General features: G+C 43.7%; 1 long non-coding RNA gene across 1 annotated transcript; it reads right to left on the reverse strand.

Annotated features, from left to right (window-relative positions):
- Positions 1–25185: 25185 nt before the first annotated feature.
- LOC125525149 (uncharacterized) lies at positions 25186–26320 on the reverse strand. Its single transcript, XR_007291167.2, has 3 exons — positions 25587–26320; positions 25396–25478; positions 25186–25287 (listed from the first exon to the last, which is right to left on the reverse strand). It is a non-coding gene; the product is annotated as an uncharacterized LOC125525149 (long non-coding RNA).
- Between the last annotated feature and the right edge of the window lie 45769 nt (positions 26321–72089).

Consider the following 72089-nt stretch of genomic DNA (forward strand, 5'->3'; position numbering starts at 1 on the left):
CCGCCATCCCCTGTCGCCAACGGCCGGCCCACCCTCCCCGAAACCACTCCCCACCGCCGGTCCGCCGCCGCACCGGCCATCCCTCTAACCCCCCCCCCCCCCCGCCGAGCTTTTTCTTCGGGGATCCCCACCCCACCGCCCAATGAACGCCCCCAACCGCCGGTGACTGCCAACCAGAGGTCTCACGACTTCGAATACCTACCGACCACTAATTTATTACCATTTCTGTCCTTCATACGCGCTGATGGGTGGCCCCTATGGTAATGTGCGCTGCTGAATGTGGACCGTTTGACTGGTCAATTGATCGTGTTATCAACAAATTATGGAGCTGTATGGTGAGCCAGTGACCATATGATCACCCTAAAATGTACTCATATTTTATTAACACGGTACAGACTCAAACTACCATTTCTTTCTTTCATATACAGGCTGACAGGTGGGCCCCATGATTACGCGCCCCGATGGTGCAACACTAGTTGCGCCGCGTGGAACGTTTGACTGGTCAATTGATTGTGTCATCAACAAAATACGGAGTTGTACGGGTGAGCCAGTGACCGTATAATCATGATATGTATTTGTTTAACACGGTACAAACGCAAGGGCTCATATATACGCGCAAGCACTCACCGCTATAAGCGCACACACGCAAACCCTACCCCTATGAGCACCTTCGAGAGAGTGGGCCAACATATATGATCTTGAGATTTTATGAAGTCACCATAGGTGCCTCTTAGTCGAGTGGAACGTCTCCTCCCACTGAATGTACATTGCTGGAAAATACTGAAATTAACACAAGATAAATGCGAGCACCGGGACTTTAACCTTGGTGGGCTCGAGAAACCACTGTCCTCTAACCATCCAACCACATGTTGGTTGGCACAACAAAATATATCTGGTGACCGTGATGATCTTATTCTGAAGTCTAGTGACCATCTCGTGCTTTCATTTCAAATACAATGGCCGTAAGTGTCGTCAACAAAATATGGAGCACGCATCAAATGCAAAGTCCGTCAATGTCATCAACAAAATATGGAGACGTATCGTGAGCTAGATACCGTTGTACTATTGTGTATGCTTATTTTCTTAGTGGCTGATTGCGTGTGTGGTGTGGTGGGCACATCATTTCTAGTTGTGTTGGGTCAACATGAAGACTCATGGGTCAGTTCCATCCTGCGCCACATATAGGTTGGACCGAGGCGTGTTATACGAAGACCCATGTGGAGGACTCGGCATACAACACGAAGCTACGAGAGTCACGGAGGACTCTATCCCCACTGGTGATAAGCCGACTATATATGATTTGTAACCCTAGGCCCTTAGTATGTTATACAAGCTTGGGGGCTAGTTCGTCAATAGTATACACACATGCACAATGCCTGGTATTCACGTGTACTTTGTACACACCCCTATCACTAATATACAGTACCAGGAGTAGGCTCTTTCTTCAACTGCAAGGGTCCGATCCGAACTAGGGTAAAACTTGGCCTCGTATTACCATCCAGCCTAACAGCTAGGGATATCCTACCGAATGATATGATGAAATCATATCTGCCAACTACTAAGAGAGAGGTGTGTCGGGGGGCAATGTGTGCGAGAGAGGCCTAAAGATAATGTGCGTGCGGGAGACACGTAGGCACATATATGTGCGTATAGAGGGCTAGTAGAGACCGTGCATGTGTATATATGCATGTGAGAGAAATAGTGTTTTCCAACTGAGATTAGTGAAAAGAGTGGTACATAGTAGTCAGAAAGAGAGAGAGAAACAGAGAGAGCATGTGCGTGAGACACCCCGACAGCCTGAGAGAGTTTGTGAGCATGTGTGGAAGAGAAATGCCGATGCATATAAAGTGTGTGCACTTATGCGTTAGATAGAGAGATATATAACACATTTGTGAGAACAGGGCGAGGCATAGTGCATCTACGTGTAAAAGGCGGTTCTACGCATTAAATTAAAATATAAATGGCATTATTATTTTTGTATGAGATCATGAATTTTGCAAATTGCGTATGGACGAAAATCGGTCTATCAGACACCCATACTCTATTGAATTCTAGCATGTGCATGTGTTTATTTCATATTATCGATCCATAGAGGGAGAGAGGTTTGAAATACAGGTAATAGATGCTTTTGCAATTCATATATAAACATTAATTAGTGCACTCCATGTTGTTAGTGTGAAGCACTTTATACATTTGTCACTTGCATGGATACATTCCAAATTTCTAGCTACGAAATAGAATACATGTCGAATTCAACATAAAGGGGGTTTTGAAGATTCGAATTCATAGGAAGTGCATTCATCTATTTGAACCCGAGATAATGGCATTTGGAAATCAGATGTAAAAGGGGGCATCAATCTTTGTTCTGAGTTTGAACATGCTATATATATTCATACGCATATCTAACTTTTTTTGCAACCAAGGAGATTATATCTGGAACCATGCATGAACTGAGGTAAGTTGCATATTTTTTAATATATATACTCGTGTACAATGTATATTAAAATGTACCCCCTCCATTCCAAAATAATTGTAGCTTTAGGATTTTCAAGAGTAAAGATTTGTGAAGTTTGACAAATCCTGAAAGTTCAATTCAAGAGAACCAAAAACGTTAATGCTTCTGCTCCCAAATATTGAACGAAGCACCAAGTAGGCCTCTGGTCACCCGAAACCGTGCGAGACTAATGTTTTGGTGGTAGGAAATTACTGTCCTGACTCTGGCCCGTGTAGCCTATCGGCCCGATGTCCAAAGGTCTAAACCGGGGTAGGTTTGTAACTTCGCCAAGACGCCAGTCTCAACCGCCTCCGAGAAGCATTCATACGCTGTGGGCGCCTACCCATGTGCTCGGCCGAAATCTATCCCGCCCACATTTGGGACACCTGACACGACTGTCCTACCCCCAACCCGCAATATGTCCGAAATTTTAGATGGGGGCAAAGTTTGTAACTTTCCCCAAATTTCAAACAAGCGCGTCTCAAACCGAAACATTGTTCCCCCTTGGTTCCCCGCCTCCCTCCGTTTCGCCATTCATACTCCGTGGGCGCAAAAACGCCCTCTCCACCAGCCACGGAACCCTAGCCTCCTCCGTCCTCCACCCCATAGCGGCCAATCCACCGCCGCCCTCCTCCATCACGCTGGAGCCAGTACCCCGACGTCGTCGTCCAATGCAATCGCAACCGCAACGCCCTCAAGGACTTAGCAGCTGAAGCCGAGGCAGAGCTGCGTCCACGACGCCGACGCCGACGCCGACGTGCACCGTACCAGAACCACTCCGACCACGCCATCCTGCGCCTCACTGCTGAGGCTCCACTGTCGCAAACGTCCACCGCACCAGAGCTATTCCCGCTACGCCGTCATTTGCCGCCTCGGATCTGCTTCCCCGCCGCCGACAGACGGCCACCGCACCACACTCAACAACTTGTCCATGGGTTCGTCCAAGGCTGCATCGTCCTCCACAACTTCTGGTTTTCGGCAAACAACAAGAATATCGTCGGAAAAACAGAAGGAGGACACAACACTGCCAGCAGAAAGAGGTACTCCTCTTCCCTTATTCGTGCAAATCTTACGTCTCCGCTCACACCGTATTCATCCCACGAAAGAAACTAGTTGAGCGCTTCTTACTACATCTTCTTCGTGATACTAAATGCACAAGGTTTCCTCCCTTTTACTATTTCACCTTTGCTAGAGGTCAGTAGCCCACCTGGATTTCAATTCAGGGTTAGTCAAACCGCAATTAAAAGAAGTAGCACCCGCTTAGGCGCGCGGAGCACCTAGTCCGCCTATTCCCTGGGGAAGCGGCGCATAGGTGTCTATCATAGGGGTGTGGGGCGCAGGAGTTGCTTGCGCCCGATCTGGAGGTCGATGGGGCTTGAATGATTGGCCGGGGGGCGGTGCCAAGCACGGCGGTGCGGTGAGGTCGAGGGGAGGGCACAGGCAGGGGAGGAATACTTGGCCGGTGGTCGCTGGCGTTTCGAGGAAGATCGTCAACACTGACTGGCTGGAGGTAGATGAAGGCGATCTGCCCGTTCTTTGTACATCGGACGGTGCAGAAAAAATGGACTGACCTATTTGCTTTCAGTCGACTGTTCTTTTCATAGAATCCTGTAGTAATTTAGTGTGCCATGCATGTTGTAGAGCTATCATATGTCTCCCGTCATTTATTTCTCACCGACCTGCTATCTGCTACCTTTACACTGTACTAACTGTGCACACACTTCACCCATACTCACACTATTGTTTTTTTATGCATGGGTATTTCAGACTCTGACGCAGTGTTGATGAATGCAGAAAAGAAAAGACAGAAGTCGCTCCAGTGTAATTCGAAGATAAGCACTAAGCGTTTCAGTGCTCTAATGGGTCCAGTGTCAGCAGTTGGAGACAGTAAACGTAGATCTGTAGTTGATGATCTCAATTGCCACGCACAACCATCCCAGGTGCTTGCTTTAACTTCGCGCTGTCAAATGTGGTTGCGTGTTGCATATGGTGTCTAGCTTGTATTGCTTCCAATTTGGTTAAATTGCATATGCTTACTTTACACATTATACCTTTGATAATGGCATGCCTTCCTGTTTTTGATACATACTACATATGTCTATTAACCATGTTCGTACATCAAACTAATGCTCTTTTGTATCCCTCGTCAATCACTTATGATGAGACAGTCACCCGAGTGGGTTACTGTGAGACGCCCTACTCGTTTAAAGAGTGCAGTGTCATCCTCCCCACATGATTCTCAAGAAATAGCAAGTCTAAATGAAGATAGTCAACGTAGCTCTCTAGTTGATCACCGCAATTCCCCCACACCACCATCGCAGGTGCTTGCTCTTACTTGGCAGTGTGATATGTGGTTGCATGTTGCATATGGTGTCTACCTTGTAATGCTTCTAATTAGGGTAAATTACATCTTCTTAGTTAACACATTATACCTGTGAATATGACATGCCTTCCTATTTTTGGTACATACTATGTCTTTCTATTAACCATGTTGTTACATCAAACTACTTTTCTTGTGTATCCCTCATCAATGCTCCTAATTTGTTAAATTGCATCTCCTTAGCTTACACATTATACATGTGAATATGACACGCCTTCCTGTTTTTGGTACATACTACATCTGCCTATCACACCATGTTCTTACATCAAACTACTGTTCTTGTGTATCCTACGTCTATTGCTTATGATGAGACAGTCATGCGCGTGGGTTAATATGAGACACAATACTCTTATAAAGAATGCAATTTCATCCTCTCCACATGATTCTCAAGAAACAGCAAGCCTAAATGAAGATATTGAACGTAGGTCTGTACCTGAAGACCGCACTTCCCCTACACCACCATCACAGGTGCTTGCTCTAACTTCGCAGTGTGATATGTGGTTGCATGTTGCATACGGTGTCTAGATTGTAATGCTTCTAATTAGGGTAAATTGCATCTGCTTAGTTTACACACTATACCTGTGAATATGACATGCCTTCCTATTTTTGGTACACACTACATCTATGTGTTAACCTTGTTCTTACATGAAACTACCTCTCTTCTGTATCCTGCATCAATCACTTATGATGCATCACCTTTATTCGTTGCATATTGCATATTATTTCTAGCCTGTTGCCATGTATTGCTTCTAATTTGGTCAAATACATTTGTTAGGGCACCCTTTTAATTTGGCAGAGTGATATTTGTTTCATCTTTCATATGGTTTCTAGCTTGCATCGATTCTAACAAGTTCAAGCACCTTGTGCTTAGTTTACACTTTATACATCATACATGTCAATATGTCACGCCATCCTGTTTTTCATACATATTCCATCCTCCTATCATGTGGCTGCCTTACATGAAAGTAGTGTTCATCAGTATCATGCATCAATGAGTTCTGAAGAGCAAATTTTATTCCTTTTTCTTGTGGGTTTGACTTGACAAGGCAAAATCAAGAAAGAGGAAGGAAAAGAGTAAGGAAGGCGATGATGGTGGTCCTCTGCAGCAACGTAAACGGAGCATCTGTACCGATTCTCCTTGTACTGATAGTGCATTACAAGGTCCAAGTCTCTGCTCCCCTACTCCACCATCCAAGGTGCTTGCTCTAACTTGGCAGTGTGATATCTGGTTGCATGTTGCATATGGTGTCTAGCTCGTATTGCTCCTAATTAGTGTAAACTGCATCTGCTTAGCTTACACATGATACATGTGAATATGACACACATTCTTGTTTTTGGTACATACTATATCTGTCTATCACACCATGTTCTTACATGAAACTACTCTTCTTGTGTATCCTGCATCAGTCACTTATGATGGGACACCTTTAAGTTGGTAGTGTGATATTGGTTTGCGTCTTGAATATGATTTCTAGCATGTATTGCTTCTAGTTTGATGAACGCCACCTATGATGAGACAGTTTTAACTTGGCAGAGTGATATTGATTGCACCTTCCATATGGTGTCTTGCAGTATTTCTAATTTGTTGAAGTGCCTTCTGCTTAGTTACCACATCATAGGTGTGAATATGTCAAGCCGTCCATTTTTTCATAAATATTCCATCCTCGTATCATGACTTTGCCTTTCATCAGAGTAGTGTTCGTCAGTATCATGCATGAATGAGTTCTGAAGAGCGAATGATATTCTTTTTCTTGTCGGTATGACCTCACAATGCAAAAACAATAAAGCTGAACGAAATTGGCAAGGCATTGGATGATGGTGGTCCTTCGAGCAACTGAAAGAGAGGTTCCCTACAGATTCTACTCTGCCATCCTCCCAACAAGATTCGCAAGACAACGCAAGGCTAGACAGTCAACGTAGTTGTGTAGATGATGAGCACATCTCCCCTACTCCACCATCACAGGTGTTTGCTCTAACTTGGCACTATTATATGTGGTTGCATATTGCGTATGATGTCTAGCTTGTATTGCTTCTAACTTTGTTGAATTGCATCTGCTTACTTTACACATAATGCCTGTGAATATGACATGTGTTCTTGTTTCTACATCAGACTACTATTCTTGCATATCCCGCATCAGTCACTTATGATAAGGCACCTTTAAGTCGCCACTGTGATATTGGTTGCGTCTTGCATATGATTTTTAGCATGTACCGCTTCTAATTTGTTGAAACGCCATATAGTTTGAACTTGGCAGAGTGATATTGGTTGTATCTTTCATATGGTGTCTAGCTTGCAGTGCTTCTAATTTGTTGAAATGCCTTTTGCTTAGTTACCACATCATAGGTGTGAATATGTCACACCATCCTATTTTTCATACATATTCCATCCTTGCATCATGTGTTTGCCTTTCATCCGAGTAGTGTTCGTCAGTATCATGCATGAATGAGTTCTGAAGAGCGAATTTTATTCCTTTTTCTTATCGGTTTGACTTCACAATGCAAAATCATTACAGCTGAAGGAAATTAGTCCGGCAGTGGATGATGGTGGTCCTTCAGAGCAACTCAAACAGGGGGTCTCTACAGATTCTACTCCGCCATCCTCCCAACAAGATTCGCAAGACAACAGTCAACGTAGCTGTGTAGATGATGAGCACATCTCCCCTACTCCACCATCACAGGTGCTTGCTCTAACTTGACACTATTATATGTGGTTGCATGTTGCGTATGATGTCTAGCTTGTATTGCTTCTAACTTGAATTGCATCTGCTTACTTTACACATAATGCCTGTGAATATGACATGTGTTCCTGTTTCTAGAACATACGTGTACATGATGAGCACATCTCCCCTACTCCACCATCACAGGTGCTTGCTCTTACTTGGAACTGTTATACGTGGTTGCGTTTTCCGTATGATGTCTAGTTTGTATTGCTTCTGATTATGTTGAATTGCATCTGTGTAGCTTACAACTTATACCTGCAACGATCACTTACCCATAAGACACATTTAACTTGGGACTGTGATGTAGGTTGCATCTTGCACTGTCTTCTAGCTTGTACTGCTTCTAATTTCTTGAAATGGCACTTACGACGAGACACTTTTTACCTGATAGAGTGATATTGGTTGCATGTTCATATGGTGCCTAGCTTTTATTTCTTCTAATTTTGTTGAAATGCCTTCCGCTTACTGTTTTTTCATACATATTCCATCCTCCTATCGTACGTGTGAATATGAAACGTTGTCTTTTTTGAATATATTCCATCCTCCTATCCTGCGCTTGCCTTACATCAAAGTAGTGTTCGTCTGTATCATGCATCAACCAGTTATACAGAGCTAATTTTATTCATCTTCTTTTGGTTTTGACTTCATAAGGCAATATCAGAAAATAGGAAGAAAAAGAGTAAGTTAGGGCATGTTGGTGGTCCTCCGCATCGATGCAAACAAAGACTCTCTAGATTTTCCACTGCTACTGCTAATGAAGTTGAAGTCCCAAGTTCACATGATGAGTTCATCTCCCGTACTCCACCATCGCAGGTGCTTGCTCTAATTTGACAGTGTGATAATTGGTTTCATGTTGCATATGTTGTCTAGCCTGTATTTCTTCTATTTTGATTAAATTGCACCTGCTGAGTTTATACGTTATACATGTGCATATGACATGGCTTTCTGTGTCTAGAATACACTTCATCTATCTATCATACCATTTTCTTACATCAAAGTACTACTGTTGTGTATCCCGCATCAGTCACTCGTGATTGGACGCTTTTAACATGGCAGTTTGATAGTGGTTGCATCTTACATTGATTTCTACGTTATAATGCTTATAATTTTTCGAATTGCCACTTATGACAAGACACTTTTAACTTGGCAGAGTAATATTGGTTGCATCTTTCATATGGTGTCTAGCTTGCATTACTTCTATTTTCTTGAAAATCCTTCTGCTTAGTTTGCACATTGTAGCTGTGAATATGTCATGCCGTCCTGTTTTTCTTACATATTCCATCCTCATACGGTTGTCTTACATCAAAGTATTGCTTGTCTGTATCATGCATCAATGAGTTCTGAAGAGTGATTTTATTCTTTCGTGTTGTGGGTACAGCTTGACATGGCAAAGTCAAAAAGAGCAAGGAACATAATATAGTAGGGAGTGCTGTTACTCGTCGGGTGAAACGGAAAAGGTTCTGCTGTCGAGATTCTGCTGGTACTTATAGTGCAGTAGAAGGTCCAAGTCCACTGGCTAAATCTACAAACACAGTATCACCTGCTCCACCAGCTGCAGCATCCGCTTCAACTGTACCAGCATCTCAACCAGTTACTCGTTCGTTTGCTCCGGAACTGGCCAGTTCCCAAGCTGCCTTCACACCTAACACTACTTCCGAAGCACTGCTGACACAACAGGACTTGGCAAGATCAGGTGAACCTCATGAGCATCAACACGAAGACGGTACCTGACCGAGTCAAGTTGCAGTTGCATGCTCCTTTATATGTACTCTCACAGTTTGATGTACACTAACACTTTCCATATTCGTTGTTGAACTAGCACCACGGCGCAAGCGGAAACAGACATCAGGGATAATGCTTGACAGATTAACAAAATCTAAAGGAGGAAGAATGGAGATCCATTTTGAGGCAGGTTTAAAAAGGCCACGTGATGCTACAAAGTCAGCCAAGTTGGTATCAGAGGCAGCTGTTGCCGTTAGGTGTCATGCACGTATCCTCCCAACGTGGATCCAGTACAGGAATGAGAAAGACAATACCCAGTTTAACACCTTCCTTGACCATTTATCCGTAAGTAGTGTTATTCATCACAATTAGTAATATTGTCTTGCTTTGTCCCATACTTTCTAGCTTCCTCCTAATAAGACTCACATTCTTTTTTCAACAGATGAGGTTCAAGTTGGATCCGAAATATGATGCAACTAAACAAGCATGCACTCATGTTTTTCAGTCTGCTCTGCGACAGTATCGGTACCACCTTAGAAAATCTCACTTTGAAGGCAAGGCTAACAATGAAATCGCCCAAACATCTCCAGTGGAATATATTATAGATGAAGACTGGACAGCCCTCGTTAAACACTGGTCTGATCCAAAGTATCAGGTAGGCTATATGTATTTGATCAGACCACATATTGAACTTGTATTTATGTATGTGCCTTACAAGTGTATCTTCTTCTAGGCTAACAGTTTGAAGAACAAAACCAACTGTTCTAAAGTGAAATTCCAACAGACAACAGGATCTCGTAGCTATATTGCACACTGCGAGGTTCTTGTAAATAGCTGCTACTTCGTTCTTTTTTTGTGCCATGTTATCGTATATATATTGACTTGTTCCAAATACACAGGAAAGCCCGTGCGGACCAAAAAGAACCTGAACCGAATGTAGTGCAAATCTTCAAGGATTGCCACACCAGCAAGATGAAGGGCATGAGCACACCAGTTCAAGCCGCTGTTGTAAGTCCTTACTCCTCCTTCCTTGAACTGATTGGTACTATGATTGGTTCATTTAACTACTTGGTTTGCAGCCAATGTCAGTTACTCTGTTCACTTTTATTCATAGTTGTCTTAACATATCATTTCACCTTACATGGTTTAAAAGAGATGAAGGATATTCTTTTGGTCTTGATCTGTAATCTAGTTGTTATGTTTACGTGCGCACACAATGATAAAATAGCCTGTTTGTTTTATATATGTTTGCCCTTGATATGAATGATGTCATACTATGTTCATACTACTTTAAACCATGTCTCTTTATCCTTAGATGTCAACGAATGTGAGGAAATAGACAATACAGTAGGCATGCTACATGGACATATGTTCCGAAAGTGATTTTATTATGTAGTTGGCACTACAATACATGCTAATGTATTATAGTAGTGCACCAAAATAAGTTATGTATAAACGTTTAACCTACTTTGTTTGTTTTTGTCTCATTAGTAACTTATCTGGTACACTAATCTACAAGTTCAAACTTTCAGGAAGCTATGGAACAAATGATTGAACAACCACAACCACCTGAAGGTGACGAGGCTACTACAGGCACAATGTCACCTCTTGCTGCAGTGCGTCAGTATCTCTCCACTAACAGTGCAAAAAGCACCTTCCTGCGTAATTCTGGGTTGGTTGTCAAGGTAACCTCGTCCAAATTGCCTACTGAACAAAATCTTCTTGCTAGACAGAGTGATATATCTGTGCTCCAGACACAAGTCCAATCCCTAATGGACGTTGTTTCGAAAACAAGAATAGTGGTTGAGAAATGTCGTCAAGATATGAATGGTTTTGAAACCAGACTATCAGACATTCGCTTCGTTGTTCAAGAGCAATGGCGGAAAAAAGGTGGAGATCGTGCTGCTCCATCAGATTCTACAGCCTGAAACATTAGCACTCAGGTTAAATGATCTGTGCTTCTATACATCTGATGGTGCTTTTATTTGGAAGGACTGTAAACTTTATGCCAACTGGCCTTTTGTTGTATGGTTGGAATTTATTTTGTTGTGATACAACATTTATGATGTTGCCTCAGGCTGCAGTAATTACGATGCTATTTTTGTATAGTGTAGGTTTATCTTAGTAATGTATTCGGCCGAAAGCTTCGTAGGAGCCCAACATGCCAACATTCGTCGGGCCCATTCCAATTGGGCTAAAAACGATTACGGGCCGAAATTGGCATGTAGCCCACTAAAAATATCTGGGCCTAAATCAGCATAAGCTTTCATATTTTTCTGGTAGGCATGTGCCCATAGTGGGCCTTTAACAGGCCTAAACATAATTTGGGCCCTCAGTAAATATAGGCCATTTACAGGTGTAAATATCTCGAGCCCATAAAAAACATGGGCCTTTAATAGACCGAAAGTGAGATTGGGCCATGATTGTGCCAAATAACTCACTGGACTTAGCAGGCCGAAATTGTGGCCCATTTACGATGCGGATCTTTGACAGGCTGAAATTTGGACGGGCCGTAAATGCGCCGACCTAATACACGGGCCTTTAACAGGCTGGAACTTCGGTCGGGCTGGATTGTCGTCATTTTTATATGGGCCGTTAATGGGACCGATATGACGTTGGGCCACATATGGCCCATGGTTTATGTCCGGCGTTAACAGGTCGAAAATGACAACAGGCCGAAAGTGGCCCAAAGCTATAGTGGGCCTCTAACAGGCCGAATGTCGGACATGGCCGAATATGACCCAAATCCTTCACGGTCGTTTATGGGCCAAAAGTTTTGATGGCCTGTAAATGGGCCCAAATGAAGCCGGACCTTTAACAGGACGGAAATACATCAGGCCGTAATTCAGCCCAATTACTTAGCGGACTGTTAACGGGCCAGAAGTGACCATGGGCCGCGTTGATGACAAGTTTAGGACAGGCCGTTGACGGGCCGACTTGACAGAGAATGTTGGGCCTTTAGCTGGGCCGACCCATTATGGTCTGTAGAATCTTGTGGGCCTTTAGCTGGGCCGGCCCATTGTGGTCCACAAAATCTTGTGGGCCTTTAGCTGGGCCGGCCCATTATGGTTAGCAAAATCGTGTGGGCCTTTAGCTGGGCTGGCCCATTATGGTCTGCTAAATTTTGTGGGCCTTTAGCTGGGCCGGCCAATTATGGTCCGCTAAATCTTATGGGCCTTCGATTGGGCCGGCCCATTTAAACTTTGTGGGCCACTTTTGGGCCGGTCCACATGTCAACATATCATAGGCCCATCTCGACCGTTGGATGAGTGACACCTGTGCCAATGCGGAGCTGGCGCATGGATTCGTCAGCCAATGAGAATTTTACACGTGGAAAATCGGCATTGGTTGTGGCTGTTAACGGGTTATCGGATCCAAAATCCGACCCGATAGCTTAATGGCGTTCCGTTACGGTGGATGCCACGTGTCGGTCACCCTTGACAAAAGCACTTCCGTGACACGCGATTTATCGTCATGGAAGTGGACACTTCCGTGATGATAATTTTGGCAATGTCATGGAACACTTGTACGACATCACATGTATGACTATCTTGATTCTATCATAAATTTGTCATGGATGTACATGCATGACAGAAAACGCGACCTACTGTGACAAACACGTATCATCACGGAAGTGTATTTTTTTGTAGTGGTGGCTTGGTGTGCTAGGGAATACATATGGAGTGGAGGTAATTAATCTACCAAACCATAGGATACATTCACACATGCATAATTGACTTGGGATGATTCCAGAGGAAGCAAAAACTAGCTTTCTCTAATTCACGACGACAACTTACATCAAATGCACGTGAATTCGAGGAAGTCACTTCTTCCATCCAAGCATGAGCTTCATGAACGGAACACGAAGGCATTTCTTACAAAGCTTCCAACACTAGCTTAATGTTCAACATGAATCATGGAGGAGATAAAATGCTGCTGATGGGCTTAACAGCAACTCATCAGAATTTCCATATCACTGGAATTCCACCATTATGTGAACAAGGCGATAGCATTGGTCAGACCAAAGGATGTAATGGTGTATGCTCGATGGATCAATCACGAGTAAGACAGCATTAAAAACATCGTTGGTTCTGATTCGATTTGATGATAGCCCATACTCAAATCAAAGATTGGGTAAGACAATAGGTCCAACAACTAATCATGAGGACCAATTGATGAAGATATCATCTTTCTTCAACACACACAGAAGATATCCCTTAGAGATGAACTAAGTTAAGCAAAGCTTTTACCTTCCAACTCTCCAAGTTGTTGTCTAGCTCAACCAACTAGCTCAGGGATATCCCACACCGATTCTTGGAGAAGGGGTGATTTATAAGAAAACCAACTTGATCACGAACCCAACATAGCGGTCAGGTGACAACCAGGTAATACTTCCAAGAAGATCTTCGGAAAATCATTAACCACCGATATGTCACTAAGCTCGAGAACAATCTTGCTTCTTTGGTAAGACGATATGATCAGATAAGCAAGGGTTGGCACTATCCTAACTCATTAATTGAAAAGTGCACCGTAAGTAAGGACTAGGTAGCACAATCTATCTTAGAATGATGACTTAATAACCAACACTCTAAGAATGAGAATATTTTCCATTTACTACCAAGCAACTAGTTGCTAGGAGTATTGATTTCACACATCACAGTTCACTTGTCGGTATTCCGGTTGCAACAACACGGAACCGAGGAGCGAATGACAATGGCGAGAAGTATCACTGCATCAAGAATTCATATGAGTTGGTGCAATTATCATGACATTCTTGACATAAGACTGTAATACTCCAGGTAGAACAGAACAAAAGCTAGATTGGCATTCTTATCTGTGGAATACAACTACTTTGACCCAATCCAGGGAATGGATAAGGTACTGGAGTTTGTTTCTCCTGGTCATTCCGGAATAGAATGGCTTGACGGACCATGAGAATAATGCGCTCCGGGAAACATGAATGCACACATAAACTTGACTATCCATTGATAGACAAGGATCGGAATACAACTACAAAAGAACAACTCAGAGGAACATATGGTTTTGTGAGTTGTGGATGCATAGATTAGCATGTCGAGCGAGTTCAACATATTTCTTCCGGATAACCCATGCAAAAAGATAGAACTGGCAGAGTCACAGTGTAGAATGGAGAACTCATCGAGAGCACTCTTGTTGTGATCTTTTGGTTCAAAGAACTTCTGCCATAAGAAGTTCATGGTATTTGGAAGAAGGAAATACCACGGACCTCGAGGATTATCACAAGGTTACTAATATCCTAAAGGTACGAGCAACACTCTCAACACGAGGTAAGTAGAGTGAATCTTGGGTTCAAGAACCCAGGAAAAGGATACCTACTAACTAATAACATCACGAGATGCTTCTGAGAATGGTGGCCAGAATCATCACACTGGGGATACAGAGCATTGCTAGATTACTAGGTGACTCCCTAAGACACCTAGGTTCATAATAATAGCTCCAACATATATGTCGAGGCAATAGAGTACCTCAACTCACCGATTAGTGTGGTTGAACTGGCCCAAAGGGACATCGGGAACGGAAAGAAGGGATTTGCAAATGCATCAGACTACTTAGAAACCTGGGATGACTCAGACAGCATAACGGCTGTAAATTCTCAAAAAGATTTGAGACATCCTACAAAATGGTGGCATAACCACCAAGAATCACAATATCAAGGTTCCGAGATCAACTGTCAACATACTAAAGTAGTAGAAACTGAATTGAGGCTTGGAACCAATAATACTATAAGAGTCTATGGATTAGTAACACATGAACCTGATAGAAAGAAGAGAAGCCTAGTTCTTAATCCCCATACAAGAGAAGAGGATGACTCGGATCAGAAGGGCGTAAGGTAAAGGAGTAAAAAGAGCCTTACGTTCCCATCCACAATCAATTCCCTTACATAACTAAAGAATTTCTAGACTCAACTTTGACCGGTTTGGCTTGGTAATCCTACAGGCAGTCAGGATCTGATACCAACACTGTCAGGACCTCGATTCTAAGTCACACTGATCTAGCCTGTAACACCTCATATCACTTTGCGGCCTCATGCACGGTATTCCCACGGGTGTCGCATTACCATAGCCTGGGACCATTTGCGCCTTTTGGCTCACGTATATGATAGCATCGCTAGCATTCATATGACAAAGAACCCGGGCCGACATGACTAGTCGTGAACCCAAAGTGGCACTAACTTACGGGGACAAGCATACATGAATCAACCTCGAGCATGTCGGTCAACAGCGTATGAATCCGGGCTGTAGCAGTTGGGCTAATAGGACTCCGGGAACCCGGGCTGCAACAGGCTAATAGATTTTCCGGATGTCTCCGCATGACATTTCCCCGAAGGACAGACACAGTAACAAAGTGAATCACATGCCGGCCAGTCTAAGTGTTCTGGAGTAGTAGTGCTGAGCTAGCAGGAATCCGGTAAACTGGGCTGTAGCAGAGCACCATGGCTCAGTGGAAGCACTAGACTACATTTCCCCGTAAGAGAGGCTACCAAGGATAAACAACTAGGTTGTCAGATCCCACACATACCAAGCATTTCAATCATACACACAATATGCCCGATATGTGTAAATACAACATGGCATCACAACAAAACTCTACAACTCAAAGTATTTATCATTAGGCTTCGAGGAGCCAAGTATTACAAACATGGGTCTCATGACCCAACATACAGAGCATACAAGCAACAAGCACAAGCGGAAGCTTAACTTGTCTGAGTACAGACAACTATAAAAAGAAAAAGGTTGAGAAGCCTGACTGTCTACAAGACCCTGCCGAGGGCACCAGATCGTAGCTGGGGTAACAAGCTAAACGTCGACGTCCACGTAGAACTACTAGCGAGACTGAAGTCTCTCTGAAAAAACATAAATTAAGCAAACGTGAGTACAAATGTACCCAACAAGACTTACATCACAACTAGCTATATATGCATCGGTATCAACAAAAGGGATGGTGGGGTTTAACTACAACAAGCCATCTTTGACTCAGTGGCTGACCTGAACTACTACTACAAGTAACTCTTTTGAGGTGGCGCACATGAGTCCACATATTCACCAATCAATACACTACAATGGATCGGCTCCCGTCTCCCTTCGAGAACGCCATCCATAGCACTCACGCTTATCTTGCGCATTTTAGAGTATCCACTTTCACTTGTCTATGAACTGTACAGGCAACCAAGAAGTCCTTTACCGTGGACACGGCTATTCGAATAGATCATTTATAACCCTGCAGGGGTGTACTTATTCACACACGCTCTCGCCACTTACCACCATGTACACGTCGTGTATCTCGGCAACCTTCAAGTGGAAGCCTGGCGAGGGAGTCGGCCACGACCTGACTAACCACACAAGTCTCTAGTCCAGGTTTATTGCCTATTCGGGTTCCATCCGCGAGGAGATCCGGCTGGAGTTTCACTCACAACCCCAAACGATGTGTGCAGGGTTCCCGAGACACCAAACGGGCGCCCGGTACACCCTGCCACGGTGTCTCTACTGCATCATAGCCCACCCCTAGGGTCAGCGCTACGCACGGCCTCCAACACATAGCCTACAAACACTGGAAACTAGTTGCAACTCCTGGACAGAGGACAAGGGCGGTTAATAAGTCGAGAGGGTCAATTAAGGATCCCAATGAGTGGTAGTAGTTGTTCATGGATCACAAACACAGAACTCAGTTCCTGAGGACGGTTTCAATGAGATAACCCACCATGTACTCCTACATGGCCTCTCAGCGCTACCTTTACCAAATCGTGTTCACACACTTAGCTCACACACAATAGGACATGTTCATCACCATTCCAATTCATCCCGGATGAATCAGACCTGACTCAACTCTAAGCAGTAGCAGGCATGACAAACAAGATGAATGAGTAGGCACATCAGGGCTCAAACAACTCCTACGCATGCTAGAGGGTTGCATCTATTTACTGTGGCAATGACAGGTCATGCAGAGGAAAAGGGGTTCAACTACCGCAGCATGTAACAGATGAATCGTTGTTGTCCTAATGCAGTAAAAGAGAGCAGGAGTGAGAGAGTGGGATTGTATCGGAATGAACAAGGGGGTTTTGCTTGCCTAATGGAGTGGTAGTAGGATACTGCCCTTCAGTCGGATATTCGTGGGTATCCTCGGAGGCAGAACATACCACGAGAGACACATCGGAACACAATCATCACATGGCAATATGCAACAATATGATGCATGCTATGACATGGCAATATGGGTTTGTTTTGGCTAATGCATTCTAAAATAGGTTGGTTTGAGTCCATTTGAATCAAAGATTCAAATGAAAGCCCATGATATGAAGTCATATTAATGCATTAGCTTGTTTCACTTAAACAGCAAGGTTAAAGTGTTCTGACATGCATGCAACCATTACAGATGGAAAGATTGGTTTTTTCTGATCAATTTTCATATATAAATATTTGCATTTGGAGTTACAGATCAATTTCTATGAATTTTTGAAGTTGATAACATTTTCTGGAATTTCCTGTATAAGAATAAATTCAGTAAATGATTTATTGCATCAGCATTGCGTCAGGGTAATGTCAACAGTCAACGGGGACGGTCCAGGTCAAACCTGACAAGTGGGTCCCGTGTGTGAGTGTCATTAGACTAACTAATTTTAGTTAGTCCTAATCCTAGGTTAATTAGCAAGAGAGGGCCCGCGTGTCAGTGGCTCATCTAATTAGCTAAGTTAATTAACACTAACTAAACCTAACACTAATTAAACAGCCGCCTAGGCCCACACGTCAGGGGAGGTCAAACCCCTGGTCTGCAGGGTCAAACCCATCGGTGACTCGACGCCGACGAGGCCAGACGCGGCGGAGGTGCTCGGAATTGCTCCTCCGGCGACCAAATCAACGGCGGAGCCCATCTAAGAGTAGTTGGAGCTCGCGCGCATCGAGTGGTGGTAGTGGGAGGTGCTGGGTTGGCCGGAAACAATGGCAACGACCACTTGGGCAGTGGCCGGAGTTCGGGCGTTGCTCAAAATGGCGTTACAGGCTACACCAGGAGCAGCGGGTGGCCGTGCTCGACTCGTGGGGATGTACTGAGTGCAGTGGTGAGCTCCGGTGCAAGCTTGCACAGCCGTGGCCACGGTGGCGACATGGCCGGCGGCGAGGAGCTATCGGCTCCGATGACCATGGTGGTTAGAAGGCGTGGACGAGCACAGGGAGAGAGGGGAAAAGGGCATGGGCTCACAGCGATTCCGGAAGAGGCAACGGTGAGGCTGGGGAGGGGCTGGAGCTCGCGAATCCCCGGTGAGATCGCCAGCGGCCAGAGGTTGAAGACGAGGTTGGGAACGTCATTGTAGGTCTTCCGGCGAGGCGTGTCTCGGTGGGGAGGAGGAGGGGGTCGCGGCAGAGCTTCTGAGCGCATCGGCTAGGCGTGGGGTCGCCGGTGGCCGCAGTGGTGGTCGTCGGCGCTCTCGGGTGCTCGTGGTCGATCGCGGGAGAGAGAGAGAAGAGGAGGAGGAGGGGGTCCAGAGTAAGAGGGGGGGTCCAGGGGGCTGCGTGGCGCTCGGGGACGACTCCAGCAGCGGCAAGCAGGCAGGAGGTGGCCGTGCGCGTGCCGGCGTGCGGTGGCCACGTGCCTCGGTCCTTATGGCAGAGGAAGGAGAACACACGGGATCCCCTAGTGGGTTGGGCCGCCAACTGGGCCGGCCAGGTGGGCTTTGGTGGGTCTCTGCTCTTTTCCTTTTTCTTTCTCTTTTCTAATTCTGACATTCGTTTCTGGACTTAATAAAAATGGCTAGGCACTTTCAAAAATCATGCAACTAATTGAGGTCACTGTTTGGAATATTTCCAACAGTAAACATTTCAGTTTGTGATTATTTTGACATTTAAAATATTTTATAACATTTAAATGCCCAAATGCAAATAGAGTATGATTTAATTCAGAGCCCAAATATGTCATGGAAAAATGTCCATCACCTCTGGTTACTGTTTCCTGCCTTTTCCAAAAATGATGAACATTTTCGAAAGCTATTTGGATTTACTGAAAATATTTTAGTTGAACCTAGTGAATTCCTTTGATGCTAGGGTTTAGGCAATCCCCATTTCAAGTTTCTTTCAAACTTAAACATGATGCACACATGAAGCTAGCCTAGTGCAATGCCAGAAGCTAGGGATGTGACAAATGGATTTTTCCAAAACTTGGTGGAGAGAGTTGATATAGATAGGATAATACATAGGAATATTTTCAGCCGTAATGGAGCAAGATAAAATATACTTGCTTCACAAACTGAAAATTTGGACAGAATCAAAGAATTGCTCATATCCTCACATAGTTCAATGGAATGAACTAAGTTTGGGTGGAGGCTAATGATTTGAGATAATTGAGAATATGGAAAAGTTTCATCCCATTTGGAAACTCTATGAAGGTACTTCCTTCACAAGCATGCCATCTGGTCAGAAACTTTGAAAAATTGCACAGGGAGCTAGGATGACTGGATTGAGCTCATATTTGGTACCCATGGGTGATTTATCAAGGTTAATCACCCTGCCAAATTGCAGCTCAATTGGAATTAGGAATAAAGCATTTCCTTTGCAAAAATTTCAAAGAGGGCAGAAACTTGCATTGGATCATGTGCTCAAATTATGGTCTTTGCAGCATGGGTTTGGATTGAAATGGTGAAGATATAGCAATTACAAACTCCACAAATTCTTTGGGAATTTTCCTTGCTATAAAAATGGTAGCTCCTCTGGAAAATGGCAGAAATGCAATATTGGCTTAAAATAGGAAAATGCAATTTTCCTTATTTAATTATGGCCAATATCTTTGCCTTTGGATAAATATCAACTCCACCAATTCTCACGAATTTAGGAGATGGCTAGCTATGCCTTTGGATTTTATTCCTCAAAAAGGCAAGAAAAGGAATAAATCATAATTCAAAAATATTGCATAAGACATAGCAATATTTTGCATATCCAAGGATTAGAAGGATAGGAGGGTCTCTGGGAACAGATGGGATGATCAACAGATCAAGGAAAATGATGGCTCCTTTGTAATCACAACAGCCACATTCAAATTCCAAAAATTTGGAATTAGGGTTTGAGAGGATTTGAGATGATTCAAAAGAGATCTTGCCCACTGACAAAGACATGAGCAAGCTTTTGAAAGGTTGGAAATGACAAGAATTCTCAGAGTCATCCAACAAACTCAGGAGAAAGATTTTGAAAATGAGTTCCATGAAGGAATAACAGCTCAAAAATTGATAACCCAATTTCGGGGCTGCTACAAACCTTCCCCCCTTAAAAAGAATCTCGTCCTCGAGATTCCTAGGGTTACAGCACAATTGCAAAGATAACTACTCCAGGGAAAACCTCAGGGTAAATTTTAACCCTTTGGTCGGATTCGAACGAGTTGGGGCACCGATAATTGGTGCACCTAGGGAGATATATGGGCAAACACGGTTATATCCACGACTAGGGGCATTCGAGAGCAAACTCTCGAAAATTTTGCTAGATGCACCCCAGTGAACAGTGGATTCACCTGCTGACACGTGGGTCCAGGGCCCACTAGCAGCCTCCTTCTTCTACCTCTGTCCAACTGCTTCTTCTATGCTGCTGCTTAGCGTGCGGCTTGGCGCAGCGCGCATCTAGCTCCTAGTGTGATGAGGACCCTAGTGCCGTAGTGCGTGGCGTGCACGACACTGGTGCAGGGAGCACTCACATCGTGGGCCAGCACCTTGTCGGCACTTCTGGTGGATTCGCCTCCTGGACGCCGGTGATCGGGCGACGGGCGGTTCTCCTGGACCTCGCTCACCGTACATCGGGGTTGGGCTATAAAAGACGGCAGCGCGGCTCTCCTCCAATGCACCAACACAATGCCGCTCTACTACCTCTTCGTTTTGGGGTGAGATCAAGCCAATCTCCTTCGGTGAGGAGGGGTTCTTGGTGGTGCTACGGTTGTTCCTCACGGCGCTGCTGGGTACGCTAATCGGCTCGTCGATCCTCCTGCTGATACTCATCAGGAATGATTGGCCTCGGGACAACGTGTGACTAGGTACGGTGGCTCGAGATGCGGGAGAAGACGGTGCACTGCGTGGTCCTCTGCCACACTTGATCCTCCGTCGCTTTGTGCTGGCGGAGTAATCGCGTGCTGCGGTGGAACGGCGGTGGCGACTCGGCTGCATCACGCAAGGCCGTGACGGTGGGGTGGTGAGGTTCAGATGTGGGTGAGGTGGCTGCGCCAGCTCAGGATTCAGACTAGGGCACGGGAAAAATTTCGCGGATAGCTCCACGAAATGTAGGTGTCGAGGTAGAATCGGAGTTGAAATCTGTATCGGGGTAGATGTACTGGATCGAGTGAAATAAAGTTGGCAGTGTTCCTTCAGAAGTGAAATCGGGAAAAAGAATTAGAGACGAGGAATTGCCAGACGGAAATGCCTCTGTGAGGCTCTAGGTTTAGATATCCGGCACACGAGGTATGCACAAATAGAGATGGATACATGACTTTGCATTCCCCCGAGTACTGCCCGAACATACTCGTGGGTGAACCGGGTATGCGTGCAGTATGCAATACAAACAAACTAACAAACATACCGATGCAACAAACATGCAATGCAAACACAGCAGAAAATCATTCTAAGGTGTTTTAATGCTAGTGGGTATATGTAATCTTGGCATACATATACCTACACAAGCGCGCATTTTAATAGAGACTCGGGACGAGCCAATGTTGTTTTTAGTGTATGTGTCGTACTGATTAAAATCTTGTTAGCAACACATTGGCAACCCTGTCAAACATCTCTGCTTGACAGAGAGACAAACAAAAACAAGCACGAAAACAAACATAGAACACATCATACATATTACAACAATGCAAGCATACAACAAAGCACGAACGCTCTACGCGCTAAACGAAACTACTCACTCTGGGATACATAGTTCTATCCTCCTATCGAGGATGAACAGACTGACTGACCTACTCGCAGATTCATCTCACTGCGCGGCTGAGGTCATGCAGAGGACTGGCCTTGCTGGGGCTCTCCGCGAGGACAAAGACTAAGCCAATCTCCATCTTCATCGTCCGACAGCACTATGGGTTGGGCTTCTACTGCTGGAGGTGTGGCTGAAATTGATCCAAGCAAATGCTGCTGGTGGATCCAAAAAAGAGCCTTGTCGAGGGTGACGATGTTTGGCCTGGGCCACAATACAGGCTGAGAGGGTAGCACTGGTTCGGATGGCATGGGGTGAATGGCTTGAGATGTGAATTTACGAGCCTCACGATAAGCTTCCTTGACCACTCGTAACTCATCATTGTCCAGGGTTCTAAATTCGGCAAGCATCTTTGAAATCATCATCCCCTGGGCAGTGATATATTGCACCAAGAGAGCGATTGCGGGGTCATCTCCTTGGATAGCGGGAGAAGGCTGCATTCCCGCTTCTGCCACAATGGGGAAAAAGCAGAACTCCCGCCTCGTTGGCACATGCGGGAACTTGGTTCAGAGGTATAGGATGGCCTCCACAGCAGCGGCCTGAATGGCTAAATCAGTGGTAGGCATGGATCTACCCTGAAAAACCAACGGTTGGCCATCTACTGCAAGGCCTAGGCTGATGTGCACTCTTGCAACAAAGCGATGAAGGTGAGGGACGGGTGTCGACTGGAACACCAGGTAATCTGGGCTAGCATTGCAGCCAAAGGCTTTAGTGAGCATCTCAGTAAGAAGGGGTGGAAAGCCAGGGTGGTTGACGACAAAGGTGCGGGTGTGAAACTTGGGAGCTTTGAAGCTGCTAGTCATGGTTGGGGAGCTACTAGCTAGGATTCTCTGCAGGGACATGGGTGAACGAGGGGAGCGCGAAACGTCTAGCAGAAAAGGGGGATTTTATAGGCAGCTATGCGGGACATGCCCGCATGGCGTGGCCCCTTTCCCTTAATGGTGAAGGGAAGGCGGTGCGGCCGACCAAAAAGGATAGGGTTGCTATTCATTCCATGGATAACTAGGCGGGGACAGCGGGGTGAGGACGTGTCGGTCCCGACTGCGCCACCTGTTGATTAACAGTGGCCATGCCGGATGCCAGGGATGGGTCAAATCCCTTAGGGTCATTACGGTTTAATGGTAACGGTGATCTAATGCTATGATAACCTATGCCAGTCTGGCTGCTCTGATACCATCTCCTGTGACACCCCGATCCGCATGGAGCAGGGAGGCTTCGCACGTCAGCCCAGGATTATGCCAGCATTCCAGGTACAATAACATTCATCAACTACATGTGTATAAGATTACATCATTGATGAATACAATTATCTAGCATAGCCCTAAGGCTATTAAAAGGTAGCGGAAGTCTATTTAAATGGCGGCGGAAGTCTTGGTTTGGCAGCATCTCACTTAGGCTAGGCTCCACAACTCACGGGACTGGCAAGATTACGGCCTAGCACGACGGAACAAGCGAACAAGTTGGGTACGACCTACAAAACTGGCATGACACGCCAGGTCGGTACATTGAATGTACTTGCAAGACAACCAAATACATAACATCCAAAGAAACAGATGACAAAGCAAGAACCAAGCATATGCAATAGTCTACTTTAACACAACTTCTAAGCATGGCAATGATATTAACTAGAATCATAAATCAAACTAAGCATCAACATCATAGCATCTACTAGCATGGCATATCAAATTTACTCCTACCATATCAATAGCAAAGCATAACATATCAAAATATGGATGGCATCATGAAACTATGCTTAAAATAAACTACCAGTTACCTCCCGTGAAGGCATGACGTATTAACCTTATGCAACACCACTTACTCTGCCACGGCTCCTCGGAGCACACGCATGACTTACCGAGACCTCGTCTCGGGGTCATATCAACACCTCATCGTGACTTCTCACGATTATCTCATAGTCCAAGTCATCACATGATTTACCACAAAATAATTATCACACAAGTTATTAGCAGGTTTATCCTCCATTTCAACCAAGATCCGATAGTGTGACCTACTACGAACTTTTGCCCATGACCAGGACGCGGCTATCAATAGATTGAATATACTCTCTGCAAAGGTAGCACACTTTACCCACACCACGGAACCCTGGCCTCGCACTCCCATACATGCGGACCACGGTGTTCCGACAAAACCGAGCTACTGCCATGACACTCTCCCGACCACTCCGACCAACACCCCCTTGGGGTTCGGTCCTGGGTGGCCCCATGTCTACCAAAGACACCAATGGCCACCGTCATGGCAAAACAGTCCCAAACGGGACAAGGTACCATAAAAACAAAAACGAGCACACAAGGTTATGTCCACCTACCTGATCAGGGTAGCGCGTTCCCATAACCTTCCCTCACGGGAGGCACCGGTGAGAGGCATGACAATAGACCCTGCCAGGACCTTCCCATAAGGTAAATGTGGTTGCACAGGAGAAAGCTCGACTTGGGTGGCACTATGATATCCCAGTGATGACGGGGGAGGTTTGTTATTAAGTAATATTATTAACTTCTCCATCATCAATCATCATGCGAGCATTATTAACAATAATGCAATAACTAACATGCAACATACCGATGCAGTAACAAAACATCAAGCATTTCAAAAGAACAGTGATAGCATGCGAAACATGGCAATACCAAGTACTAGCAAACTTATTAGTGCAATAGAATTATCATAACATCGATACTACTAACATGAAACTAAACTGGGCAGAGGCATGATATTATTAGTAGCAACAGTAAACTAGCATGTCAACCTATTTCATGAACGCATAAGCATGCAAGACAGATAACAAAACATATAGCACGACTAAAATAATAGGAGACGGAACAGACAAGAAACTACTGCAACTAAACACACACACGAGGTGCAAGCAAAGTCAACATGCAAGTTCGGGGCTCAAGGTAATTGGTTGGCTTGCCTGGGGTCGACAAATACTCCGGCAAAAGTGCGGAACGAAAGATTTGCCAGAAACAGTTCTCTCTCGGAGGGGGCCTGTTTACGTGCAAGGGCAAAGTGGTCATTTTCACTGTGTGAAAACATAATAAAAATGATACCAACAGAAAGAGTTCGACGAGACGAAGACGTGAGCGTTGGTTTCACCTCAATCGGAGTTACGGTTGCGGAGTTATAAAGTGATGAAAATCAGGGACTTTTTTGCAAAAAGAATATCCACAGACGGGTCCCTGAGTGGATAAGTCAGAGGCGCAAAATTAGAAATACGCTTTATGATTAAGAAAACGCATTCTGCGCTGAAACAGAGGGCAATACGCTTTCAATAAAAGAAAACATACTTTGAGCTGAAGCCGAGAGAAAATACTCTTTCGTTGGATGAAATTGTGCACGGGCAGAAGCCGTGTCCACTTATCCACGTCAGCAGGGCGCTGGGCCACTAGCGCGTGGGGCCCAGGCGCAGGGGAAGGGGGTCGGGCGCTCGTCTTCTTCCTCCCTCTGTTCTTCGCGTGGAACAGAGGAGGACCAGGCGAGGCAGAGGCGAGCTTCAGGCGAGGGGGCCGGCCGACTCCGGTCGTCTCTGGCCGTGGCGCGGCCACCGGCGAGCTAGGCGTGGCCCGCCGCATCCATTCAGAGGAAGGGCGGCTGCTGGGGAGGCGCGGGGAGGAGATCGCCACCGGAAAGGAGAGCGACCGCGGCGGCACTGGATCTTGGGGGCGGAGGCTTTAGGTACTCCGGTGACGAGGTGAGGGGCTGGGGAGGATCACCGGAGCATGGGAAAGATGTGGGTGCGGTCAGGGAGTGGAGGGGTGGCTCTGGTCGCTTCAATTTAGCAGGACCAAGGAGGCGTCCATGACGGCAATGGCGGGCGAGAGGAGGCTCGGAAGCTCAGGGGAGAGGCTTGGGAGGGGTTGAGGACCGCAATGAACCTCCAGGCGTGCTTAAATAGCCGCAGGGAGAGCTCTAGAGGGAGGGGTGAGGCGACACGCGGCGCGGCTACGTGTCCGAGCGCCGGCGACACGCACATGCGGCCATGGGTCACGGGGAGCGGCGGGAAGGCGACGAGGGGGATGCGGACGAGTGCCAGGGGGTCATGGAGACGAGGGATGCTCGCGGACGAGAGGTAGAAATGGACAAGAGGCGAGGAAACGACGGTGCACGGGCACGTACTGTGTTCGGCGATGGCCACGGCTCAACGAGGAAGCAAACGAAGGGGGAAACGGATCAAGGCGCACGGCGAAGATGAGGCTGAGCTATGTGACATGATTGGACAAACCAGGACCGGCCGGAGCAAGGGTGCCGACGAGAACAGTGGCTAGACCACCGATTTGGCCTGCATTGCCCCGTGCTCACCACGCGCACTGGTGCAAACGGCGCACTCCGAGCGGCCAAATCATGTCTGGGAAATGGACCTTGCTACCCTTAGTTCAAAGGCGGTAACAACTTGTTCCAGGGGCAAAGAAGGGATCTGCAGGCTGATCCAAAACATTGCTGCAGCAAGGTGTTTGTGCTGCGGGGAGACAATCACAGGAAGAGGAAAAGGCTGAGCTTTGGCATGGTGTGATCATACATTAAAATGATTACTTCTGCAAATTATTAGCTCATAAGGATGAATAAAAATGATAGGTGATGTACAATGCACCACCATGGACAGAATTAGAGATTAGGATGATGCACTCACATAGTTGATTAGATAGAGCTAGAATTATGCATGGCCCAATTATTTGATGATATGAATAGTACCAAATAGTTTCATTCCATTTGGATGAACCAAAATAGCACTTGCTTCACAAAGCATCTCTCTGGACAGAATTTTGGAAAATTTGCACACGGAAAATTGGGTAATGGATTGAGCCAAAACTTGGTGGAGAGAGTTTATATAGATATTATAAGACTTAGGAATATTTTCATTCATAATGGAGCAAGATAAATTATACTTGCTTCACAAACTGAAAATTTGGACAGAATCAAAGAATTGCTCCTGTGCTCACATAGTTCAATGGAATGAACTGAATTTAGGTGGAGGCTAATTATTTGAGATACTTGAGAATATGGAAAAGTTTCATCCCATTCGGAAACCCTATGAAGGTACTTCCTTCACAAGCATGCCATCTGGTCAGAAACTTTAAAAAATTGCACAGGGAGCTAGGATTAATATATTGATCTCATCATTGGTATCCTCAGGTGAATTATCAAGGTTAATCACCCTGCCAAATTTTATCTCAATTGGAATTAGGAATAAAGCACTTCCTTTGCAAAAATTTCAGAGAGGGCAGAAACTTGCATTGGATCATGTGCTGAAATTATGATCTTTGGAGCATGGGTTTGGATGGAAATAGTGAAGATCTAGCAATTACAAACTCCACAAATTCTTTGGGAATTTTCCTTGCTATAAAAATGGTAGCTCCTTTAGAAAATGGCAGAAATGCAATATTGGCTTAAAATAGGAAAAGGCAAGTTTCTTTATTTAATTATGGCCAATATCTTTGCTAGAGCTTGGATTTGGCATAAATATCAACTCCACCAATTCTCATGAATTTAGGAGATGGCTAGCTATGCCTTTGGATTTTATTCCTCAAAAAGGCAAGAAAAGGAATAAATCATAATTCAAAAATATTGCATAAGACTTAGCAATATTTTTGCATATCCAAGGATTAGAAGGATAGGAGGGTCTCTGGGAACAAATGGGATGATCAACAGATCAAGGAAAATGATTGCTCCTTTGTAATCACAACGACCACATTCAAATTCCAAAAATTTGCAATTAGGGTTTGAGAGGATTTGAGATGATTCAAAAGAGGTCTTGCCCACTGACAAAGACATGAGCAAGGTTTTGAAAGGTTGGGAATGACAAGAATTCTCAGAGTCATCCAACAAACTCAGGAGAAAGATTTTGAAAATGAGTGCCAGGAAGGAATAACAACTCAAACATTGATAACCCAATTTTGGGGCTGTTACATGCATCTAGAGTATTAAGTTCACAAGAACGGAGTAACACATTAGGCAAGATGACATGATGTAGAGGGATAAACTCAAGCAATATGATATAAACTCCATTTTTTATCCTCGATGGCAACAATACAATACGTGACTTGCTGCCCCTACTGTCACTGGGAAAGGACACCGCAATATTGAACCCAAAGCTAAGCACTTCTCCCATTGCAAGAAAGATCAATCTAGTAGGCCAAACCAAACTGACAATTCGAAGAAATTTTCAAAGATATCAAATCATGCATATAAGAATTCAGAGAAGAATCAAGTATTGTTCATTGATAATCTTGATCATAAACCCACAATTCATCGGATCTCGGCAAACACACCGCAAAAAGTATTACATCGAATAGATCTCCAAGAACATCAAGGAGAACTTTGTGTTGAGAACCAAAGTGAGAGAAGAAGCCATCTAGCTAATAACTATGGACCCGAAGGTGTGTGGTAAACTACTCACACATCATCAGAGAGGCTATGGTGTTTATGTAGAAGCCCTCCATGATCGAATCACCCTCCGGCAGATCGCTAAAAAAGGTCCCCAGATGGGATCTCACGGGTACAGAAGGTTGTGGCGGTGGAAAAGTGGTTTCGTGGCTCCCCGGGATGTTTTCAGGGTATAAGAGTATATATAGGAGAAAGAAGTAGGTCGGTGGAGCTACGAGGGTCCCACGAGGGTGGGGGGCGCGCCTACCCGCTGGGCACGCCACCCTACCTCGTGGCCGCCTCGTTGCTTCCTTGACCTCCACTCCAAGTCTCCTGGATTGCGTTTGTTCCAAAAAAGATCCTCGCGAAGGTTTCGTTCCGTTTGGATTCTGTTTGATATCCCTTTTCTGCGAAACACTGAAATAGGCAAAAAAAAACAACAATTTGCATTGGGCCTTCGGTTAATAGGTTAGTCCCAAAAATAATATAAAAGTGCATATTAAAGCCCATTAAACATCCAAAACAGATAATATAATAGCATGGAACAATAAAAAATTATAGATACGTTGGAGACGTATCAATGACGTTGGTGATGATTTCCCCCTCCCAAAGGGATGTTTCCCCGGTAGAACAGCTCCGCCGGAGCCCTAGATTGGTTCCGCCTCAAGACAGCGGCGCTTCGTCCCGAAAACTTCCTTCTTATTTTTTCCAGGGAGAAAGACTTCATACAGCAAAAGATGGGCACCGTAGGCCTGCTAGGGGGCCCACGAGGCAGGGGGCGCGCCCCCACCCTCATGGACAGGGTGTGGCCCCCCTCTGGTGCTTTCTTCGCCCAATATTTTTTATATATTCCAAAACTGACTTTCGTGGAGTTTCAGGACTTTTGGAGTTGTGCAGAATAGGTATCTAATGTTTGCTCCTTTTCCAGCCCAGAATTCCAGCTGCCGGCATTCTCCCTCTTCATGTAAACCTTGTAAAATAAGAGAGAAAAGGCATAAGTATTGTGACATAATGTGTAATAATAGCCCATAATGCAATAAATATGGATATAAAAGCATGATGCAAAATGGACGTATCAACTCCCCAAGCTTAGACCTCGCTTGTCCTTAAGCGGAAGCCGATAACGAAAAATATGTCCACATGTTTAGAGACAGAGGTGTCGATAAAATAAAATACGGACATGAGGGCATCACGATCATTCTTATGACAACAATATATATATATATATTGTCATATGATTTCTTATGCTAAAGTAACAATCTATTCACAATGTCAAGTATGAATTAGAAAACTTCATTGAAGATTAACAAACTATGATCTCAGTCATTGAAACAATTGCAATTTATCATAACATCAGAAAGATTCAATATAAGAGCTTTTCAGCAAGTCCTCATACTCAACTACCATTTAGTCTTTCACAATTGCTAACACTCACGCAATACTTATGGGTATGGAGTTTTAATCGGACACAGAGAAAGATAGGGGCTTATATTGTTGCCTCCCAACCTTTTACCTCAAGGGTAATGTCAACAATAATAGTTTATCATAACTTACATCCAATTGGATATATATATATATATATATATATATATATATATATATATCAGGATCTTTCCAACACGATGTTCTTGCCAAAGGATAAAGTGTAAAAAGGAAAGGTGAAGATCACCATGACTCTTGTAGAAGACATGAGAAAAAAAATAAAAGGCAGGCCCTTCGCAGAGGGAAGCAGAGGTTGTCATGTGCTTTTATGGTTGGATGCACAAAATCTTAATGCGAAAGAACGTCACTTTATATTGCCACTTGTGATAGGGACCTTTATTATGCAGTCCATCGCTTTTATTTCTTCCATATCACAATAGATCATACATATTTAGAGAGAAATTTTTATTGCATGCAACAATGACAACTTACTTGAAGGATCTTACTCAATCCATAGGTAGGTATGATGGATACTCATGGCAAAACTGGGTTTAAGGATATTCGGAAGAACAAGTAGTATCTCTACTTGGTGCAAGGAATTTGGATAGCATGAGGGGAAAGGCAAGCTCAACATGTTGGATGATCCATGAAAATATACTTTATTCCGAATATAAGAAAACATAACTCATTACGTTGTCTTCCTTGTCCAACAACAACTTTTTAGCATGTCATATTTAATGAGTGCTCACAATCATAAAAGATGTCCAAGATAGTATATTTATATGTGAAAACCTCTCTTTCTCTATTACTTCCTATTAATTGCAACGATGACCAAAACTATGTTTGTCAACTCTCAACAACTTTTATTCATCATACTCTTTTATATGTAAAGTCATTACTCTCCATAAGATCAATATGATCTCTTTAATTCTTTTTGTTCTTTCTTTTATTCCCTCAAGATCATAGCAAGATAATCAATTCCTTGACTCAAAATTAATCTTTATTATATATAGATCACGGACTCGATTACATAGAAGGATCATAAAGCATAACTCAAAACTATATCATATTAAAACTTTATTCTACTAGATCAAGATATTACCAAAAGGATCGAACTAAGAAAAACGGTAAAGATAGAAGTGTGATGGTCATATGATACCCGGGCACTCCCCCGAGCTTGGCAGTTGCCAAGGGGAGTGCCCATACCTGATACTTAGTTCTCCTTTGGTGGTGATGATGGAGTTGTTGATGATGTAGGCTTGTCGTCCAACATCGAGCGTAGGAGGTGCTCCCACTTACGAATAATGCCCTTGAGTGCGGTGATATGCCCTTGCAACAGAATATTTCCACGAGTTAGATACTTGTTCTGCACCCGAACTATTTCAGTCATCTTGAAAGCTTCAATTTCAGTAGGGGTAAGAAGATTGTAATGAGGTTGAAGGATGTCTTCTTCTTTGGCTGCAGGAGCTTGATCCTTCGTGGCCTTCTTGATCCTATCATCCTTGTTGATCTCCCCGGGTTATTCTCTCTTCAGCTCTATCTTCATTAGCCAAGCATCGTCGCCCTCATTGTTGGAGGAGCGGGACGACATGATGCCTGGCCTTGACAACTCTGACAAAAAACAACTCGAAACAAAAACAGGAGATATTCGCGTGGTACGAGGGTCAAAACCTTCGGGAGATTATCTAATGAATTTTTACCGATGAAAAGAAGTATCGCGCAAGAAATCAGAGTCCGGAGGGCACACGAGGTGCCCACGAGGCGGGGGGCGCGCCCTCCACCCTCGTGGACGCCTCGTATCCTTCCCGGACTATTTATTATTTTCCTATTTTCTTAAATAGTCCAAAACGGAAAAAAATGCTATTAGCACTGTTTTGGAGCCGGTTTACTTACCGTACCACATACCTATTCCTTTTCGGAGTCTGAAACATTCTGGAAAGTGTCCCTTATATACTCCTCTGGTGTTACAGTGTCAATAACATTAGTTTCAACATTTATGGGATTACTTGAGATATAATGTTTGATTCTTTGATCGTTCACCACCCTCGGATTTGTGCCTTCGAAGTTGTTGATTTTTATGGCACCAGAATGATAGACCTCCTCGATAACGTAAGGACCTTCCCATTTAGAGAGTTTTCCTGCAAAAAAATCTTAAACGAGAGTTGTATAACATAACATAATCACCTACATTAAAGTCACATTTTTGTATCCTTTTATCATGCCATCTTTTAACTTTTTATTTAAACAGTTTGGCATTCTCATAGGTCTGGGTTCTCCACTCATCAAGTGAGCTAATGTCAAATAATCTCTTCTCACCGGCATGTTTGAAATCATAATTGAGCTCTTTAATGGCCCAATATGCCTTATGTTCTAGTTCGAGAGGTAAGTGACATGCTTTCCCATAAACCATTTTATGCGGAGACATACCCATAGGATTTTTATATGCAGTTCTATAGGCCCATAATGCATCATCAAGTTTCTTGGACCAATTCTTTCTAGATCTATTAACAGTCTTTTGCAAAATTAATTTAAGCTCTATATTACTTAGTTCTACTTGACCACTAGACTGTGGGTGGTATGGAGATGCAATTCTATGATTAACATCATACTTAGCAAGCATTTTATGAAAAGCACCATTAATAAAATGTGAACCACCATCAGTCATTAAGTATCTAGGGACTCCAAACCTCGGAAAAATAATTCCTTTAAGCATCTTAATAGAGGTGTTATGATCAGCACTACTAGTTGGAATAGCTTCTACCCACTTAGTAATGTAATCAATAGCAACTAAAATATGTGTATACCCATTAGAGGAAGGAAACGGTCCCATATAATAAAAGCCCCACACATCAAATGGTTCGATAACAAGTGAATAGTTCATAGGCATTTCTTGACGTCTACTAATATTACCAATTCTTTGACATTTATCACAAGACAAGACAAACTTACGAGCATCCTTGAAGAGAGTAGGCTAATAAAACCGGATTGAAATACCTTATGTGTAGTTCTGTCTCCAGCATGGTGTCCTCCATAAGCATCGGAGTGACACTTGTGTACGATCTGTTCCTGTTCATGCTCAGGTACACAACGTCTAATAACACCATCTACTCCTTCTTTATAAACGTGTGGGTCATCCCAGAAGTAATGTCTTAAATCATAGAAAAACTTTTTCTTTTGCTGATATGTGAAACTAGGTGGTATAAATTTAGCAACAATGTAATTAGCATAATCAACATACCATGGAGCAGTACGAGAAGAATTTATGACATGCAATTGTTCATCAGGAAAGCTATCATCTATAGGTAGTTGGTCATCAAGACATTTTCTAACCTAGACAGTTGTCTTCAACGGGGTTCTCAGCTCCCTTTCTATCAATAAGATGCAAATCAAATTCTTGTAGTAGGAGAAACCATCTAATAAGTCCAGGTTTAGCATCTTTCTTTTCCATAAGATATTTAATAGCAGCATGATCAGTGTGAACAGTAACTTTAGAATCAACAATATAAGGTCTGAACTTATCACAAGCAAATAGAACTGCTAAAAATTCTTTTTCAGTGGTAGCATAATTTCTCTGGGCACTGTCTAGAGTTTTACTAGCATATTGGATAACATTTAATTTCTTATCAACTCTTTGTCCTAGAACAACACCTACAACATAATCACTAGAATCACACATAATTTCAAAGGGTAAATTCCAATCAGGTGGCTGAACAATAGGTGTAGAAATCAAGGCTTTCTTAAGTATTTCAAATGCTTCTACACAATCATCATCAAAGACAAAAGGAACATCTTTTTGTAGGAGATTAGTCAGAGGCCTAGAAATTTTTGAGAAGTCTTTAATGAACCTCCTATAAAAATCGGCATGACCAAGGAAACTTCTTATACCTTTAATGTCCTTAGGACACGACATCTTTTCAATAGCATCAGCTTTAGCTTTATCAACTTCAATACCTCTTTCAGAAATTTTATGCCCCAAGACAATACCTTCATTAACCATAAAGTGGCACTTCTCCGAATTCAAGACAAGATTAGTTTCTTCACATCTCTGCAAAACTCGATCAAGGTTGCTTAAGCAATCATCAAAAGAGGTTCCATATATAGAGAAATCATCCATGAAAACCTCAACAATCTTTTCACAAAAGTCAGAGAATATAGCAGTCATACATCTTTGAAAGGTAGCAGGTGCATTGCATAAACCAAAAGGCATACGTCTATAAGCAAAGGTACCGAACGGGCAAGTATAGGTGGTCTTTTCTTGATCCTCTTTTGACACAGGTATTTGAGAGAAACCAGAATAACCGTCTAAAAAGCAAAAATGTGTCTGTTTAGATAATCTTTCTAGCATTTGATCAATAAAAGGTAAAGGATAATGATCCTTTGTAGTAGCTTTATTTAATTTGCGTAAGTCAATTGCCATTCTATAACCTATAACAATTCTTTGTGGGATCAATTCATCTTTATCATTAGGAGCAACAGTAATGCCTCCCTTCTTAGGGACACAATGGACAGGACTTACCCACTGACTATCAGCAACGGGATAAATTATACCTACCTCTAGAAGCTTTAGTATTTCATTTCTTACCACTTCTTTCATCTTAGGATTTAACCGTCATTGGTGATCAACAACCGGTTTAGCATCCTTCTCCACTTTTATTTTGTGCTGGCAAAGAGTGGGACTAATGTAACGCCCCGAGACCGATGTGTCAGGTGTCCTCCAGTTATTCGCTGTTGTTGCCTTGTCATTGCTTGCATGTCATGCATCTCATATCATGTCATCATGTGCATTTCATTTGCATACATGTTCGTCTCTTGCATCCGAGCTTTTTCCCCGTTATCCGTTTTGCAATTCGGCGCTCCCATGTCATCCGGTGTCCCTTTCTACCTCTTTTCGTGTGCGGGTGTTAAACGTTCTCGGATTAGACCGAGACTTGTCATGCGGCCTTGGTCTACTACCGGTAGACCGCCTGTCAATTTCCTGCCATTTGGACTTCGTTTGATACTCCAACGATTAACCGAGGGATAGAAAAGGCCTCATGTGTGTTGCAGCCCAACACCCCTCCAAAGTGGCCCAACACCCCACAAAAACCTCTCACATCACCTAGGCCGTTCGATCACGATCGCGTGGCCGCAAACCACACCTCATTTGGAGCTTCCTAGCTCCCTCTACCTATATATATGTGGCCTCCCCTGAAAAATCTGCGTAGATCAAACCCTACCCTAACTTCCGTCTGCGCCAGCGGACATGTCCATCCGCACCGGACGCATCCACCGGCAACGTCGCTCCGGCCAATAGGAGCCCGCCACATCAGCTCCGCCGCTTCGCTCGACCACTCCCCTCGCGCCACCTCAGCCCCGCCTCCCTCTCTCTCCTCAGCGTGCCGCCGTGACCCGCGTGGCCCGAGGCAGGCCCGCCCGAGCCCGGAGCCGCCCGCCGCCGCCCTCGCACGCCCGCGCAGCGCCTGGCTCCGCCCGGGCCATGCCTGAGCCACCGTGCCACGCCTCGCTGCCGCCGGCTGGCCGTGCCGCCCTGTCTCCTCCCGCGCCGTCGAGCCACCGCCGCGGGCACCTCGACGCTGGCGACCTCGTCGCCCGACCCCGCCAGCGCTGCCCCGCACCTCAAGCCGGCGCCACCTCACCGTCCGGCCGCCTCTCTCCCTCGACTCCGGCGCCCCCCGACGAACTTCGGCCGGCGAACCTCGGGATCTGCGCCCGGCTGGATCTGGATCTGAGATTCGAGATGGTTGACTTTTTCCCCCGAAACCCTAGATTTTTTGCATACTTTGAGGCATCATAACTTCCTCATCGTGGCTCCGATTCGTGCATGTAGCATATCAAAATGTTCGTCTCGACGAGTACTCCATTTCTTCTCATTGCATCATTTTCATTTGAGGTCATCTTGATGCCCGAAATGCTGTTGGAAGAGGCTATGTGATGATAGTTTCATATCTGTTTCAGCATTTGCTCATTTGTCATTTTTGCCATGATTAATGTGTGGATGCTATGATCCTAAGCTCTACATGTGTTTTGAAGTATGCCATGTTATATTTACAGGGGTGTATGCCATGTATTTTTGTGATCTTTGTGGTGACTAGCACAAGCATGCAAAGTAGCCTACTCATTGTGCTGATTTCAGAGACTTAGAAATATTCTAAGTCCTTGTCCTGTTATTATTTTTATGCCATGTGTTCATGTTGCTACCGAGAGATCTATGCCTCTTTTGGGCATGATCATTAAGGATGTTTTGTAGATAATGTTGGGCTCAATCCATCCATGTCTTTGTTTCCATTTATGGAGCACCCTAGCTTGAGTCAATCGAGCCCTACTTTTGCTATAAAATGTTCCTGGCAGATTGTTAACATGTTTAGCACTTTTGCCGAGCTTGTTGTAGTTGATCCATGCATGCTATGTTGTTGTTCTTGCCATGTATAGCTTCTATGCCATGTCTACTTACTGGGTGTATGCTTAGTTTGTCATGCCATGCTTTGTAGTGAGTGCATCGAGCTCGCAAACATGCCTACTTGATATCTGTTTTGCATGCTCCAGTTTTTCACTAAGTCTGAATCTGTTTTCGTTAATTGCTATGTTCACATGCTTGCAATTGTATTTTCTGATCCCTTTTGGCTTATGGTCAATAAGGGACTTTTGTTGTATGCTTTGAGTAGCTTCATGCCATGCTTTGCTTTGCCATGATATGTTCCTGTATCATGTAGTTATCAGGCTCTAAACATTGCTTCATGATGTTAAATTCCTGACTTGTTGTTATTTTCACTAAGTCTGTAACCTGTTATCTTTTGCACTTTTGCCATGATTGTTTGAGCCTGCTATTGATTGAATTAACCGTTGCTCAGTGTTCATATTTTGTTAAGCATCTTGATTGGATCCCTGCCATGTACTTTGTTTCTATGTTTGGGTGCAGTAGCTTAATTATATTGATGCATTTAGATGGCCATTTGCTGTTAATGGCAGACCGGTGCCATATTTGTTTTACTTGTCATTTCCAAACCGTGCATCCAATTCCGGTGATCTTTATATCGATTTCAACCGAAATCAACTCCTCTTTCCAGTGGCACTCTTGGATTTCCAAGTTGAGTCCAGGTCCAATCATTCTTTCCAAATCATGAATATGCATCACATATCGCTTCCCGCATACCATACCATGTTTGCATCATGTTGCTTGAGCATTGCACGTGGTTGATTGTGTCTCCCTTTGCTTGTTGTTCTTGCTTTGGGTAGAGCTGGGAGACGAGTTCGTGTTCGAGGAGCCCGTTGAGTACATTTACGAGGATCAAGCTTTCGTCTTCTCGGAGATCTTTGCAGGCAAGATGACCATACCCTCGAAATCACTTCTATCTTTGCTTACTAGTTGCTCGCTCTTTTGCTATGCCTATGCTGCGATACCTACCACTTGCTTATCATGCCTCCCATTTTGTTAAGCCAAGCCTCTAACCCACCTTGTCCTAGCAAACCGTTGTTTGGCTATGTTACCGCTTTGCTCAGCCCCTCTTATAGCGTTGTTAGTTGCAGGTGAAGATTGGAGCTTGTTCCATGTTTGGAACATGGTTATTTTGTTGGGATATCACAATATCTCTTATTTAATTAATGCATCTATATACTTGGTAAAGGGTGGAACACTCGGCCTTATGCCTGGTGTTTTGTTCCACTCTAGTCGTCCTAGTTTCTGTCATATCGGTGTTATGTTCCTGGATTTTGCGTTCCTTACACGGTTGGGTTATAATGGGAACCCCTTGACAGTTCGCTTTGAATAAAACTCCTCCAGCAAGGCCCAACCTTGGTTTTACCATTCGCCACCTAGCCTTTTTTTCCTTGGGTGTCGCGCATCCCCAGGGTCATCTTTAACCCCCCGGGGCCAGTGCTTGTCTAAGTGTTGGTCCGAAATGGGCAGCCTACGGGGCCACCTTGGGGAAACTTAAGGGCTGGTTTTACTTGTAGCTTGACCTATCCGGTGTTGCCCTGAGAATGAGATATGTGCAGCTCCCATCAGGATGTCGGCGCATCGGGCGGCTTTGCTGGATTTGTTTTACCATTGTCGAGGATGTCTTGTAACCGGGATGCCGAGTCTGATCGGATTGTCTTGGGAGAAGGAATATCCTTCATTGACCGTGAGAGCTTGTGATGGGCTAAGTTGGGACACCCCTGCAGGGTTATGAACTTTCGAAGGCCGTGCCCGCGGTTATGGGCAGATGGGAATTTGTTAATGTCCGGTTGTAGAAAACTTGATACTTAACTTAATTAAAATGCATCAACCGCGTGTGTAACCGTGATGGTCTCTTCTTGGCGGGGTCTGGGAAGTGAACACGGTGTTGGAGTAATGTTTGACGTAGGTTGTTCTAGGATCACTTCTTGATCATAGATTCTCGAACGTGCTTTGCCTTCTCTTCTCGCTCTCATTTGCGTATGTTTAGCCACCATACATGCTAGTCGCTTGCTGCAGCTCCACCTCATACCTTTTACCTACCCATAATCTTAAATAGTCTTGATCGCGAGGGTGTGAGATTGCTGAGTCCCCGTGACTCACAGATACTTCCAAAACCAGTTTGTTGGTGCCGTTGAACCATGCAGGTGACGCAACTAAGCTCAAGGAGGAGCTCGATGAAGACCGTGTTCGTTATGTTGTTCCGTTTCCAGTTGATCAGTAGTGGAGCCCAGTCGGGACGATCGGGGATCTGTGTAGCATTTGGGGTATTCTTCTTTTATTTTGGTTCTGTAGTCGGACCTTGAGTGTATTTGGATGATGTAATGCTTAATTCATGTAATTGTGTGAAGTGGCGATTGTAAGCCAACTATGTGTCTTTTTCCCTTATGTATTACATGGGTTGTGTGAAGATTACCTCACTTGTGACATTGCTTTCAATGCGGTTATGCCTCTAAGTCATGCTTCGACACATGGGAGATATAGCCGCATCGAGGGCGTTACAAGTTGGTAATCAGAGCCTTCCCCGACTTAGGAGCCCCCCTGCTTGATCGTATCGCTGGCGTTGTTGAGTCTAGAAAAATGTTTTGAGTCATTTAGGATTATATATATCGGAGAGTAGGATCCTTTTTACTCCTAAGTCCCTTCATCACTCTAGTGAGGCATCCTGACGTAGAGTTTTGACTCTTCTCTTCTGAAATTTCACTAAAAAAATTTTAGGATCACGCGGGTATCTTGGAATCATTCCGATGGTTTTGTGACGAGAACATTGTTCTTGGTGCCTCCTGACATTTAGGGGCTGTGGCAGTGTCCCGGGGAGTTGAGCTTCGAGGTGTTGTCATCACAATTTTATCGTTGCAGTTCTGGAATACCTGAGTTTTCGCCAACATCAAAAAACCTCTTTTATGTAGTTGTTGGTGAGATAACCTCGACGCCACCTAGTACTGGGGCGGGAGTTTGGGAGTATCGCCATAATTCGTATAACGGATGCTTTTCGAAGGTTGAGGTAAATGATTTCCGAAGGTTTCTTGGTTATGTGTTGAAGGATGGATACAACTGGATGTAGGATTTGTTAGTTTTGGGTGAGATATTATGCTTCCCCTGTATCCCCAACACCTGATTGCATAACCGGAAAGTTTCGGGAGTTTATAAGTGGGAATTCAAGTAGCTCTTTGGATATCTTTCCGATAGATGTATGATATGAAATTGGGGTTCGACGTCTAGTGGTCCGCCTATCCACAGTTGGTTTTACAATGGTCTCGTTGGGTCTTAAAGAGTCCTTGGTTATGCTGACTCGGGGACGCTTCGTATGTCATGTGCACTGCCTTGTACATGATGGTGTTGTACGATCGAGCCCGTGTAGGCCCCACCACGAAAACTTCGGACGAAATCTCTATCATATGTTTGTTCCGGCTTATTTTGCAAGCCAATCCTTTGTTTTGTTTTGAGTTGTGGTATTCGAGTTACTTCAATGTCAAGTGTTGATTCCATACCTTCCCCAAATGGTGTTCTCATGTTCCTATGTGTATACTAATCCTTCTTGATCATCGAGATTGTCTTGTCAATTCTTTCCAACTGGTGTGATTTCTCTTCAAGTGAATCCAATCATTTCATCATCGGCAAGATCAACTCAAGTCTTCTCAATGATTGTTCGTTTCATCTGTCCCCAAGTTGCCTTTGTTTTCCCACCCACCCACTCCTTTTTTCTTCAAGGACTCAGAGTTCTTTATCACTATCCATTTTATTGGTGGAAGTCTCTCCATTCTTTCATGTTCTTACCCTGTGGTTCTCTTGAAGATGCTCTACTCGTTCATCATTCTCCATTCTTTTCTTCTCCAGTGGATCCAAATCAAGCTTTTGGTGTTGATCATATCCCTTTTCCTCGTTTCAAATACCTTCTCATGCTGGTGCACCTCTTAATCATTCACCTCCCGCTATACATTTGTTCCGGAGTGCCGAAGATAGCTCAGAAGATTCGTGTTTACACTCTGCAGTCATTCAAGATCTTTCGAGGATGTTGTCTCATTCAAGCCATTTAATTCAACTGGCGCAATCTATCTTTTAAATCATTCAACGGTGTTTCTTTTGAGTGGGCCCTAACCCACAGGTCTTTTTCCAGGATCTTACCTGACTCTTCTAATTCTCCCGGAGCTTTCCTCAAAAATTCTTTTCGAAATTTGACGTAAGAATGAATTATCATCAGTCAAATGTCTTTCCACAAGATCTTTCAAACTCTTTTCATTGTTGGCTCAACCTCTTCGCTTTCATTCTCCCGGGGTGTCTCATCAATTATCATGGTGGTGTTTCTCGTCATCATTCTCCAACCTACCGGTGCTTCTCTCAAATATCCTCTTATCAGTTCGTGATCTCTTTGTTCTCATGTATCTTAACTCCCTAATGTATGTTCATTCATTTGCTAATCCTTACCAGTGATTCATCCTTTTACTTCATTCGTTGTTCAATTCTTACGGTGGCTCTTCCAGGATTCTCTTCCGCTGTTATCATATCAATTCATTCGTTGTTCCAATCATACCGGTGGTTTGTTGAAGACCTTCTCAAGTTTGTGCTATATCTACCTTAAATCCTTTCTACGAGAATAAGTAGTATGCCAATTCCATTGCTTGTCATCAATTTGAATTGGTGAAGGATAAGCATAATGTAATTCTTATTCTTGTTTCATCGATTTTATTCAATTTCTTTTTCCGGAGAGGTCCATCATATCACATTCTCAGTTCGAGATGCTTTATCTTTTCTTTTCCCGAAGTTCCAAGCTCTCATCATCACGGAGATCTATAGCGACCCGACCTCAAACGGTCAAGTCTCTGTGCTTAAGTGTCATCCCTGGATCGGTATGCTAACACACACAGTACTCGAGGATTTATAATAGAGGTAAATCACATGTAAAAAGTAACGTAAATACTATTACCTCAATCCAAAATAGCGGAAGTAACAAGGTTGTGGATTCCCATCAACACCAACGGCAAAGTTGAGTGTAGAAATCATAACCCTAACGTATCACTTACTCGTCGTAAGAAATCCTGCAACATGAGACGTTGCAGCCACAAAGGGTCAGTACATTGAATGTACTGGGAAATTCACACCATATAGAATGATGAACAATGGCTATCACTACATGCATATATGGCTGGTGGAAAAGCTCTATGGTTATATGTTTTTGCGAAAAGACAATTTTTCCCTACTGCAAAGGAATAAATTTTTATTTAACTATCATGGTGGTTGTTGAACATTGAGAATGGTTGATAGCATTCTCAATCCCAATTAAGTAACATCATTAAACCCAACAAAATTAATTTAAAGTAACATGATGAGATTCACATGATAATCCAAGTACTAGATACTCAAGATGTCCATAACCGGGGACACGGCTAACCATGATTAGTTTATACACTCTGCAGAGGTTTGTGCACTTTTCCCCACAAGACTCGATCTCCTCCGTTGGATTTCTCGCACTACATGGTGTTTGAGAAACGGATGACCGAGGCATAGTCTTTCAGAAGCGTTTGCACCTTACGATGGGTAGACCGTACCACCAACAACCCCTACATCTGCTAGTCTACCACTGTAAGAGTTCACATGACTTAATCAACTATGCTAGAGCCCATAATAGCTTGTGGCTGCACACGGAAGTTTCTAGTATGAATAATCTCATGATCCCTTTGAGCCTGGGTGGCGGTCCATAAAAAAAAGGCAATCCTGGAATACCCAGGTGCCTAGACAGGCAATTGCTGGAATACCCAGGTGCCTCAATCCACCCAGATGTGTGTTAAACTTGCCACCTTAAGTAAACCATTAATTAACAATCTCACATCTGTCATGAAATACTCTCAAACACAATCCACGTCTACGAGCATAGCATGGCAATATAAGCATAACGTAATAGTAACTCCCAAAGTTTGAAGGCAGGGCAGTAGGTTCCTACCTCATCAACTACTTTCCAATACCCACATGTTACCAATCCTACTCATGCAATGTTTGAGGGTGAAACTAATGCATAAAACTGGGTATGAAAGGAATATGATCAAAGTGTGAACTTGCCTGCAATGTTGATGAAGATGATTTGCACTCAAAACTCTTGATAGCTCTACTCGTCACACTCCGGTCAATCTATCGCAAGCAAGCAATAGGAACCACACATAAGCAATCACTCAAAAGGTCAGAAAGCTCGAAGAAGATGATTCGGAAAACTTCAAAACCAAGCAAATAACTCTTGCAACATAAAACAATTTCTAACAGTACCAAAATTATATGAATTTGGCCTTATCAGAAAGTTTAGGTTAAGAGCTTTGATTTGCAAAAAGAATCAACTCAAACGGAGCTACGAAACTCAAGTTATGATCAAACGAAGTTTGAATTCAAATCTGATCTAATTCAAATTTTAAATTTTTCAAAAACATGTTTGAGTTGGATTACTGGATAGAGGAGATCATAACAAAGAAGTGGGCATTGGTTTCGTTGGATTTGGACAAACGAGCAAAAAGTTGTGGTAGTTTGAAACCGAGGGACTAATCTATAAGAAAAACTATCACAGATATGTCCCTGACGAAAATTAAAAGAAAAAGATAAAAACTAAAGAACGAACGTTCGTTACAGAACGGTAACGAACGAAAATTGTTCGTTACCAGACCCTAACTAACGAATGACCACTAAATAATTCTAACTAAAAAGAAAAACCGGCTAAATGAAAAACCGAAGAAAACCAAATAAAATAAACCGGGCCGGGCAGTTTATTATCGGTTCGGTGGTTTTCTTTATTATCGGTTCGGTGGTTTTCTTTGAAAACCGGCGACAGCGTTTTCTGCCGGCAGCGGCGGTTACCGCGTCGATCGCCGGAGTCGGGGGAGGACGACGGCGGCGGCTCCGGTGATCGGGGAGGGCAACGGGGAGGTTGGGGAGGGGTGGCGTGTCGCGGCGAGGAGGATGGCGGCGTCGGCGGCGGCTCACGGCGACGGAACGGAGTGGGGTGGAGGCAGCTTCGGCGAGATGTGTGGCGGCGGCGGCTCAAGATGCGGCGCGAGAGAGGGGAGGAGAGAGAGGGTGCGAGGGGCGGCGGGGTTGGCCTTATAAGGGCGAGGGGAGGGGACGTGGTGGCGTGGAGGAGGGGCAAGGGCAAAGGCGGTGGGGCGCGGTGTCCGCGACGGACACGGTGGCGGTGGCGCTGTCGTGGCGGCGACGGTCTCTGAGCGGAGCTCGGGGACGAGCGCGGCTGGGCTGGGCCGCGGCCTATTGGGCCGGCCCAGTTCGGCGGCGGAGGGAGTTTTTTTTAACATACCCTTTTTTTCAAACAGAGAGAAAAAGAGAGAAATAGAAAATAAAGTAAAATATTGTATAGGCATATAATATATCAAAATTTTCAGAAAAAGATTTTCTACGACTTGAACATTTTTATAATGTCAAATAAAATCCACACAAATCCAGATAATTCAAAGAGTGCTACTAGTCTAATAACATCCAATAAAAATCATTTTAAAAAACCAAAACTAATTCAAATTTATTTCTCTCCAATTTTCTGATGTAGGGAATCATGTTACCCTATTTTCCGTATATTTTATTTTTGGATAAAAATAATTTGAATAAAACTCAAATAACTCCAAATTGGAAATAATTCCAAAAGGACTTTGAATTTGATCCTTGAAACTCCCAACTCATATTTCATAATTTGAGGTAGTCATTTTATCTCCTCTCATGAAAATCATTGAGTTGCTTAAAGTTTATGAATTGGAAATATTTTCCAAATAAAATTCAAATATTTTCAACACCCCTTGTCATTTAATTAATGGAAAAAGTCATGTCATCTTCTCTCTAGGGTTTTGTATTTGAAAAGAATTTGAATTCACGAAGATCATAAGTGCAAAACGAAAGTTTGGGAAAGTCCTTTTATTCCCTCTCATTTAACTTTCAAAAGGTTTCGAATTTCACTCAATTTCACACAATCAATCAAACAATCAATCAAATCTATCTATTTATTATAACATTCCAAAATTTAGAATTTTGGGATGTTACAAACCTACCACCCTTAAAAGGAATCTCGTCCTCGAGATTCGGAGAGGCTAGAAAGAAATGTTTAGGGTTTGGGGGTCTCCTCAAAATCCATCGATCATCACAGGGGTCTTGGGTGCTACCTCCCTTAAAAGCATGGTTACGGTTCCCTCGAAACTCATATACTTCATCCATATTGTTAACAGTGTCGGTCTTCTTAGATCTTCCGGATAATTCCTTATCCGGGCTCTTCCGGTATTGGCATAACCTTTACCACAATTTTTCTGTCCTTTCATCTTGCTAAGGTTCTTCCATGACTGGGTCTTCTTAGCTGACGGGTCTGGCGCCATTACTAAACAACTATCGATATCTCATGGTGGTCAACCATTTATGGTTTCTCCTGCAGGAAATGGGTCTGGGTTGATCCTCACCGTATAACCTACGGTTGGCAAAAGCTGCCTTGTACCAGGGAAAATTGCTATACCATTCTAAGGTTCAAACAAGGTTTAATACCGTCGTCTCTCTACTATAGGTAATTCACTCAGATTTACCATCCCATATAGCAAGGCGAATAATAAGAGTAAGTCCGTATGGTGATCAATCCATCCCGCACCCAAATCATTACCCTGTATACGGTTTAGCAAATCTTGCATTCTAACACTCGGTCATCCTCACAAGCATTGCAGAATTTCTCTTGTCCATGAACCGCATTCGGAATAATCCATTGATTCTGCAAGCCAAACAAACATCTATCATTCCTTCACAACTATCAGGTTTTGCGTTACTCCTATAAAATCGTCTGCCGATAAACGTCGTATCTTCCTCCAGGGTTTTTCCTTCAGCAAGAATGTGCTTGCTTCTTGGCAGGTCCTGGGGCATGTGGGTTATGGCCCATCTCATCACTTGTAGTCCTTGAACTTATCATCGGGCAACTGATCATTATTCCAACTTCCAACTTCCTAGTATTCTTAAATCCATCCAATTGTACTGTCTTCCTTCCTTCTATTGGCACCTAAACTAGGACATGATTACTCAGACTCATCATGGAGTTTCCATTGATCCATATTTCCGACATCATACCTCCTTTATATCCAATAGTAATTTATCTATTCATCCTCGTGGGATATCCCTCATACCGAGATAAAAACTTATACTTATGAAGTCCATATTCCACTTCATGGAACATCATTATCCTTTCCAGGGTCAAGCGTCCTTACAGGGGAATATTGGCCATCTCTGCATGGCACTTCTTCAACTGGGAAACATGAAACACATCATGAACTCCTGACAGTCCTTCGGGTGACTCCAACTTGTTGGCCACTTCTCCCATACGCTCCAAAACTCGGTATGGTCCTACAAATCTTGGGGCTAACTTTCCCTTAACTCCAAATCGTTTAACTCCTCGCAGAGGGGACACACGAAGACATGCTCTGTCTCCAATTTCATAGACTACCTCCTTGAGTTTTTGAGTCTACATAACTCTTCTGCCTGGACTGAGCTACCTTCAGTCTACCTCGAATCAACTTAACATTCTATTCTGACTCCTTTATCACATTTGGTCCAAACAACTGATGGTCTCCAACTTCATCCCACACACTCTTGGGGTATCACACATATCGAGACAAAACTCGTATTCATTTTGTCCGAAATCCACTCAGTGGTGTATCATTATCTTTTCCAGGGGTCAACGGTTCTTACAGGGTACTACCACCCTTTAAATGCACAAATCTTCCATAGACCATATTTCTCATATCCTCAGAATGGCCAAAATCCTTCTTCATAGAGTAACAACTCATAAATCCATATCAGTATCAACGATGCTAACTTTATACACTCTCAGTTGTTTACAATCTCTCGCTTTTCCATTACATGTCTCAACTCAACACCTCAATATAAAAGGAAATATTCTCACTTCTATTACTCCATTTCTTTTGTTGCAAACTCAACTATCTAGCACAAGTTTCCTTCTCCTTGGGGCATTCTCTGGCAAAGTGCCCTGCTCCATTACAACTAAAACATATTACTTCTGACAAGTATCGAGGTTTCCTTTTTGGGCAACTGTTGAGGTAGTGCTCTGACTCCTTGCACCTGTAACAGGTGATATGACTCAGGTCCTTCCTGGAATCCAATCTGCTTCTCTTCCTGGACCTTTCCATGCCAATCATGGCTTCTATTTCTTATGGGTCATATTCTACTTCCTCTATCGGGAATTATACTAGATCCCCGTTCAAACAATTTTGGGAGATGTGTCCTTCTTCTCCACATGAATAGCAAGACTTAGTTTAGGGTTTACTCGGGTCTTTTTAGGCGTGTCCTCCATCTCTTCCTTCATCACAGCTTCTTCTAAAATTTCCATGAGGGCTCCTTTCATTACTTCTTTCTTCTGCTGGATGGTTCGTTGTACCATGGGGTAAATGTGACATTGAGCAGGATAGTGGGTAGTCCCTTCACACAAGAAACAAGTAATCTGCCTAATTGGGCATTCTTCAACTGGGTGACTTCCTTCACAATTAGGGCATTCATCCTTGTGTTCTTTATGGGTGTGTCCTATTTCTCCACAAATCTTGCATGCACAAGGTTTCTTCATATCCTTTCCATAAGGCTTCAACTTCTGGGACACAAACCGAGACTTTGGCAAAGTCAACTTAAATTCTCTCCAAGTGGTTACTCCTTGCCATCCATTCATGGTTTGGTACATCCTCCACCAAGTAGCAGCACCTCTTTCAAAGCACTGAAGAGCATGCTGGGTCATATCATTTCCAACTATAAGGTTATTCTTCATGTGATCCTTCATGTTCTTAATCCATCGGCCCGTCTCCAATTAACTCATCGGTCTAGAAAATACAAGCTCATCTCCATTCATCCTCTATTGGGTCCATGTGGGTTTGGGGTAAGATAAGGGAGAGGGAGAGGGATACACACAATACAAACAAAAGTTTTGAAAAGACAGATTTTATTTGTGGCCGTCGGGAAAAACATCAAACAAATGACAGCTCACAAACGTCGCATCTAATGTAGGTATATAGTAGGGGTTTGGTCTTCTAAAGGTCAATAAATCTTCAACTCTCCAAACTCTTCAAGCCTTGTTCATGCCTCCAATGGCTTCTTCCGATCATGCTTGTCTTTCTCAAGTTCTTTTGCCAGATCAACTCTGTTGTAGCAAAGTCTCTCGTGACATCCTTGAATATTCTGGAGTTGCATTCTAAACTTCTGGGTTTCAACATCCTTGGCATGAGCCATGGTCATATTGTCCTTCAGTTCCTGACAAATCTCCGGTATCTCGAGGTTGTAGCTCCTCCAGCTTGGCTACTTTCAGCTTTTGGTTCCTAAGTTCTTCATGAAATGCTTCCTTGTCTAATACGGCTTCATGGAGCTCCACCTTAAACTTCTTGATGTACTACTCCAGATCCTGGTGATACACCGGCTAAGGTTAAAACTTCATCTTACTAATAGGTGCTCCATCAACCTTCTTCCATCAAATCCATTCTGAATAAATGCATCCTTAACTGAGCACGGTGACAATAGCATTAGCGGGCGATGACATCACGGATAACCGTGTTTCTGCTCTTGTCATTCCCATGAGCTATCATTCCATAGTTGATATGTCCCGCCTTAGGGTTTTCTTTGACAAAACTTTAAGTTTTTAACTCTCCATGCTCCGGTCTTTCTCCGATACACCCTGATCTCGGGCATTGACAACTTCCATAATCTGTCAAGTTCCATAAGGGTAGCCTTCCTAGGTCATACAAATCTAGGGATTCTTCAGAGCCTTCAAATTCTCCTAGTCTTCGGAGTCTTCAACCGTTATAGTTTCCATTATTCGGATGCACAGTAAAATCCTCTCCATTCCAAAGCGGTCTTAGTTGTCCAATATCTTGTACTTCTTGGAGTGGTCTCATCAGTCGAATCTTCGTGTGGTCAAAAGGGGAAAGGGGTATGGTCTCACTAAAGGGAATTTTTGAATAAGCTCAGAAGAGAAGAGAGGTAAAAGATCTTTTTGAAAGGGAAAGTTGTAGAGAAAAATCTTTGCTATGGGCTTGCTAGTTTCTAGGGTCACGTCCTACAGTCAACATGTGTTCTGATACCATCTTGTAGCGACCCGACCTCAGACGGTCAAGTCTCTGTGCTTAAGTGTCATCCCTGGATCGGTATGCTGACACACACAGTACTCGAGGATTTATAACAGAGGTAAATCACATGTAAAAAGTAACGTAAATACTATTACCTCAATCCAAAATAGCGGAAGTAACAAGGTTGTGGATTCCCATCAACACCAACGGAAAAGTTGAGTGTAGAAATCGTAACCCTAACGTATCACTTACTCGTCGTAAGAAATCCTGCAACATGAGACGTTGCAGCCACAAAGGGTCAGTACATTGAATGTACTGGCAAATTCACACCATAGAGAATGATGAACAATGGTTATCACTACATGCATATATGGCTGGTGGAAAAGCTCTATGGTTATATGTTTTTGTGAAAAGCCAATTTTTCCCTACTGCAAAGGAATAAATTTTTATTTAACTACAATGGTGGTTGTTGAACATTGAGAATGGTTGACAGCATTCTCAATCCCAATTAACTAACATCATTAAACCCAACAAAATTAATTTAAAGTAACATGATGTGATTCACATGATAATCCAAGTACTAGATACTCAAGATGTCCATAACCGGGGACACGGCTAACCCTGATTAGTTTATACACTCTACAGAGGTTTGCGCACTTTTCCCCACAAGACTCGATCTCCTCCGTTGGATTTCTCGCACTACATGGTGTTTGAGAAACGGATGATCGAGACATAGTCTTTCAGAAGCGTTTGCACCTGACGATGGGTAGACCGTACCACCTACATCTTCTAGTCTACCACTGTAAGAGTTCACACGACTTAATCAACTATGCTAGAGCCCATAATAGCTTATGGCTGCACACGGAAGTTTCTAGTATGAATAATCTCATGATCCCTTTGAGCCTAGCTGGCGGTCCATAAAAAAACAGGCAATCCTGGAATACCCAGGTGCCTAGATAGGCAATCGCTGGAATACCCAGGTGCCTCAATCCACCCAGATGTGTGCTAAACTTGCCACCTTAAGTAAACCATTAATTAACAATCTCACATCTATCATGAAATACTCTCAAACCCAATCCATGTCTGCGAGCATAGCATGGCAATATAAGCATAACGTAATAGTAACTCCCAAAGTTTGAAGGCAGGGCAGTAGGTTCCTACCTCATCAACTACTTTCCAATACCCACATGTTATCAATCCTACTCATACAATGTTTGAGGGTGAAACTAATGCATAAAACTGGGTATGAAAGGAATATGATCAAAGTGTGAACTTGCCTGCAATGTTGATGAAGATGATTTGCACTCAAAACTCTTGATAGCTCTACTCGTCACACTCCGGTCAATCTATCGCAAGCAAGCAATAGGAACCACACATAAGAAATCACTCAAAAGGTCAGAAAGATCGAAGAAGATGATTCGGAAAACTTCAAAACCAAGCAAATAACTCTTGCAACATAAAACAATTTCTAATAGTACCAAAATTATATGAATTTGGCCTTATCAGAAAGTTTAGGTCAAGAGCTTCTATTTGCAAAAAGAATCAACTCAAACGGAGCTACGAAACTCAAGTTATGATCAAACGAAGTTTGAATTCAAATCTGATCTAATTAAAATTTTAAATTTTTCAAAAACATGGTTGAGTTGGATTACTGGATAGAGGAGATCATAACGAAGAAGTGGGCGTTGGTTTCGTTGGATTTGGACAAACGAGCAAAAAGTTGTGGTAGTTTGATACCGAGGGACTAATCTGTAAGAAAAACTATCACAGATATGTCCCTGGCGAAAATTAAAAGAAAAAGATAAAAACTAAAGAACGAACGTTCATTACAGAACGGTAACGAACGAAAATTGTTCGTTACCAGACCCTAACTAACGAATGACCACTAAATAATTCTAACTAAAAAGAAAAACCGGCTAAATGAAAAACCAAAGAAAACCAAATAAAATAAACCGGACTGGGCAGTTTATTACCAGTTCGGTGGTTTTCTTTGAAAACCGGCAACGGCGTTTTCCGGCGGCAGCGGCGGTTACCGCCGCGATCACCGGAGTCGGGGCAGGACGACGGCGGCGGCTCCGGTGGTCGGGGAGGGCAACGGGGAGGTCGGGGAGGGGCGGCGCGTCGCGACGAGGAGGATGGCGACATCGGCAGCGGTTCACGGCGAAGGAACGGAGTGGGGTGGAGGCAGCTCCGGCGAGATGTGTGGCGGCGACGGCTCAAGATGCGGCGCGAGAGAGGGGAGGAGAGAGAGGGGGCGAGGGGCGGCGGGGTTGGCCTTATAAGGGCGAGGGGAGGGGACGTGGTGGCGTGGAGGAGGGGCAAGGGCAAAGGCGGCGGGGCACTGTGTCCGCGACGAACACGGTGTCCGCGACGGACACGGCGGCGGCGGCGCTGTCATGGCGGCGATGGTCTCTGAGCGGATCTCGGGGACGAGCGCGGCTGGGCTGGGCCGCGGCCTGTTGGGCCGGCCCACTTCGGCGACGGAGGGTATTTTTTTAACATACCCTTTTTTTAAAACAGAGAGAAAAAGAAAGAAAAAGAAAAGAAAATAAATATTATATAGGCATATAATATATCAAAAATTTTAGAAAAAGATTTTCTGCGACTTGAACATTTTTATAATGTCAAATAAAATCTGCACAAATTCAGATAATTCAAAGAGTGCTACTGGTCTAATAACATCCAATAAAAATCATTTTTAAAAAAACCAAAACTAATTCAAATTTATTTCTCTCCAATTTTATGATGTAGGGAATCATGTTACCCTATTTTCCGTATATTTTATTTTTGGAGAAAAATAATTTGAATAAAACTCAAATAACTCCAAATTGGAAATAATTCCAAAAGGACTTTGAATTTGATCCTTGAAACTCCCAACTCATATTTCATAATTTGAAGAAGTCATTTTATCTCCTCTCATGAAAATCATTGAGTTGCTTAAAGTTTCTGAATTGGAAATATTTTCTAAATAAAATTCAAATATTTTCAACACCCCTTGTCATTTAAATAATGGAAGAAGTCATGTCATCTTCTCTCTAGGGTTTTGTATTTGAAAAGAATTTGAATTCACGAAGATCATAAATGCAAAATGAAAGTTTGGGAAAGTCCTTTTATTCCCTCTCATTTAACTTTCAAAAGGTTTCGAATTTCACTCAATTTCACACAATCAATCAAACAATCAATCAAATCTATCTATTTATTATAACATTCCAAAATTTAGAATTTTGGGATGTTACAAGATCCATCTAAATCATTACAAGGTTTCACTTTATGTTTTCAACTTCTCTTTCTTTTCGTTATCCTTTTTGTTACCAGAGTTCTTCATCAAGGTTCTACATGATGGTTCATCAAGGATTTAATTTCCTTCTCGAAGTGTTCATCAAGATTCTTTTCAGAGGAGCTCAAGCATTCTTCATCTTGCATAACAAATTCCAATTCATCCTATCTTATCTCTGAGCTGGTGTTATGTCATTCGTGTTAATTTCCCGTCGTGCTCTGTGATTCACAAGTTATCAAGAATGCGATATTTTAAATCCATCAATCTCATTATTTGAGTTATCTTGGGTATTATTTTCACCTAAAGCCTTCCCTAAGGATTGTTGCTATTATGGTGCTTATAAATGACTCAAGTTCTTTTATCCTCCCGATGAAATAGTCTTGTCTCTTTGTTTATATCAATCCAATCTATTGTTTCCAGTAGTGGCAAAATTTCACCTCATAATTTCGAGATGTTTTCCATAAGTCCTCTACAACCTTGTTCTTTTCGTTGTTGGTTTTCCAACAACTCCGTTCGAACCTTCTCCTAAAGATGCTTTTGCAAACTCATTTAAGGTAGAACATGTTGTTTTCTTCTCCGTTCTTTTTTTACGACGATCCAACTTCTATTCTTTCATTCCGGAGGCATTGTGATATTGCTTTCTTCAACCATCATCCCGTTTTATCAAAGTTCATATTCTTTTCCTTGCTTATCCCATTTAACCGGAGTGTTGTGCCCTCTGCTCAAGTTCTTTTCATCTTATCAAGTCTTGTATCAATTTTCAATCGGAGTGCTGCCCGAATTTGTTCTTCCTTGTTACTCTTCCCTACCGGAGTGCTTTCAACTTTGTTCTTCTTCGTTGCATTCTTTTTTTCAATTGTTCAACCTCTCAAGGTTCTTTGGTTTCACTCATTGGTCAAAGAAGCAACTTTGTTTTACCTCATCTCTTTCTCTTCCGTTTTCCCTCCAGTGACATTCTAGATCTCGGGACGAGATCCTCTCGTAGTGGTAGAGTGTTGTAACGCCCCGAGACCGATGTGCCAGGTGTCCTCCAGTTATTCGCTGTTGTTGCCTTGTCATTTCTTGTGTTTCATGCATCTCATACCATGTCATCATGTGCATTTCATTTGCATACATGTTCGTCTCTTGCATCCGAGCTTTTTCCCCGTTGTCTGTTTTGCAATCCGGCACTCCCATGTCATCCGGTGTCCCTTTCTACCTCTTTTCGTGTGCGGGTGTTAAACGTTCTCGGATTGGACCGAGACTTGTCATGTAGCCTTGTTTTACTACTGGTAGACCGCCTGTCAAGTTTCGTGCCAGTTGGACTTCGTTTGATACTCCAACGGTTAACCGAGGGACCGAAAAGGCCTCGTGTGTGTTGCAGCCCAACACCCCTCCAAAGTGGCCCAAAACCCCACCTAAACCTCTCCCATCACCTAGGCCGTCCGATCACGAATGCGTGGCCGCAAACCACACCTCATTTGGAGCCTCCTAGCTCCCTCTACCTATATATATGTGCCCTCCCCCGAAAAATCCGCGCAGATCAAACCCTACCTTAACTTCCCTCCGCGCCGCCGGACATGTCCGTCCGCGCCGGACGTGTCCACCGCCCACGTCGCTCCGGCCAATAGGAGCCCGCCACGTCAGCTCCGCCGCTTCGCTCGACCACTCCCCTCACGCCACCTCAGCCCCACCTCCCTCTCTCTCCTCAGTGCGCCGCCGTAGCCCACAGGGCCCGAGGCAGGCCCGCCCGGGCCCGGAGCCGCCCGCCGCCACACTCGCGCGCCCGCCCAGCGCCTGGCTCCACCCGAGCCATGCCCGAGCCACCGTGCCACGCCTCGCTGCCGCGCCGCCACGTCTCCTCCCGCGCCGGCGAGCCACCGCCGCGGGCACCTCGACTCCAGCGACCTCGTCGCCCGACCCCGCCGGCGCCGCCCCGCACCTTAACACCGGTGCCACCTCGCCGTACGGCCGCCTCTCTCCGTCGACTCCGGCGCCCCCTGACGAACTCCGGCCGGCGATCCTCGGGATCCGCGCCTGGCTGGATCTGGATCTGAGATTCGAGACGGTTGACTTTTTCCCCCGCTAGATTTTTTGCATACTTTGACATATCATAACTTCCTCATCGTGGCTCCAATTTGTGCGTGTAGCATATCGAAATGTTCGTCTCAATGAGTACTCCATTTCTTCTCATTGTATCATTTTCATTTGAGATCATCTTGATGCCCGAAATGCTGTTGGAAGAGGGCTATGTGATGATAGTTTCAGATCTGTTTCAACATTTGCTCATTTGTCATTTTTGCCATGATTAATGTGTGCATGCTATGATCCTAAGCTCTACATGTGTTTTGAAGTATGCCATGTTATCTTTATAGGGGTGTATGCCATGTATTTTTGTGATCTTTGTGGTGACTAGCACAAGCATGCAAAGTAGCCTACTCATTGTTGCTGATTTCAGAGACTTAGAAATATTCTAAGTCCTTGTCCTGTTATTATTTTTATGCCATGTGTTCATGTTGCTATCGAGAGATCTATGCCTCTTTTGGGCATGATCAGTAAGGATGTTTTGTAGATAATGTTGGGCTCAATCCATCCATGTCTTTGTTTCCATTTATAGAGCACCCTAGCTTGAGTCAATCGAGCCCTACTTTTGCTATAAAATGTTCCTGGCAGATTGTTAACATGTTTAGCACTTTTGCCGAGCTTGTTGTAGTTGATCCATGCATGCTATGTTGTTGTTCTTGCCATGTCTAGCTTCTATGCCATGTCTACTTGCTGGGTCTATGCTTAGTTTGTCATGCCATGCTTTGTAGTGAGTGCATCGAGCTCGCAAACATGCCTACTTGATATCTATTTTGCATGCTCCAGTTTTTCACTAAGTCTGAATCTGTTTTCGTTAATTGCTATGTTCACATGCTTGCGATTGTATTTTCTGATCCCTTTTGGCTTATGGTCATTAAGGGACTTTTGTTGTATGCTTTGAGTAGCTTCATGCCATGCTTTGCTTTGCCATGATACATTCCTGTAGCATGTAGTTATCATGCTCTAAACATTGCTTCATGATGTTAAATTCCCGACTTGTTATTTTCAGTAAGTCTGTAACCTGTTATCTTTTGCACTTTTGCCATGCTTGTTTGAGCCTGCTATTGATTGAATTAGCCATAGCTCAGTGTTCATCTTTTGTTAAGCATCTTGAGTGGATCCCTGCCATGTACTGTTTTGCTATGTTTGGGTGCAGTAGCTTAATTATCTTGATGCATTTAGATGGCCATTTGCTGTTAATCGCAACCGGTGCCATATTTGTTTTACTTGTCATTTCCAAACCGTGCATCCGATTCCGGTGATCTTTATATCGATTTCAACCGAAATCAACTCCTCTTTCCAGTGGAACTCTTGGATTTCCAAGTTGAGACCAGGTTCAATCAATTCCTTTCCAAATCATGCATATGCATCACATATCACATCCCGCATACCATACCATGTTTGCATCATGTTTCTTGAGCATTGCACGTGGTTGATTGTGTCTCCCTTTGCCTGTTGTTCTTGCTTTGGGTAGAGACGGGAGAAGAGTTCGTGTTCGAGGAGCCCGTTGAGTACATTTACGAGGATCAAGCTTTCGTCTTCTCGGAGATCTTTGCAGGCAAGATGACCATACCCTCGAAATCACTTCTATCTTTGCTTGCTAGTTGCTCGCTCTTTTGCTATGCCTATGCTGCGATACCTACCACTTGCTTATCATGCCACCCATTTTGTTAAGCCAAGCCTCTAACCCACCTTGTCCTAGCAAACCGTTGTTTGGCTATGTTACGGCTTTGCTGAGCCCTTCTTATAGCGTTGTTAGTTGCAGGTGAAGATTGGATCTTGTTCCATGTTTGGAACATGGTTATTTTGTTGGGATATCACAATATCTCTTATTTAATTAATGCATCTATATACTTGGTAAAGGGTGGAAGGCTCGGCCTTATGCCTGGTGTTTTGTTCCACTCTTGCCGCCCTAGTTTCCGTCATATCGGTGTTATATTCCCGGATTTTGCATTCCTTACATGGTTGGGTTATAATGGGAACCCCTTGACAGTTCGCTTTGAATAAAACTCCTCCAGCAAGGCCCAACCTTGGTTTTACCATTCGCCACCTAGCCTTTTTTCCTTGGGATTCGCGCATCCCGATGGTCATCTTTATTTTAACCCCCCGGGCCAGTGCTTGTCTAAGTGTTGGTCCGAAATGGGCACTCTACGGGGCCACCTCAGGGAAACTTGAGGGCTGGTTTTACTTGTAGCTTGACCTATCCGGTGTTGCCCTGAGAACGATATATGTGCAGCTCCCATCAGGATGTCGGCGCATCGGGCGGTTTTGCTGGATTTGTTTTACCATTGTCGAGGATGTCTTGTAACCGGGATGCCGAGTCTGATCGGGTTGTCTTGGGAGAAGGAATATCCTTCGTTGACCGTGAGATCTTGTGATGGGCTAAGTTGGGACACCCCTGCAGGGTTATGAACTTTCGAAAGCCGTGCCCATGGTTATGGGCAGATGGGAATTTGTTAATGTCCGGTTGTAGAAAAATTGATACTTAACTTAATTAAAATGCATCAACCGCGTGTGTAACCGTGATGGTCTCTTCTCGGCGGGGTCCAGGAAGTGAACACGGTGTTGGAGTAATGTTTGACGTAGGTTGTTCTAGGATCACTTCTTGATCATAGATTCTCGAACGTGCTTTGCCTTCTCTTCTCGTTCTCATTTGCGTATGTTTAGCCACCATATATGCTAGTCGCTTGCTGCAGCTCCACCTCATACCTTTTGCCTACCCATAAGCTTAAATTGTCTTGATCGCGAGGGTGTGAGATTGCTGAGTCCCCGTGACTCACAGATACTTCCAAAACCAATTTGCAGGTGCCATTGAACCATGCAGGTGACGCAACTGAGCTCAAGGAGGAGCTCGATGAAGACCGCGTTCGTTATATTGTTCCATTTCCAGTTGATCAGTAGTGGATCCCAGTCGGGACGATCGGGGATCTATGTAGCATTTGGGGTAGTCTTCTTTTATTTTGCTTCCGTAGTCGGACCTTGAGTGTATTTGGATGATGTAATGCTTAATTCATGTAATTGTGTGAAGTGGCGATTGTAAGCCAACTATGTATCTTTTTCCCTTATGTATTACAAGGGTTGTGTGAAGATTACCTCACTTGCGACATTGCTTTCAATGCGGTTATGCCTCTAAGTCGTGCTTCGACACGTGGGAGATATAGCCGCATTGAGGGCGTTACAACTAATGCCCTTGAGATCATCAAGAGTGTATCCAATAACAACACGGTGCTTCTTCAGAGTTTCCAATAATTTCTCTGCTTCTTGCTCTGAAAGGTTAGCACTAATAATAAGAGGATATATCTTCTTTTCATCAAGATAAGCATATTTAAGTTTATCACGTAATGGTTTAAGCTCAAACACGGGATCACCCTTGGGTGGAGGAGGATCCCCTAGAATTTCAACAGGCAAGTTGTGTTTCAAAATAGGTCCCTGTTTAAAGAACACTTCATCTATTTCCCTTCTTTCATTCATAAACATATCATTTTCATGGTCTAACTAATATTGTTCTAAAGGATCATTAGGAGGCACGGAAATAGAAGCAAGACCAATAATTTCATATTTACTAGGCAATTCTTTATCATGGGGTTGTCTACGAAATTTAGCAAAATTAAAATCATGAGACATATCCCCTAAACCGATAGAAACAACATCCTTTTTGCAGTCTATCTTAGCATTAACAGTATTCAAGGAGCGTCTACCAAATATAATGGGGCAAAAGTCATCTTGTGGGGAAGCAAGAACAAGAAAATCAGTAGGATATTTAATTTTCCCACACAAGACTTCAACATCTCTAACAATCCCAACTGGTGAAATAGTATCTCTATTGGCAAGCTTAATAGTAACATCAATATCTTCTATCTCAGCAGGTGCAATATCATGCATAATTTCTTTATATAATGTACAAGGTATTGCACTGACACTAGTACCAGTAATCCATGATAAAGCTACTAAATAGTATCTCTATTGGCAAGCTTAATAGTACCAGGTATCATGCATAATAGTATCTCTACTGGCAAGATTAATAGTAACATCAACATCTCTAATAATATCACATAATCCATGATAACAGTGATCTCCTATTTTAACAGAAACAACAAGCATGCCAACAACAGGTCTATGTTTATCTTTAGTATCGGATTTAGCAATTCTAGCATCTTCATCACAGAAGTAAATAACATGCCCATCAATATTATCGACCAAGAGATCTTTAATCATAGCAATACTAGGTTCAACTTTAATTTGCTCAGAGGTTTTGGGTGTTCTAATATTACTTTTGTTGACCATAGTTGATGCTTTAGCATGATCCTTTATTCTAACAGGGAAAGGTGGTTTCTCAATATAAGTGGTAGGAACAATAGGATCAACACTATAAGTGATAGTCTTTTCTTCAACTTTAATAGGTTCAACTACTTTTACTTCAATGGGAGGATAATATTTAAACCACTTCTCCTTAGGGAGATCAACATGAGTAGCAAATGATTCACAGAAAGAAGCTACTACCTCGGAGTCAAGTTCATATTTAGTGCTAAGTTCACGAAAAACATCGGTATCCATAAAAGATTTAACACAATCAAACTTAGGTGTTATACCTGACTCCTTACCTTCATCAAGTTCCCAATCTTTAGAGTTGCATTTAGTTATTTCCAATAAATCCCATCTGAATTCAATAGTCTTCATCATAAAAGAACCAGTACAAGAAGTATCGAGCATGGAGCGATTATTGAGAGAAAGCCAAGTATAAAATTTTTGAATAATAATTTCTCTTGAGAGCTCATGATTGGGGCATGGATATAACAATGACTTAATCCCCCCCCCAAGCTTGAGCAATGCCTTTTCCTTCGCGAGGCCAATATATATATATATATAATTACGATCATGATGAACCAGATGCATAGGATAAAACTTCTGATGAAATTCTAATTTCAATCGGTTGTAGTTCCATGATCAAATATCATCACATAGCCTAAACCATGTCAATGCCTTTCCCTTTAAAGATAAAGGGAAGACCTTCTTCTTGATAACATCCTCGGGCTACAAGCTTAAATAATCCACAAACTTCATCCAGATAAATTACGTGCAAATCGGGATGTAATGTTCCATCTCCTGTAAAAGGATTAGCTAGCAGTTTTTCTATCATACTCAAAGGAATTTCAAAGTAAACATTTTTAGTAGGTTCAGTAGGTTGAGGAGCAACTCTTTTCTCTAGTGGTTGGGGTGAAGATACCCCGAACAAGCCCCTCAAAGGATTACTTTCCATAGTAACCAGTGACAATAAATTTCAGCACAATATATAAATTTTTCCTTACCAAATTCCACTTACCAAAGGTGCTTCACTCCCTAGAAACGGCGCCAAAAAAGAGTCTTCGTGACCCACAAGTATAGGGGATCTATTGTAGTCCTTTCGATAAGTAAGAGTGTCGAACCCAACGAGGAGCATAAGGAAATGACAAGCGGTTTTCAGTAAGGTATTCTCTGCAAGCACTAAAATTATCGGTAACAGTAGTTTTGTGATAAGGTAATTCGTAACGGGTAACAAGTAATAAAATTAAACAAGGTGCAGCAAGGTGGCCCAATCCTTTTTGTAGCAAAGGACAAGCCTGGACAAACTCTTATATAAAGGAAAGCGCCCCCGAGGACACATGGGAATTATCGTCAAGCTAGTTTTCATCATGCTCATATGATTCGCGTTCGTTACTTTGATAATTTGATATGTGGGTGGACCGGTGCTTGGGTACTGCCCTTACTTGGAAAAGCATCCCACTTATGTTTAACCCCTCTTGCAAGCATCCGCAACTACAAAAGAAGTATTAAGGTAAACCTAACCATAGCATGAAACATGTGGATCCAAATCAGCCCCTTACGAAGCAACGCATAAACTAGGGTTTAAGCGTCTGTCACTCTAGCAACCCATCATCTACTTATTAGTTATTACTTCCTAGTGCCTTCCCCTAGGCCCAAACAATGGTGAAGTGTCATGTAGTCGACGTTCACATGACACCACTAGAGGAGAGACATGATACGTCTCCAACGTATCTATAATTTTTGATTGTTCCATGCTATTATATTATCTGTTTTGGATGTTAATGGGCTTTATTTCATACTTTTATATTATTTTTGGGACTAACCTACTAACCCATGGCCCAGTGCAAATTGTTGTTTTTTTTGCCTATTTAAGTGTTTCTCAAAAAAGGAATATCAAACGGAATCCAAACGGAATGAAACCTTCGGGAGAGTTATTTTTGGAACAAACTTGATCCAGAGGACTTGGAGTGGACGTCAAGAAACAAACGAGGAGTCCACAATGCAGGGGGCGCGCACTCACCCCTTGTGGCTCAATCGACCTACTTGTGCCTCCTTGTTCCTCCTATATATACTCATATACCCTGAACACATCCAGGAGCACCACGAAACCCTATTTCCACCGCCGCAACCTTCTGTATCCAAGAGATCCCATCTTGGGGCCTTTTCCAGAGCTCCGCCGGAGGGGGCATCGATCACAGAGGGCCTCTACATCAACTCCATGGCCTCTCCGGTGATGTGTAAGTAGTTTACTTCTGACCTTCGGGGTTCTCCTCGATCTTCTTGGAGATCTATTCAATGTAACTCTTTTTGCGGTGTGTTTGTCGAGATCCGATGAATTGTGGGTTTATGATCAAGTTTATCTATGAACAATATTTGATTCATCTATGAAATCTTTTATGTATGATTGGTTTATCTTTGCAAGTCTCTTTGAATTATCAGCTTGGTTTGGCCTACTAGATTGATCTTTCTTGCAATGGGAGAAGTGCTTAGCTTTGGGTTCAATCTTGCGGGGTCCTATCCTAGTGACAGTAGGGGCAGCAAGGCACGTATTGTATTGTTGCCATCGAGGATAAAAAGATGGGATTTATATCATATTGCTTGAGTTTATCCCTCTACATCATGTCATCTTACTTAATGCGTCACTCTGTTCTTATGAACTTAATAATCTAGATGCATGCTGGATAGCGATCGATGTGTGGAGTAATAGTAGTAGATGCAGGCAGGAGTCGGTCTACTTGTCACGGATGTGATGCCTATATACATGATCATGCCTAGATATTCTCATAATTATTCGCTTTTCTATCGATTGCTCGACAGTAATTTTTTCACCCACTGTAATACTTATGCTATCTTGAGAGAAGCCACTAGTAAAACCTATGCCCCCGGGTTTATCTTTTATCATATAAGTTTCCAATCTATTTTATTTTGCAATCATTACTTCCAATCTTTATCATAAAAATACAAAAAATATTATCTTATCATCTCTATCAGGTCTCACTCTCGTAAGTGACCGTGAAGGGATTGAAAACCCCTTTATCACGTTTGTTGCGAGGTTCTTATTTGTTTGTGTAAGTACGAGGGACTTGCGTGTGGCCTCCTACTGGATTGATACCTTGGTTCTCAAAAACTGAGGGAAATACTTACACTACTTTGCTGCATCACCCTTCCTCTTCAAGGGAAAGCCAACGCAGTGCTCAAGAGGTAGCAAGAAGGATTTTTGGAGCCGTTGCCGGGGAGTCTACGCACAAGTCAAGACATACCAAGTACCCATCACAAACTCTTATCCCTCACATTACACTATTTGCCATTTGCCTCTCATTTTCCTCTCCCCCCTTCACCCTTGCTGTTTTATTCGCCCTCTTTTTCTGTCCCCCTTCTCTTTTCCAGTTCGTCTCTTTTTGCTTGTTTCTTGTTTGCTTGTGTGTTGGATCGCTTGCTTGTCACGATGGCTCAAGATAATACTAAATTATGTGATTTTTCCAATACCAACAATAATGATTTTATTAGCACTCCGATTTCTCCTCTTACCGATGTTGAATCTTGTGAAATTAATACTGCTTTGCTGGATCTTGTCATGAAAGATCCGTTTTCTGGCCTTCCTAGTGAAGATGCCGCTACACATCTAAACAACTCTGTTGATTTGTGTGATATGCAAAAGAAGAAAGATGTGGATAATGATATAGTTAAATTGAAGCTATTCCCATTTTCCCTTAGAGATCGTGCTAAAACTTGGTTTTCGTCTTTGCCTAAAAATAGTATCGATTCATGGAATAAGTGCAAAGATGCTTTATCTCTAAGTATTTTCCTCCCACTAAGATCATCACTCTTAGAAACAATATTATGAATTTTAAGCAACTTGATCATGAACATGTTGCACAAGCTTGGGAGAGGATGAAATTAATGATACGTAATTGCCCTACACATGGTTTGAATCTTTGGATGATTATACAAAAATCTTTGGATGAATGAACACGTGTTTCTTCTGATCCTAACACTAGTAGAAAACAGGGCTTTGGTCCAGGCCGGGTCAGCCCATTAGTCCCGGTTCAGTCCAGAACCAGGACCAATGTGGGCATTGGTCCCGGTTCGTGAGCCCAGGGGGCCGGCCGGGCCACGTGGGCCATTGGTCCCGGTTCATATGGACCTTTTGGTCCCGGTTGGTGGGATGAACCGGGACCAATGGGCCTCGCTCCTGGCCCACCACCATTGGTCCCGGTTGGTGGCTTGAACTGGGACCAAAGGCTCCCCTTTAGTCCCGGCTCATGTCACCAACCGGGACCAATGAGGTGCCTATATATACCCCTCGCTCGCGAGCAGAGCACCCCAGTGCTCTGTTTTTCTCTAACCGAGGGGGAGAGGGCTTGGTGGTGCTCTAGCTCACCTCCTATGCACACAAGGTGTTCGATGGAATGCCCGAGCCACACTACTTAAGCTTTCTCCTCTCCAAGCTCGACCTCCAAGCTCCATTTTCCATAATATTTGTCTAGGTTTAGCGGCCCGTCACGCCCCATCCCCGTCTTCACCGCCGCCGATCACCCGCGCCGAGCTCATCGCCGGCACCACCGTGGTGAGCCTCTTGTTTTATCTTCTTTCTAAAAGGAAAAATATTCTTACTTGTATGTTTACATAGATACTTGTATTATTTTCTTACTTTTATTATTGCATCTTATATAGTGCAATGGTTTTGGTATCCGCCCCCGTTGGCCCTCGTCCTGTCTATGATTCAGATGTGGTATATATATTATCTTTATAACTATTGGTTCATTTATTGTTTATGAAAATTATGCCAACCAACGTGACATAGATTTTATTTATGTAGGATGTATGTGAATTGAAAATGCCAACCGACCCTATTGTCGAGAGGTTAAATTTAGTTGAAGAAGAAAACAATTTGTTGAAGGAAAAAATAAAAAAAATTGAGGAGGAGAAGATGATATTGGAGTTGCATGTTGCAGATGTCGTCGATGATCACAAGATCAAGATGGATGCAATGCGCTTGAAGATTAGAAAGATTAGAAAATATGCCATTCATACCGAGGCGTGGTATCATTATGCCGTTGGATCAATTGTTACCTTGGTTGCAATTATGATCGCATTTGTTTTCACATTGAAATGTTTTACATAGTTTCAATGTATGGTTTAATTAATTAGATGCTCTGGAGAGCTATATGTTGTTAGATGAGAACTATGTATGCACTTTGGTTTTAATGTGATGATGAACTTCTATTAATTTGGACACTTGATATATATAATGCACGCAGATGAACCGGCAATGGATGTACGGTGACAGACACACCCGCGAGTACATTAAGGCCGTGCATGAGTTTCTCGATGCGGCTGAGGCAAACAAGCATAATGGTTTTATGTGTTGTCCATGCACTGAATGTGGGAATACGAGGTCTCACTCTAACCAGAAAATCCTTCACTCCCACCTGCTTTACAAGGGTTTCATGCCACACTATAATGTTTGGACGAGGCACGGAGAAATAGGGGTTATGATGGAAGACGGCGAAGAAGAAGAGTACGATGACAACTATGTGCCCCCTGAATACGGTGATGCTGCAACGGGGGGAGCTGGTGAAGATCAAGAGGAACCAGACGATGTGCCCAATGATGCTGCAACGGGTGAAGCTGCTGAAGATCAAGAGGAACCAGACGATGTGCCCGATGATGATGATCTCCGCCGGGTCATTGTCGATGCAAGGACGCAATGCAAAAGTCAAAAGGAGAAGCTGAAGTCCGATCACATGTTAGAGGATCACAAAAAAGGGTTATACCCCAATTGAGAAGATGGCAACACAAAGCTCGGTACCGTACTGGAATTGCTGCAGTGGAAGGAAGAAATGCTGTGGCTGACAAAGGATTTGAGAAGCTACTGAAAATATTGAAGAAGAAGTTTCCAAAGGATAACGAATTGCCCGACAGTACATACACAACAAAGAAGGTCGTATGCCCTCTAGGATTGGAGGTGGAGAAGATACATGCATGCCCTAATGACTGCATCCTCTACCGCGGTGCATGCAAGGATCTGAACGCATGCCCGGTATGTGGTGCATTGCGGTATAAGATCAGACGAGATGACCCTGGTGATGTTGACGGCGAGCCCCCCAGGAAGAGGGTTCCTGCGAAGGTGATGTGGTATGCTCCTATAATACCACGGTTGAAACGTCTGTTCAGAAACGAAGAGGATGCCAAGTTGATGCGATGGCACAGTGAGAACCGAAAGAAAGATGGGAAGTGGAGAGCACCCGCTGACGGGTCGCAGTGGAGAAAAATCGAGAGAAAGTACTGGAATGAGTTTGCAAAGGACCCAAGGAATGTATGGTTTTCTTTAAGCGCGGATGGCATTAATCCTTTCAGGGAGCAGAGCAGCAATCACAGCACCTGGCCCGTGACTCTATGTATGTATAACCTTCCTCGTTGGATGTGCATGAAGTGGAAGTTCATTATGATGCCAATTCTCATCCAAGGCCCTAAGCAACCCGGCAATGAAATTGATGTGTACCTAAGGCCATTAGTTGAAGAACTTTTACAGCTGTGGAATGGAAACGGTGTACATACGTGGGATGAGCACAGACAGGAGGAATTTAACCTTAAGGCGTTGCCGTTCGTGACCATCAATGATTGGCCCGCTCTCAGTAACCTTTTAGGACAGACAAACAAAGGATACCACTCATGCACGCACTATTTAGATGACACTGAAAGTATATACCTGGACAAATGCAGGAAGAATGTGTACCTGGGCCATCGTCGATTTCTTCCGACCAACCATCAATGTCGAAACAAAGGCAAGCATTTCAAAGGCGAGGCAGATCACCGGAAGAAGCCCGCCATGCGCACCGGTGATCATGTGCTTGCTATGGTCAATGATTTACACTACGTAATCTTTGGAAAGGGTCCTGGTGGACTAGCTGTTCCGAATGACGCTGAGGGACACGCACCCATGTGGAAGAAGAAATCTATATTTTGGGACCTACCCTACTGGAAAGACCTAGAGGTCCGCTCCTCAATCGACGTGATGCACGTGACGAAGAACCTTTGCGTGAACCTGCTAGGCTTCTTGGGCGTGTATGGGAAGACAAAAGATACACCTGAGGCACGGGAGGACCTGCAACGTTTGCACGAAAAAGACGGCATGCCTCTGAAGCAGTATAAAGGTCCTGCCAGCTACGCTCTTACGAAAGAAGAGAAAGAAATCTTCCTTGAATGCCTGCTCAGTATGAAGGTCACGACTGGCTTCTCGTCGAATATAAAGGGAATAATAAATATGCCAGAGAAAAAGTTTCAGAACCTAAAGTCTCATGACTGCCATGTGATTATGACGCAACTGCTTCCGGTTGCATTGAGGGGGCTTCTACCGGAAAACGTCCGATTAGCCATTGTGAAGCTATGTGCATTCCTCAATGCAATCCCTCAGAAGGTGATCGATCCATAAATCGTACCGAGGCTAAGGAGTGATGTGGCGCAATGTCTTGTCAGTTTCGAGCTGGTGTTCTCACCATCCTTCTTCAATATCATGACGCACGTCCTAGTTCATCTAGTCGATGAGATTGTCATCCTGGGGCCCGTATTTCTACACAATATGTTCCCCTTTGAGAGGTTCATGGGAGTCCTAAAGAAATATGTCCGTAACCGTGCTAGGCCAGAAGGAAGCATCTCCATGGGCCATCAAACAGAGGATGTTATCGGGTTTTGTGTTGACTTCATTCCTGGCCTTAAGAAGATAGGTCTCCCTAAATCGCGGTATGAGGGGAGACTAACTGGAAAAGGCACTCTTGGAAGAGACTCAATAATATGCAGGGACGGATATTCTTGGTCTCAAGCAAACTACATAGTTCTACAAAACTCTACCTTGGTGACCCCGTATGTCGATGAACACAAGAACAGTCTGCGCTCCAAACACCCGAAGTAGCGCGACGACTGGATTACATGTGAACACATCAGGACTTTCAGCAGTTGGTTGGAAACACGTCTCAGAGGTGACAACACTGTTTGTGATGAGTTGTACTTGTTGTCCAGGGGACCATCTTTGACTGTATTAACTTACAAAGGATACGAGATAAATGGGAATACATTTTACATGATCGCCCAAGATCAAAAGAGCACCAACCAAAACAGCGGTGTCCACTTTGATGCAGCAACCGAGAGCGGAAAGGACACATATTATGGTTACATAGTGGATATATGGGAACTTGACTACGGACCTGATTTTAAGGTCCCTTTGTTTAAGTGCAAATGGGTCAATCTGTTAGGCGGCGGGGTATAGGTAGACCCACAGTACGGAATGACAACAGTGGATCTGAAAAATCTTGGGTACACTGACGAGCCGTTCGTCCTAGCCAATGATGTGGCACAGGTTATCTATGTTAAGGACATGTCTACCAAACCAAGAAAAAGAAAAGATAAGGAAGCGAATACATCATATGATGAGCCAAAGCGCCACATAGTTCTTTCAGGAAAAAGGGACATCCTGGGAGTGGACGGCAAGACAGACATGTCTGAAGATTATGAAAAGTTTCATGAAATTCCTCCCTTCAATGTCAAGGCTGACCCAAGCATCCTGATAAACAATGAAGATTATCCATGGTTACGGCGCAATAAGCAAATGACACAAGCAAAGAAAAAGTGAAGACTTTGTCCCGCAACTATTATGATGATACCATGCCAACTTTGTAACACACAAACATGCTACCATTGTCCGTTTTGTACATGCACATGCTATGTGGGTGAAATTATGATACCATGCCAACTTTCAACTTTTTCAGAGTTCATTTGAAATGCTTTCATGTCTTATGGTTCGTCCCTCGTAATACCATGACCATTAGTCCCTGGCCCATGCCAACTTTCAACTTTCAACTTTATAAAACTAATGGCACTAATAGAAAGTTTATAATTTTGCTCCTCGCCCCTGGCCCATGACCATTAGTCCCGGTTTATGCCACAAACTGGGACTAAAGGGTTGGTCCTCGTTGCGGGCAGAGTTTAGTCCCACCTCGCCAACCGAAGGGGGCTCACACCGGTTTATAAGCCCTTCCCTCTCTGCCTTGTTGAGCTCCTCTCAAAGTGAAAATAGATGCCCTAATAGAGAAAAGTTTAACCTAAATTCATAGTGAATTTCTCTGAAATTCATAGAAATTAACTAGGAATTTAGGTTGAATTTTCTCTATAAGCGCATCTATTCTCATTTTTAGTAAGTTAATCACAAACTTGTGATTCAAACAATTTTCAAAGAATTCAAATTTTACCTATTCAAATTTGAAAACTAATGGCACTAACAGAAAGTTTATAATTTTTCTAAAACTAATGGCACTAACAGAAAGTTTATAATTTTGCTAACCTGAAAGCAAATAGAATTAAAAATTAAAGCAAAAAACAAAAGAAAATAAATAATGCAAAAAACAAATCAAAAAAACAGTAAAAAACTATTTTTATAGTAAAGTTAATCACAAAATAAAATAAAATAAATAAAGCAACAAAGAAAACAAAAAAACTAAAAAAGTGTTTTCAAATTTGAAAACTAATGGCACTAACAGAAAGTTTATAATTTTTCTAAAACTAAAAGCAAAAAGAATAAAAAATAAAGCAAAAAACAAAAGAAAATAAAAATGCAGAAAACAAAACAAAAAAACTGGAAAAAATAGCAACAATAAGTATTTTGTTGTAAGTAGAAACAAAATAAAATAAATAAAGCAACAAAGAAAACAAAAAAACAAAAAAAGTGTTTTCAAATTTGAAAACTAATGGCATTAACAAAAAGTTTACAATTTTTCTAAAACTAAAAGCATAAAGAATTAAAAAATAAAGCAAAAAACAAAAGAAAATAAATAAATCAACAAAAAAACAAAAAATGCCACCTACTGGGCCCCCACGGCCTGAATACGACTAGAAACCCATCCAAGGGCCAGGATTCAGACCCGCAGGAGGCCCAGTAGGCCCACAGGCATAGCATTGACAATTAGGCCCGTAAGCCTGCAATGGAGAGGAGCTCGAGAGGGGTGCGGCAGTGGGGCTTATAAACCACTGTGCACCCCTCTCAACTAGCGAGGTGGGACTAAACTTTCGACACAGCAGCCGCACAAGGCCTTTGGTCCCGGTTGGTGGCACCAACCGGGACTAAAGGGGGGCATTGGTCACGGTTCGTGGCACAAACCGTGACCAATGCCCCCCTTTAGTCCCGGTTGGTGCCACCAACTGAGACCAAAGGCCGCCGCTTCCCGCCCTTTGGGCTGCTGAAAAGAGGCCTTTGGTCTCGGTTGGTGGCACCAACCGGGACTAAAGGGGGGCATTGGTCACGGTTTGTGCCACGAACTGTGACCAATGCTTCGTCTATATAAGCCACACTTGTGAAAATTTTGGTTCAGTTTCTTCAATCCCGCCCCGACGACACCGCCAGGCTGCCCGTGCTCGCCGTCGCCGCCCCGAGGTCGCCGTCGCCGTCACCGCCCGCTCCTCGTCGCCTCCACCGCCCGCTCCTCGAGCCCACACCGCCCCCGAGCCCTTGCCGCCCTCGAGCCCGCGCCACCCTCGAGCCCGCGCTGCCCCAGAGCTCGCCGTCGTCCCCGAGCCCTCCTCCCCGAGCTCACGCTGCCCCTCGAGCTCGCCGTCGTCCCCAAGCCCGCGCCGCCCCCGATCTCGCCGTCGTCCTCGAGCCCTCCTCCCAGAGCCCGTGCCGCCCTCGCCGCCCTCCTCCCCGAGCCATCCGCCGCCCTCGCCGACGCCCTCGCCGCCCCCACCGTCGCCCTCGCCAGTCAACCTCGCTGCTTTGAGCCGCCGCCACCTGTTTATCATTTTTTCATTTTTTTGTACGTATATATAATGTATATATGTATGTGGCTATATGTATGTATAGATGTTCATATATGTGTATTATTTTTTTTGTTCAGAGCATTTTTTGTTCATATATGTATTTTTTTGTTTATGTGTATTATTTTTTTGTTCATAGCATTTTTTGTTCATATTTTTTTTCATAGCATTATTTCCATGTATATATGTATGTGGCTATGTATGTATAGATGGATAGCATTTTTTTCCATGTATGCATGTCATTGTCGATATACCCCCTCCCCATTCACTTTGACAGGAGGGGGGGTCGATATAACCCTCCCCGATAACTTCGACATGAGGGGGGGTCGATATACCCCCTCCCTGATAACTTCGACATGAGGGGGGAGGGGTCGAGAACTAGTTTAGGGGGTCGAGGGTTGAGAACTAGTTTAGGGGGTCGAGGGTTGAGAACTAGTTTAGGGGGTCGAGGGAAGAAGGGGAAGAAGAGGGAGAAGAAGAGGGAGAAGAAGAGGAGAGGAAGAAGAGGAAGTCTTCTCCTCTATTCTTTCCTCTCTTCTTTTTTCTTCTTCTTCCTATATGTATTAGTTTTTTTATTTAGGTTGTTAATTAGTAGATATTAATTTTGTTCATATATGTATGGATGCATGTGATATGTATGTATGTATGCATGTATTGGGTATGTCATTGTCGATATACCCCCTACCCGATAACTTCGACATGAGGGGGTCGAGAGGGGGTCTAGGGTCGTCGAGGGTTCGAGGGGTCGAGGGGTCCAGGGTCGTCGAGGGTTCGAGGGGTCGAGGATCGCCGAGGGGTCGAGAGAGGTTTCCTAGTGTCAAAGTATTGAAGAAATCCATGGCTTCATCATTAGCCGGAAGTAACCAGGGCATGACGAAGTCCTCCAAAGTTATTTTGGAATGGTGTCCCCGATAGGATAATTTGCCTTTTTGTATGAATTTCAGCAAAGGCCTTCCAAATAACGATATTTGGAAGGTTCTTGATGAACTTTGTACCAAAAAGCGAATTATCTTATCTGGGACTCCGTTCCAAAATAACTTTGGAGAGCTTCGTACCATCATGCACCTGTTACTTTCGCCTAATGATGAAGACATGGTTTTGATGAATTCTTTGACACTAGGCAACCTCCCGACCCCTCGGCGATCCTCTCGAACATGAGAGGAAGAAGAGGATAAAAAAAGAAGAGGAAGAAGAAAAAAAAGAGGAGAAGAAAGAATAGAGGAGTTCTTCTCCTCTTTTTTTTCTTCTTCCTCTTTATTTTATCGGGAACGAGGGTCGTCGAGGGTCGCCGAGCAGTAGAGGAGAAACCCTAAATAGAAAGTATCGTCAGTGTGAGATACATGTACCGTCGGTGTCGGACACTACATCCACGTCCCACAAGTGGCGCGGGCTTCGACGCCCACGTCACTTGTGGGACGTGGATGTAGTGTCCGACACCGACAGCCACATGTATCTCACACCCACGACACTTGCTATTTAGGGTTTCCTCTACCGTTCGTTGACCCTGACCCTCGACGACCCTCGTTTCCGATAAAATAAAGAGGAAGAAGAAGAAAAAAAAGAGAAGAAGAGGTGTCGGACACTACATCCACGTCCCACAAGTGACGTGGGCGTCGAAGCCCGCGCCACTTGTGGAACATGGGTGTAGTGTCCGACACCGACGGCCACATGTATCTCACACCCACGATACTTGCTATTTAGGGTTTCCTCTATCGCTTGGTGACCCTCGACGACCCTCGTTCCGATAAAAAAAAGAGGAAGAAGAAGAAAAAAAGAGGAGAAGAAAGAATAGAGGAGTTCTTACTCCTCTATTCTTTCTTCTCCTCTTTTTTTTCTTCTTCCTCTTCTTTTTTTATCCTTGAAGCGTTGTCGAGGCCACCCCAAACCCTAGAGAAGCAGCGTCGAGGCCACCCCAAACCCTAGAGAAGCAGCGTCGAGGCCACTAATTAATATTAGTTCTACGTTTTTGCCACTAATATATCCATCTGTCATGTTTGAATAATAATTGCCATGTTGTCAATATTTGTAGAAACTATGGACACCGCCCGAGATGAAGTATAAGAAGAGTTGTTGGGGGACATAATCGCACGAGGAAGTGATGCCATCTGCTCGTTGTTTCTCAACGAGACCGATGGTCTCGAAGCAGCTGATTATGATGGATCCAGTGACCTAATGCCGGTGCAAGGAGACCGTGAGGACGGCTTCGGTGACCCAATGCCGGTGCAAGAAGGAGACCGTGATGACGTCTCCGGTGACCGAACCGAGTCCGGCCAGGTATATATATTAGTTAAGCTTCTGCTGACTAGCTAATTGATGCATTCATTGTTTTGGTATGTACACATATTAATTAAGTCTTTGTTCTTTTTTCTAGCCCTCCGGATCAAGCACAACTTCGGTAAAGAGACGAGGCCCGAAGAAAAAGTTGAGCTCGGATGAAAAGTTTGAGATCATAGCAATCGCGCCCGACGGCCAACCAATTGAACCCCTCCGGACAAAGAGCGCATTTGTTGCTCAGTGCGGGGTTTTGGTTATGGACAAGATCCCGATCAGCATCCAGCAATGGTTTAAGCCGGCTACAGAAGACCCTGAGGTGTCTTATGTCAATGATATGCAGAAAAATGATCTTTGGACTGAGCTGAAGTCAAATTTCACCCTACCGCCAGAGGATAATCCAGAGAAGCCAGTTAAAGAGCAATTAATCAAGTCTTTTGCTCTTAAGAGGATGGCAGAACTATTCAGGAGGTGGAAGAAAGAGCTGAATAAGTTTGTCGAAAATAATGAGACACCAGAATTCAAGGGCAGATATGAGAAGATCAGAGATCACTGGCCCGCATTTGTGGCCCACTAGACATCGGAAAAGAGTAAGAAGATGTCCGCGACAAACAAGCAAAATGCTGTGAAGAAGAAGCATCACCATCGCACGGGGTCAGGTGGCTACCTCGTAGCCCGGGCTAAGTGGGACAAGACTGAGAATGATCTGGTTGATAAAGGGATCGAACCAGAGACAATTAACTGGCCAGACCGTTGCCGGACTTGGTTCTTCGGGGCTGGCGGAACCTTGGACCCT

The sequence above is a fragment of the Triticum urartu genome, chromosome 7A (assembly GCF_056163025.1).
Source record: "Triticum urartu cultivar PI428250 chromosome 7A, HENAU_Tu73, whole genome shotgun sequence".
Lineage (NCBI taxonomy): Eukaryota > Viridiplantae > Streptophyta > Magnoliopsida > Poales > Poaceae > Triticum > Triticum urartu.